The 72,089-nt window shown below is 42.6% G+C and overlaps 1 long non-coding RNA gene across 1 annotated transcript; it reads left to right on the top strand.

Moving 5' to 3' along the window:
* The first annotated feature begins 18,270 nt into the window (after nucleotides 1-18,270).
* LOC147370676 (uncharacterized) lies at nucleotides 18,271-48,773 on the top strand. The gene is made up of 3 exons (XR_015166151.1): nucleotides 18,271-18,410; nucleotides 22,130-22,303; nucleotides 47,741-48,773. It is a non-coding gene; the product is annotated as an uncharacterized LOC147370676 (long non-coding RNA).
* The last annotated feature ends 23,316 nt before the right edge of the window (nucleotides 48,774-72,089 follow it).

The following is a 72,089-nucleotide window of genomic DNA, read 5'->3' as shown; positions in this document are numbered from 1 at the left end:
CCTGTCATTCCCTTTGGCTACAGTGATTGGTTCAAGGATGGGCACGTGACCCATAAAGCTAGACCAATACAATTCAATTTCTAGACTCTCTTTGATATTATTAGAAAAGAAATGAGTTCCTTTCACTAGAGATGATTAGCAGACAGGTTGTGAGCCTGGACTGTGGTCTGTCTTCTCCTTGCTCCATCATGGGAGGAATCTGTCAAATGGAATTCCATCTGAATCGACTCAATCTGGCCAGATTTCCTTCAAGGCACACTGGTTAAAGAATAAGAGCTTGGTACTAATGGTAACGGAGAAGGCAATGGCACCCCACTCCAGTACTCTTGCCTGGAAAATCCCAAGGACAGAGGAGCCTGGTAGGCTGCGGTCCACAGGGTCGCTAAGAGTCAGACATGACTGAGCAACTTCACTTTCACTTTTCACTTTCATGCACTGAAGGAAGGAAATGGCAACCCACTCCAGTGTTCTTGCCTGGAGAATCCCAGGGACGGGGCAGCCTGGTGGGCTGCCGTCTATGGGGTCGCACAGAGTCGGACACGACTGACGCGACTTAGCAGCAGCAGCAGCAACTAATGGTAAAGAACCTGCCTCCCTATGCCAATGCAGGAGACTTAAGACATGTGGGTTCAATCCCTGGGTCAGGAATATTGCCTGGAGAAGGAAAGGGCTACTCACTCCAGTATTCTTGCCTGGGAAATCACAGGGACAGAGGAGCCTGGTGGGCTATAGTTCATGGGGTTGCAAAGAGTCGGGCACCACTGAAGAGACTTAGCATGCGTACATGAAAAGGGAAAAATTCTTCCTGATTCTAATCACCACCCTAACATTTACTCCCAACAAGATTTCAACCCAGAAGTTTCCAAGCCCCTGGAGCTGAGTGGAATGACGGAGTGAGTGAACTTCCTCATTGGTGGTTCCCGGGATTTCAGCAGGGCAAAGCTGAACGCTCACTTGAACAGGAGCTCTAATCGAAATCCATTTCCTTCCTCATGTCTCTGTTCTCACTTTCTGGTTGACACTGCCACCCAGGACTTCTATATAATTTTCAGGGCTCAGTGCAAAATGAAAATTCAGGACCCTTTCAAAATTTACTCAGAATTTCAAGACAGTGACCACAGAACATTAAGCACCTGGTGTGGACTCTTCTGAGTGGGGGTGGGGGTGGGGTCATGGTGACGGTGTAGGTGTCACACAGGCAGGAAGCTGCCCCTATGTCACCTGGAGGGTAATCCCCATAGCTGATGTATACTTGTGTTAAAGGAAGCACCAGCCAGGGGTCCAATCCTGGGGGAAATCATAAGACGACTCCCAGACATTCATTCAACAGTCACTGTCTCAACCACCTCCAAGCCACCTATCAGGTAGAGTGGTTAAGTCAAGGGAGGGCCAGCTCCACAGAGAAAATCAGCTGCTTCCTCCTGTCCAGCCCAGCTCCGGGGCTGAAAGACAAGAGCAGACACAGCAGTGACTGGGAACTGTTCTTCGATCCCAGTACCCTCCCCAGCTGGGCTTCTCACCACAATCATTCCAAAAATATTTGTCTGTGAGCCCCTCAAAGTGCTTCAAATACAACTCTGCCTTGCCCGTGGGTTTGAGCGATCACAGCTGTGAAGGTTGCACAAGAGGAACACAGCGTCTTCGCTACCACACGTGGGACTCAGCACAGCCTAGAAGTGCTCGAGCCAGCCTCTGCCAAGGTAAGACTGGCCCACCCCAGGGACCCCCAGCCCACAGCAACTGCTCAGCACGTGCAGACATTTGGTGACCAGACCCTCCTTTGAAGTCCAGGCAAAACTGGGCAAACGTTCCTGCCTGGGAACATGTGGCTGTCAGTGGGAGGAAGGGTATAGTGGGGGCTCCCTCTCTCCTGTCCCCAAAGTTTAGGAGCTGGCATTTCTTTTCCTACAGTGTGAGAGCTTCTGCTGTCCCCACACAGAGCTCAAAGGCTCGTGTACTCATCACTGTCTTTAAAATTTCAGCCCAGTGCTTAAGGTCAGGGTGAAAGTGCCCACTCTGTGTACTCCTGATTTCCCTTGAAAGAAATAAGAAAGTGGTTCTCAAAGTGTGGTCCCCAGACCAGCAGCAGCAGTAACTGGTTAGAAATGCAAATTCCAGGCACCACCCCAGATCTATTAAATCAGAAACTGTGAAGGCAGGAACGAGTAATAGTAAACCATCACACCACTCACTTTCAACAATAAGCATTTTAAGAATGACCACAATGCTTATAACCAAGTTTATTCAACATTTCTATTTGCCAGGTACTGTTCTAACTTCTTTTACATGGATGATCTTTCTAAGCCATACAGTTTGGGTGTTTCATTATAGCAGCCTGAGCTGGGACAATGGGGACCACTGAGATCACGCTGCTAGGTCTTCATGGCGCATAGCTGGGATGTAATGTGATCAAGGTCAGCATCCGTATCAGACTGACATGCACCACACAGCCATTTGCTGAGTTTTGGGCACCGTTGACCAAGCAAGCTGATACAGAACTACAACACAGCATGATGCAATGGAAGTAGGCCATTACTAAAGTATGCAAGCATTCTCTGCTTATGATGACAGCTGACATTTATTGAGAACTTCCTGTGTGCCAGGCCCTGTTCTGAACACATCATGGATTATCATCCTAACTAAACAGAAGAGAGCCCATGCAAAGATGGGCTCGATAAAGGACAAAAATGGTATGGACCTAAAAGAAGCAGAAGATATTAAGAAGAGGTGGCAAGAATACACAGAAGAACTGTACAAAAAAGATCTTCAAGACCAAGATGATCACGATGGTGTGATCACTCACCTAGAGCCAGACATCCTGGAATGTGAAGTCAAGTGGGCCTTAGAAAGCATCACTATGAACAAAGCTAGTGGAGGTGACAGAATTCCAGTGGAGCTATTTCAAATCCTGAAAGATGATGCTGTGAAAGTGCTACACTCAATGTGCCAGCAAATTTGGAAAACTCAGCAATGGCCACACGACTGGAAAAGGTCAGTTTTTATTTCAATCCCAAAGAAAGGCAATGCCAAAGAATGCTCAAACTACCACACAATTGCACTCATCTCACACACTAGTAAAGTAATGCTCAAATTCTCCAAGCCAGGCTTCAGCAATATGTGAACCATGAACTTCCAGATGTTCAAGCTAGTTTTAGAAAAGGCAGAGGAATGAGAGATCAAATTGCCAACATCCGCTGGATCTGCTTTATTGACTATGCCAAAGCCTTTGCCTGTGTGGATCACAATAAACTGTGGAAAATTCTTCAAGAGATGGGAATACCAGACCACCTTACCTGCCTCTTGAGAAACCTATATGCAGGTCAGGAAGCAACGGTTAGAACTAGACATGGAACAACAGACTGGTTCCAAATAGGAAAAGGAGTACGTCAAGGCTGTACGTCAAGGCTGTATATTGTCATCCTGTTTATTTAACTTATGTGCAGAGTACATCATGAGAAATGCTGGGCTGGAAGAAGCTCAAGCTGGAATCAAGATTGCCAGGAGAAATATCAATAACCTCAGATATGCAGATGACACCACCCTTATGGCAGAAAGTGAAGAACTAAAGAGCCTCTTGATGAAAGTGAAAGAGGAGAGTGAAAAAGCTGGCTTAAAGCTCAACATTCAGAAAACTAAGATCATGGCATCTGGTCCCATCACTTCATGGCAAATAGATGGGGAAACAGTGGAAACAGTGTCAGACTTTATTATTTGGGGCTCCAAAATCATGGCATATGGTGATTGCAGCCATAAAATTAAAAGACGCTTACTCCTTGGAAGGAAAATTATGACCAACCTAGATAGCATATTAAAAAGCAGAGACATTACTTTGCCAACAAAGTTCCATCTAGTCAAGGCTATGGTTTTTCCAGTAGTCATATATGGATGTGAGAGTTGGACTGTGAAGAAAGCTGAGCCCCGAAGAATTGATGCTTTTGAACTGTGGTGTTGGAGAAGACTCTTGAGAGTCCCATGGACTGCAAGGAGATCCAACCAGTCCATTCTAAAGGAGATCAGTCCTGGGTGTTCTTTGGAAGGAATGATGCTAAAGCTGAAACTCCAATACTTAGGCCAACTTATGCGAAGATTTGACTCATTGGAAAAGACCCTGATGCTGGGAGGGATTGGAGGCAGGAGGAAAAGGGGACGACAGAGGATGAGATGGCTTGGTGGCACATGGACTTGATGGACGGACGTGAGTCTGAGTGAACTCCAGGAGTTGGTGATGGACAGGGAGGCCTGGCGTGCTGCGATTCATGGGGTCGCAAAGAGTCGGACATGACTGAGTGACTGAACTGAACTGAAACAGAAGAGGAAATGGGAATGTATATTGGTTAATGCACTTCCCAGGCGGCACAATGATAAAGAACCCACCTGCCAATACAGGAGATGTAAGAGATTTGAGTTGAATCCATGGGTTAGAAGATCCCCTGGAGGAGGGCATGGCAACCCACCCCAGAATTCTTACCTGGAGAATCCCATGGAAAGGGGAGTCTGGTGGGCTACAGTCCATAGGATGGCGAGGAGTCAGACATGACTGACACAACTTGGCATGCACGCATGCCTTGGTCTTGTTTGTTCCAGCTTATACAACTGATAACTGATGGAGCCAGAAATCAAACTCAGGTACTCTCTGGCTCCAGAGCCTGGGCCCTTAACCCCACCCCTACCTCCTCTTCAATGTGACCTGAAATAGATGTTGGCTTCAGAGAGAAATGCGCCTTGAGTCCCCCCACCATCCCAGCCCTGACCTCAGCCACCAACAGAAACCAGATCTAAAAGGAGGTACAGAGATTCACTTTGCTGTACACCTGAAACTAACACAACATTATGTCAACTATACTACAACAAAAATGAAAAATTATAAATAAATAAGAGCCACAGAACTTCACCTGGCTTGGACCTCAGCCACAACCCAGAGAAGATGTTAGTGTCTATGGATGAAATAATCAAGGTGCTGTAGGTTAAAACAAAACTAAACTTGACCAACAAATGGTGGCTAAATCAACAATGGCACATGTGTTCAATTTGGTGGGAATCCGGTGAACCATAAATCAGAAAAAAGCCTGGGAGGGCTTAGTGGGGCCTCCTTCCTGGGCTGTGTTTGTACCACCCCAGAGCTGGAGCCACAGCCCTGGGTGAGCCTTGCCCTGGCACGCAGGACTCCTGGGGCCTGGCATGCTGCTTGTCTGCTGGCGGTTGTGCTAACAGCTGGCCCGGCTCAGTGAGCAGTTGGGGCGCCACTCCTGCACACCTGCAGGTTGTGCCCCTGGCACCACACAGCTGGGCACAAGGCTGCTGCCAACATTCCACCTGATGCCCTCCTCGACCAAGAAGGGCTTTAGGAAGACAGCCCTTGGGGACTTGGCTGGGTTGTGGGGACCCCTGCAGTGAGGAGCCAAGTAAGAAATGAACCAGATGGACAGTTCTCAGCAGGCGACGTGGAGAGAGCATGTGAACCCAGCCCCGCTCTTGTTCAGCACAAAGTGAAAAGGCTGGTGGGGACTCTACAATTGGGTCCTTCAAGCACCCCACAACTATGTTCCCTGAAATTTGTAGAGACTGGTATTTTCATCTAAAACTCTAAAAGCAGGTGGGGGTAGAGTAGCAGCTTGCCTGAGAAAGGTCAATGCTTGTTGCTTTTGGGACAGGGAAGAAGAGGATCCATTCATGTTTCCCAAGCCAAATGTGGACCTGAGGAAGGGAGCTGCAGGCGGGATGAGGTGAACCCAACAGAGACCCATCCAGAAGCCAGAGAGGTGGGGGCAGGGGGCAACTGCAGCCAGTCAAAGCAGACATTGCTTCAAAGGAATCTTAGGTGGGAAATGTGAAATCTCCAATGCTGAGGATGCAAGAAACCAGGGAAGCATAAGCTCTGGGGCATGCAGCACACAGAGGGTCCTAATGAGAGACTGCAGTGACCACTTGGCCCTTGTCTCTAATTCACCCAGCCTCTCCCACCGCATGCTATCCTGACCCTCAGAGCTAAACAAAACCTGGAAAAGAAGGAGGTCTAGTGAGGAAGGGAGGAAAAAACAGGCATTACTGTATCCTTGTCCACTGCAGTCTCCTTGCCTGAGGCAGGTCAGTGCTGAAGGAGGAAACATTCTCGTTGGATGAGAGTCCAGAGTTTAATGGATAGGCCTGGACATTTAACATTTGAACTTGACCAAAAAAGCTATTGGATTGCTGGAGACTTTACCCAATGGGTAGTGAAGAATAATTCAAGTCTTCAGAGTATCTGATGAGAAATGGTAAGAAAGGAAAGATGCTGCTTTCTAGGTAGAATTTTTGATGTTCAATTCATTCATCCATACATCTTCATATATTAAACACATACTCACATCTCTCTTTATATATATTTGTAAGTATAAGGATGTCCAAAAAAGACATATTGATACTATGTGATTGAAAGGTGATACAGTATTATAAAAGGAGTGATGGGATATTTGTAGGAAAAATTCAGGTCAGCAAAGGGTGAAGCAAATGCCAAGGATATGTCTTGGACCCTTGCAGAGGGAGCATGGCCATATGCCAAGAATTTGTCTTTGAAAAGTCAACACATGACAAGTATACAGAAGATGATGGGAAGAGGCTGGTACCTAGGAATAGGTACCCAGGCTGAAACCTCAGTGTGGTCAATGCAGGGCCAAGTGTAATGGGGATCAGTTATCTCTGTAACAGGGGATCAATTATTTCATGGTTTTTAGTGGATGTTTTGTGAACACTCACAATGTGCTTGGAACCATCAGGACATATGGGTAGTCTTTTAAACAATAAGCATTTTCATCACCTACATGGAATTTCTTACACTCTTGACTCATAAAACGTAATGAGGTCGCTTTCTCTTAAAAGACCCTATCCTTCACAGAGTAGATATTTTGTGTAGTCATAGAACCCTAATCTCTATTTTGACAAGGCAGACAGATGTGTGTCATACGGTAATCAATGTTATTATCCATGGAGCAGTAGCAGACTAGCCGATCTGTCTTTCACCTTGGCACTCAGGGACCAACTTAGAGAAATGTTAGCATCCAGCTCTTAAAATAGTCTGTACATTAGGTGAAACATGCTTGAGTGCACACACTGTCTTAGAAGAAAGGAAAACATATTGATTAAAGAATGTCTCAAACTTAGCAATATTAGAATACATTACTAAGAGTAATGCTAACGTTAGTATATGTTAGTTACTAACATTAGTTACTAATAGTACATTAGTACACAATAGTAACACTAGTAGTATACAATAGTAATATTAGTATACATTACTTAGTGAACTTAGTAATGTATTATAGTAGAAAGTAATGGCCCCAAGTATAGAAAATAGAAATGTACTCATCCCTGTATAAAAGCCCAGAGTGAAGCAGGTGATCTTGGGTGCAGGTATTTCCAGCCACGAGCTCATCCACACACCAGGCTTGATATCTCTCCCATTATCAACATGTGGCTTCCATTGCTGAGTCTAAGAACGCTACTCAACGGCACCGCCACCATTTCTCAGTGGTTAGGGACGTCCCCCCCGACCCCATGCTGCTCACGTCATTTGCTTTCACATTCCCATGGCCCAAATGTGTCAAAAGGTCACAAAATGGTCACAGGGCCACAAGTAAGGCTGGATAATACAGTCTGTGGCTGGTCACCAACATGCCCAGTGAAATGCAGGAGTTCTGTTACTAAATAAAAAGTGGGAGAATGGATACAGGAAGTACTTGGGGGACAGTAGTCTCCTCTATGACTCAGTAATTATTAGAAAAGAATTAAGTCTGTAATTTCACGTAACAAACATTTATTGGGTATTTCTTGTGTGCCAGTACTCTATTTTGCCACAGAGATAAACTTCGAAGAAAAAAAGACTTTGTGAGTGTGATGCCTTTTTTAAAAGGAAAATCCCAACCTATTTTAACTAAATTCACAGATAGATCATCCCTTATATATTCATTTCTCTGTGGGAGAGAGAGCACAGTGAAGGTGAACCCATTCCCCTCTCACCTGGCATCAGTTGAATTAAAATGTTTTGAACACCCAGCGGTGATGCAGCACTGGGTGAGCTCACGGAAATATGAAGAGCAGGCATAGTGTTCACCAGCTACTGGAAACCTAACCATTTTGGTCTGGCAGGAAAAGTCACGTCCAGGACTGCAAGTGAAGCCTTCTGCTGCGTGTCATCCTCTCTTCGTATTCACACTGCACGTGTAGTCCTAACTCAAAAACAGTTCTTTAAAATTGTCCTTTAGGAGCAGAGACAGTGAGAGCTGGGCTAGGAGACAGAAGCCCTGGCTTATGTAATGACTCTGCTGCTGACTGGTTGCATGACCTTGAAGAAATAACAGACGGAGCCCAGGTTTCTGGTGCAAGAATTCCTCCAATGAACGTGCATTTGTCACCTGCCCTGCGGGCTCTGTGCTAGGACTATGGAGGCGGCTTCTCTTCACCACCTTCTTGGAGTCTTCCTGATGCTCTGTGTATCCCAGCTTCTGTGGACCAGAAATCTCACCATGCACACAAAGCAAACAAACATGGGCGTGGGTGTTTGTGGCAGAGCCTGCTAATTGTCCTCCAGCGTCCCTTCTGTTCTTTCATTGTAAAATAATCCTTGATTTTCACTTGGGCACAAGGCCACCCCTCCCACCCTTCTTGGTAGCAACAAAATTCTGGCCAATGGGGTGTGAGCGGAAGTGATGTGTGCACCTTCTGAATTATGCTCTGAAAAATAAGAAGCGAGCCCTGCTCTTTTTCTTCCCCCTTTCTGCTGGTGAGTCATCTCGTACCGTGTAGATGAGAAGGATGGCAGAGAAATGGGATGGAAGAAGCCTGGTATCCTGTATTAGATGATTATTTCTCTATAATAAGCCATTCTAAAATATAGTTGCTTAAGTAACAAACATTTATAGTCTCCCTCTGGGTCAGAAATCTGGATCTCCTGACTCAGAGTCTCTCTCAAGTCTGCAAACACAGTGCTGGCCAGGGCTGCTATATCTCAGAGATCCACTGAGGTGGGACCCATGTCCAAGCTCACTCCTGTGGTTGTTGGCAGCCATCAGGTCCCAGCTGGCAGTTAACCCAGGACATCAGTTCCTCGCCCTGTGGGCCTCTCCGTGGGGCAGCTCACAGCATGGCAGTGGCTTCCCCGAGAGTGAAAGAGAGACGGAAAGAGCCAGCAAAATGGAAGACATTCCTTCCATACCCTCCTCTCAGAAGCCACATCCCATTACCTCTGCCGTGCACTATTAATAGAAGGAAGTCTCCAGGTCCAGCCTATATTTGAGAGGAAGTGTTTCCACAAGGGCATGGAGGAGGAGAGGGTCCCTGGAAGAGTTTTCAGAGGCTGCCTCCCATGGGTCCTGACGCCATGAAGTTGCCCTCTCCTTGTTGGTCTGTTTCTGCTATAATCATTGCTGCTGCTGCTGCTAAGTCGCTTCAGTCATGTCTGACTCTGTACGACCCCATAGATGGCAGCCCACCAGGCTCCCCCGTCCCTGGGATTCTCCAGGCAAGAACACTGGAGTGGGTTGCCATTTCCTTCTCAGATGCATGAAAATGAAAAGTCAAAGTGAAGTTGCTCAGTCGTGTCCGACTCTTCGAGACCCCATGGACTGCAGCCCACCAGGCTCCTCCTTCCATGGGATTTTCCAGGCAAGAGTACTGGAGTGGGTTGCCACTGCCTTCTCCGCTATAATCATTAGGGGAGGTTAAATAAACACTCACCTTTAAAACACGGTGTGCATCACAGTAGCCACACCTGCGTTCTAGTTGATAGTATTGAATTTGCTTCGTTCTAGTGAAGATCCTGCAATAGACACTTCCTGGAACAAGTGCCCAACTAAACTCTTTTCTCAGAAAATTTCCCCCTTCCTCCACCTCTGCCCTGCTTCTCCTTTCTGGGAATTTCTGTGACCATTTTTGTAATAAATAACTTCAGTCCTCCCTGGCTCCATCCAATTAAAGAAAGGTTAAACAGCTGAACTAAGATGGGCCAACTCTGCCCCACAGGCATTTAGAAATGGAATCCAGAGACCCTGGTCAGTGCCCTGAACACCCGAGCATTGTGTGATGCCAGAACTGGGTCTGCACAGACATGGAAAGAAAGGAAGCCAGCTGCAGAGAGGTGAGGGGGAGGCAGATGAGCAGGGAGAGGCCTTCAGAGTGCGTTCAGCTCACGGCTTCCTGCATCAGGTGCTGTCTAAGCCTGGCTCTCCCCCATCTCAGGTGTGATATGCCTTCTTACCCTTCCAAAGATATGTCCTCACCTCACCCCTTCCTTTTTTTTTCATTTAAACCAGTTTGAGGGGTCTTCAGGTCATTGAAATTAAACAATATCTGATTACAAAAAGCCCTTTCTGGGTTTTCTGTGAATTTTCAACACTTGGTTTTCAACCTTAACATTGTCTAAACCAGCCCATGACATCCTTGCCCCTCTCCTACACCCCTTCCCTGAGAAAATAATGAAATCTTGCTGGAAAACACTAGGGTGGTCACCAGGGCCCACAGGCAAAGAATGGTGCCAACAAGGATGCTGTGTTGATACATGTCTGTGATTTGATCCACTACTTAGTTGGAGGTCAGGAAAGGAGATGTTTTAGTTTGGTGTGGTGGAGAGGGGAGGGTGATACACCATTGGGCGGGGGCGGGGGGGACTCACAAGGTGTCAAAGGACTAAAGACGTCATCTTCTCTTGCTTTCACCTTCTGTGCACTCACATGCTGCCTGTCTAGACCAAAACCAAGTTACTCCACACCCTCGTCACTGAGTCATTAGTTAAAAAGACCCCTACTCTGAGTTTCCTCCATGTCCTTCCCCGCAGAAGCTTTGCTCTGGTTCACTTTGAGTTCCCCAGTGACTCCCTAAGAGACAGTCTCTGCTCTGAGACAGTGTCTCTGTCCACACATCCCCTCAGCACGCTGCTATCTGTCTGTTTACTGCAGAATCCGGGCCAGGGTGCTGCGGACGGGTTGTATTTCTCCAGCGGAATTCTGCACGCCCCTCCCTGAGTCACACTCTGCATTCCGTTGATGCCTCCTCTGAGGAAGGGTCACTGGGCAGCAAAACTATTGGCTGCATGACCCATGGAGGGCTTGCACCCAACCTTGTCCTAGCAGCTGACCCTCCGGTATGGAAGGAGGCTGAGTGGGGTGTGGTAAACAGGAAGGCAGCAAGCGCTGCTTGGCCTGGAGAGCAGGAAACATCAGCGACCACGCTCAGCCCTGGGCCCGGATCACAGCCATCTGAGCTTGCAACACCTCCCAGGCTGGTTTGAAGATTCTTCCAGCAGCTTGGAGTTGTCAGTGCAGCAGGAAGAACTTGTCCTAAGATGCCACCTCAAGAATTTCAGGGTTTCTGAGTCTGGTGTGATAGATGGATAAACAGATGGATGAAAGGAGGAGAAGGGAGAGTCAGAGGGAGCAGTGAGGGGCGGGCCGACCTCTCACCACCTTGTTGTAAACTGTTACTGACTCCACCTCCCCCTGCATGCCCACCCCTCCCTCACCAGGCCGTATTTTTTCTATTTCTATGACTTCTAACATACTTTATTTTTATTATCTGTCTTTTCATTCTAGAATGTAAGCCTTATGAGGACATGGATCTTTGTTCGTACCCTTATAGCTTCTATCAGCCTCCACAGTGCTTAGTACACAGTGGATTCTCAAAAAGTATTTATTGGATAGATGGATGGATAGATGAATAGGTGGATAGATGGATGGATGGATTTCCCTAGGATGCTTTTAACAATATTCTTACTACATGTCTTTCACTATTCTCCTCCTGTCCTCCAAACCAGGAATGCCCTCTCCCAACCCTACTAAACATGATCTCATTCGCCTTCCATGGGCCAGCTCCACTGCTACTTCCACAGTATGACAGTGCAGTTAAGAACCAGGCTTTTGGAGTTCAAATCCCTATTCTACAGCTTGCTTACTGTGTGACCTTGATTAACTTACTTCATATCTCTAAGCCTTAGTTTCCTGATCTAATGGGATTCCTGTGAAGGTGAAATAATATGATGTCTGAAATACGCTTAATTAATACACCTCTACTACTGCTCCCCAACTAGGTATCTAGCATTTCCTCCTTTGAACACCCATATTACATTGACTCTCTTAAGAACTTGTCACACTTTCTCATCTTCTAGTTATCTTTGTACATACAGTGCTTTCCTTAACAAAAGGGGCCTTCTCAACAGGCACATGAAAAGATGCTCAACATAGCTAATCATCTGGGAAGTACAAATCAAAATCACAATGAGATACCACCACACACCTGTCAGAATCAGTTCAGTTCAGTTCAGTCGCTCAGTCGTGTCCGACTCTGCAACCCCATGAATTGCAGCATGCCAGTCCTCCCTGTCCATCACCAACTCCCAGAGTTCACCCAAACTCACATCCATCGAGTCGGTGATGCCATCCAACCATCTCATCCTCTGTTGTCCCCTTCTCCTCCTGCCCTCAATCCCTCCCAGCATCAGAGTCTTTTCCAATGAGTCAACTCTTCGCATGAGGTGGCCAAAGTATTGGAGTTTCAGCCTCAGCATCAGTCCTTCCAATGAACACCCAGGACTGGTCTCCTTTAACAGTTCAAAAGCATCAATTCTTCGGCGCTCAGCTTTCTTCACAGTCCAACTCGCACATCCATACATGACCACTGGAAAAACCATAGCCCTGACTAGATGGACCATTGTTGGCAAAGTAATGTCTCTGCTTTTCAATATGCTATCTAGGTTGGTCATAACTTTTCTTCCAAGGAGTAAGCGTCTTTTAATTTCATGGCTACAATCACCATCTGCAGTGATTTTGGAGCCCAGAAAAATAAAGTCTGACACTGTTTCCACTGTTTCCCCATCTATTTGCCATGAAGTGATGGGACCAGATGCCATGATCTTCGTTTTCTGAATGTTGAGCTTTAAGCCAACTTTTTCACTCTCCTCTTTCACTTTCATCAAGAGGCTTTTTAGTTCCTCTTCACTTTCTGCCATAAGGGTGGTGTCAGAATGGCCATTATCAAAAAGAACTCAAATAACAAACACTGACAAAGAGTGAAGAAAAGGGAAGCTTCATACACTGTTGGTGGGAATGTAAACTGATGCAGCCACTGTGAAAACAGCATGGAAGTTTCACAAAAGACTAAAAACAGAACTTCCATATACCCAACAATTGTACTCCTGGGTATATTAAACACTAATTTGAAAAGATATATGCACCCCAATGTTCACTGCAACATTATTTACAATAGCCAAGATATGGAAGCAATCTAAGTGTCTATCAACAGATGAATGGATAAAGAATATGTGATACACACACACACACACACACAATGGAATAGTACTCGGCCATAAAAAGAATGAAATTTTGCCATTTGCAGCAACGTGGATGGATTTGAAGGGCATTATGCTCAAGTGAAATAAACCAGACAAAGGAAGACAAATACTGTACGATATCACTTATGTATGGAATCTAAAAAATATTTAAAAACTAGTGGAATATAACAAAGAAGAAGCAGACTCACAGATATAGAAAACAAACAAGTGATCACCAATGGGAAGAAGGAAGGGAGGAGGGGCAATATAGGGGTAAGGGGATTAAGGATATATAGTGGGGAATATAACCAATATTTCATAACTACTATAAATGGAGTATAGACTTTAAAAATTGTGAACCACTATGTATAAGGAACGATGCTGAAGCTGAAACTCCAGTACTTTGGCCACCTCATGCAAAGAGTTGACTCATTGGAAAAGACTCTGATGCTGGGAGGGATTGGGGGCAGGAGGAGAAGGGGACCACAGAGGATGAGATGGCTGGATGGCATCACTGACTCGATGGACGTGAATCTGAGTGAACTCTGGGAGTTGGTGAAGGACAGGGAGGCCTGGGGTGCTGTGATTCATGGGGTCACAAAGAGTTGGACACGACTGAGCGACTAAACTGAACTGAACTGAACTGATGTATAATAGTACACTTTTTACCTATATAATGCCTGGAGGAGGGCATGGCAACCCACTCCAGTATTTTTGCCTGGAGAATCCCCATGGACAAAGGAGCCTTGCAGGCTGCAGTCCATGGGGTCACAAAGAGTCAGACATGACTGAGCAACTAAGCACAGCACAGCACAATCTATATAATATTGTATATCAATTGTCAATAAAAATAAATAAATAAATGAAACGGAAGAAAGAAGGATCCTTCTGATATAGTATTTTGCAAATACATACTTTTAAACACCCTCCTTGAGTATCAATACCTGCAGCAAAGAAGTGCCTAAGCCCAGGAGTGAGACATTGCTGGGAGGAAGGAACAGGGGCAAGATCAGTGTTCGGAGGCTGAATGACACATTGTCTAGAAGACCTAGGAGGGTGAAATATTGTAATGTAAAAGCGCACAATCAAAGATCCATTTACACAGCACAAGCATTTCACATTATGAGCTGCAACTTCACACAAGTTTCTGAGTGAGAGAAGGAATCAGCCATCTCCGGTGAACCAGAAGCCCCTTGTTCAAAGAGAGCTGGTGCAGGAGCCAAAGTCAGGCCCAGACTTGAGGCAGCAAAGCCTTGGCTTCTGTAGAAAAGGACCTGTCCCTTGCTGTTATGGTGATGCCTGGAAAGTCACTCATGATAAACACTGGTGTGTTTCTGCAATCTGGCTTTCGTCCCTTCAAAGATTCCTAAACGGGGGGCAATTAACAGAACTGGGGAAGCCAAGAAAATGCATTGAGAGTATAAACAGCCTGACAGGACATTTATACAGCAGCAAGCAGAGCTGGGTCCCCCTTCCCCGGTGTGCTAGAGGCCAGCAGGGGAGATCTAGAGAGCTAGACATCCATCTTTGTTCTTCTTTCTGAGATGGGCTTCTTCTGGCAGTTAGGAAAGATCCTGGCTGAGTTTCTGGGAAGGATGAGCGATGGGGTGGGTTTGCAGGGACAGCAGCAGATGGAGGAGACGTCATCCTATTCCCACTCAGGACCACCAAAGCTCTTTTATAGGAAACAGAAGGGGAGAAGTCATAATCTAACTTCTTTCTTCCAGCTTTATTGACGTACAATTGATAATTCCCAGTCTCTAGTAACCACCAGTCAACTCTGCTTCTGTGAGTTTGACTATTTTAGATTTCACTGATAAATAGAATCAGGCAGTATTTGCCTTCTGTATCTGGCTTATTTCATTTAGCATAATGTCCTCCAGGTTCCTCCAGGTGGTTGCAAATAGCAAGATTCCCTCCTTTTTTTTTTTAAAGCTGAGTAATATTCTGTTATACATGTATATATAAAGCAAATATATTTATCCATTCATCTATTGACATTTAGAGCTTCCCTGATAGCTCAGTTGGTAAAGAATGCGCCTGCAATGGAGGAAACCCTGGTTCGATTCCTGGGTCAGGAAGATCCACTGGAGAAGGGATAGGCTACCCACTCCAGTATTCTTGGGCTTCCCTTGTGGCTCAGCTAGTAAAGAATCACCTGCAATGTGGGAGAACTGGGTTCAATCCCTGGGTTGGGAAGATTCCCTGAAGAATGGAAAGGCTACCCACCCCAGTATTCCGGCCTGGAGAAGTCCATGGACTATATAGTCCATGGGGTCACAAAGAGCTGGACCCGACTGAGAGACTTTCACTTTCCCACTGATATCTAGGTTGTTTCCATGTTTCCACATCTTTGCTATTGTGAATAATGCTGATTTGAACGTGGGAGTGTAGATTAATTATCAGGGAAATGCCAGCAAAACCACAATGAGATATCATCTCACATCTGTTAAGATGACTGTAATCAGAAAGACAAAGACAACAAATGTTGGCAAGGATATGGAGAAAAGCAAACCCACGTGCACTCTTGAGGCAATGTAAACTGATACTTTTGAAAGCTGAACGAGCCAACCTGACTACTGTTGTATCCATGGTCAGGATTCAATGATTTAGAAACTCAATCCTCCATATCCTCCTTCCCTATGTGCCAGGCTGGCAGGACCCTTTGTCCTGGAAAAGGTTTATAAAGGTCTAAGAGTACATATGTATGAGTATATGCCTGAAGGAGGCAACCTTGAGATCCAACAGCGGCTTGGCCATTTACTGACTGTAAGTCTATCAGACTTTGCCATTTACTGACTATAAGTCTATCAGACCTGGGCAAGTGACTGCCCTCCTAAGGTTTGCTTTCTCTGCCTCCAAAATGGAAATAAAGTTAATACCTTTCTCATGGGTTCTCCTTAGGAATAATAAAGAAATAAGCACAATTCCAGGTTGCCAAATGCCCTCAATGAAGGGTAGTCCCTTCGATTATCATTAAAAGATGAAACCTGTGTTCTTTGGTGGGAGAGGAAGAAAGAAGCCCTCATGTCAGAGATGAGAGAACTGGCTTTTGGAATCTGAGTAGAATGAGTGTCCTGAAGCCATATATTGGGCTTTCCAATTTGAAGGAAGTTAACAACTTTTTAGTAGAGGTGATGAATAGGTTCACTGTGTTGATTGTGGAGTTGTATTACATATGTCAAAAACAAACATATCAAACTATATACTTTCAATGAGTACAGTTTATTGCATTTCAGTTGTATCTCAATAAAGCAGTTAAAAAGGAAAATAATTCACTTGTAGAAGAGCAACAAAAAGACCATAATAATAATGGTTTTCAGGCTGGTGATGATAAGTGGATGGACATGCAGGTGTATGAAAACTTCAGTATAAACCCTTCACATATGACTATTGCTGTTTTCTTAAAGCCCGTCCTTTCTCTTCCCCTTCATCTATCCAGACCCTTCCTTTTTAAGCCCCACCTTAAGTCCCACCTTCTCTCAGAAGCCTTCACAGGCCACGCCACCTCATAATTGAACCCACCTATGAATGTCTTAGGGTTTCCCAGGTGGTACAGTGGTAAAGAATCTGCCAGCCAAAGCAGGAGATACAAGAGAAGGGGGTTCGATCACTGGGTCAGAAAGATCCCCTGGAGCAGGAAATGGCAAACTGCTCTAGTACTCGTGCATGAAGAATTTCATAGAGAGAGGATACTGGCAGGCTGCAGTCTGTAGGGTCGCAAAGAGACAAGACTGAGAGGCTAAGCATATACATGTCTTAACACATACATAGTAATTTCTCAGATAGCGCCTAAGACTCCTCATGTACTCTCATCCTATTATTTAAATCATTATTTAACTTCATGTGTCTGTGATGATTTTGAGCTCTGAAGAATAGGAGACACCTTTTGTGTCTTTGAGCACATCAGTCAGTTCAGTTCAGTCACTCAGTTGTGTCCAACTCTTTGCGACCCCATGAATTGCAGCACACCAGGCCTCCCTGTCCATCACCAACTCCTGGAATTCACCCAGACTCACGTCCATCAAGTCAGTGATGCCATCCAGCCATCTCATCCTCTGTCGTCCCCTTCTCCTCCTGCCCCCAATTCCTCCCAGCATCAGAGTCTTTTCCAATGAGTCAACTCTTCACATGAGGTGACCATAGTGCTTGTTAATATCAATATTTCCTATTGAATGATGAAATTTAGAGTTCTATCTCCTAGGCTTGACTCTAAGCACCATGAACTCTAAGGAATGATCCCCAGTCTCCTATTGGATAGGAATTCTATGGTATCAACCATTGCTTGACTAAATAGACCATCTGTTACATTTGATTGTTTATCATTTGTTTTCATACAAAGGATCTGTTTTAACTACTGTGTTCATCCATGATGGCTTTTCACACAAAACTAATGGCTTTCAGACTTGAGAAACATCCCCCCAAAAGCCTTGTTTGATTGCAGCAGAGTTTCAAAGACTTGTTCCAGCCCATCTGTATGTGAGCAGCATAGTTCTCAATGCCAGTCAAGCTGGGGTCCCAGACCAAGCGTGGGTCAGTTTAGGGAACTGTGGAACATTAGGGAATGACACTCCAGTGGCGACACTGACCCTATTCCATTATCCTAAGCCCTTGCCTTTTCTGTTTGTTTGTTTTGAACTCTCCTGGAAGTCTAATGGAGACAGATACTATACCTCCCAGAAAAGGAATGACATTTACAACCCCTCTCTGCTCCTGCAAATGGAGGGATTATCTAGCGGTTCCCCCATCAGCGGTCCTTGGGACCTCAGGTATCCTCTCAGCCTGGTGCCCTCGGAGTCAGCTCCAAGGTTGGTGGTTTCAGCAGCCAGGGAGCCTCAGACCTTAACGGCAGGCTCATGACTGAGAGTTAGCAGAACAGCTCTAAGTATCCTCTTCCTGTTTCAGAGGGTTGCTGGCAAGTTTCTAAAAACCTGCAGCTTATTTATGTCTTTAATGCTGGGCTCCTGGCCACTGCTCATTTCAGGACTAGCTGCAGCTCTGTTCAATATTAGGTCAAACTTCCCACCCCCGCCACCATCTGCATGAGGAAGGATGAACACCATCGTGTTCAGTGCCTGCCAGGGAAGCAAACGAGGGTGCCACGGGGCTGAATGCATGCTGGGTAAGTGGCGTGGTGGCATCTGTTTCTCTAATGGGACACAGAGAGCAGCTTTGGGGAGTAGGAACTAAAAATACGGGAATATTTGGGAGGAAATGCTCTTTCCCTAAGATAGTCTTTATGGTTCTGTCTTTCCTTTCGATAATCATTTACTGCTGAATTAATTGTTGACTTTGCAGTTCCTAAACTGGGATCCATGGAGTCAGTGGATGTTTCTTTTAAAAAAATATAGAAGGAAGATTTTTTTTAAAACCTAGGGAAATAAAGATCAGGGGAATAAGGGCTCTCGGACCAACCATGGGAAGTGGTGAGAAAGGCTACAGAGTCATGGAAGAGTGATGTCCGAGGCAGGTCAGATACAGACCAGGCAGAAGTAGGTCTGTTCAACAAATAATAAAATGACAATGCTCAGGGAGAAAACAGACCTCTGGCTGAGAGAGTTTAGTGCAGACTAACTTTCCTTGATGTAATTCCAGGAAAGGTTTCTCACTTTCAGGAGACACACTGCACACAAATTGCTGTGGCAGACCCTGTTGTTTGCCTCTTCTAGAGCTCATACTTGCACACGCATGCATCACATCCACACCCACACACACACACATACTTCTTCCCTGTTGGTAGAGCCTTGATTTTGTCTAGGTGTCCCCCTCCCATGTTCTCGATGGAACACATCATCCTGGCCCCAGAAGATGCACATTATAATAGTTTTTAATCATAGTAACTTTTTGCCATGTACTGGTTTGGGTGCAACCACATAACACAAATCTGACAAGCGGAAGTTGAGGTGGTCCTTTCAGGACTTCTGGAAAGATTTTTCTCCATAATAAGAAGAGACAGACACATGGAAGGGCTTCCCAGTTGGCGCTAGTGGTAAAGAACCTTGCTGCCGATGCAGGTAGACGTGAGAGACCTGGGTTCGATTCCTGGGTTGGAAAGATCCCTTGGAGAAGGGCATGGCAGCCCACTCCAGTATTTTTGCCTGGAGAATCCCACGGACAGAGGAGCCTGGCAGGCTGTAGTCCATAGGGTTGGACAGTTGGACACGACTGAAGCGAGTCAGCAGCAGCAGACACGTGTAAAGAAACACACCTACTTGCTGAGTGTGGATTTTCTGTGATGCATCAGAACTACTGCAAGCATCATACAGCTTGTCAGAGAATGGAGAGAGGGCTGTAGACATTCTGGGAATGGCAGAACAGCAGGATGTTAAAGACCTGGATCCTTGATGATGCAGTCAAATGGCCAAAGTGACCCTGGAGCCACTCCACCCCTGGACTTGGTATTAACTGAGATTAAATTCCATTCTGCTTAGGCCACATGAAGCTAAGTCTTTGGTTGTTTGCAGCTAGATGTTTCATGGTAAGAGCTTTTTCCCTTGATAAAACACATCTAACAACTTGATACATTAGGCTCCCACTTAGTTCCTTGGCAAAACTCTTCACTTAGCCCCATCACAGTGTAAAGTTTGGCCATCTGGTTGCCCTGGCCAGTGGCTTCCTCTGCATCCCCACCCCAGCTCCCTCTCCTTTGAGGAAGCCATGGCTCCCACTCTCACCAAATCCAACCACCATGGTTGTATCTACTGATGTTTCAGAGCACAGGTTTTAAAGTCAGACAGACTTGAGTTTTAACCCTGGCACTACCACATGTCTGTTGTAGTTTTCATAAAACAAATTCAACTTCCCTGAACCACAGTTTCCACAGCTATAAAACAGGAAAAATAGCTCATCTCATAGGTCTATTTTAAGAATTCTGAGATGATCGTGAAAAGAGCTTAACAGTCCCTAACATGCTGGAAGTGACATGTAAGTCGTAGTCTTAACAATGGTAATAATGATTTTTTTAATTAAAATTGATAATTGCTTTGGATCAACTAAGGCTACCTGATTCAGATTGGATCATTCAAATAACAATAGGGCATTGCTGTCACCAAATGCAGCACAGCAGCAAGGAAAGGTAATAAGTAATCTGGATACTTTGCCGTATAATTTGATAGTTTACTAAACATATTTCATTTGTTTACTCCCCAAAGAATCTTTTAAACATCAGTATCATTCCCACTGTATTGAAGCAAATGGAGGTTAAGAGAGCCTAACTGTGTGCCTCAGCTCACATACTGGTGATTGAAATCTACATCTTAACACTTTCCAGAATACAGCTCTTTCCATCATGCTGCCCTGTGCATTCACATCCACCCAGCTGCTGAAGTCGATTGTCCTAGGCTCCTAAACTTTGTGACTGGATTCTAGTACATCCTAGATTGGTTGGTTGCCTTCTGTTTCAGAAGTTTGCATGTTAATATCCCTTGAAAATATTCAGTGGCTCTGAGAGTGTTTCTGTGTTGGGGGAAAGGAGGAGAATTATGGCAAGCCACCCAGTGTTCTAGCAAACTGTATGAAAGGCTGGGTTTGCTGCTGTGCTTTGTCTAAGCTGCTCCTGGTTTTGGCAATAATTTATATATTCACACTACTTCTTAGCTTTTCTTTGTTTACCCAGGGGGTGAGACTTTGTGATAAGCAGTCTCTAATGAGGTTTATGTGACTAGGAGTGGACATGTGCTGCTAAAACTGTTTACTATCTACTGAGTGTCAACAGGGTCCACTGGGTGGCTGTCAAGAACATACTTGTTCAAACAGAAAAGGATAGAAAAAGAGAGAGGGGAAGGAAATTTTCTATCCAAGGAAAATAGGGATGGGTTAGAAGCTAGAGAAGGAGACCTTTTAGAAATTCATTGCCAAAGAAATAACTTAGTTTAATGGCTTGGTAATATGTATAAAGTCTGTTTTCACTGGTTTTCTTGTAGATGACAGTCTAAATTGTTCTCAAAGCCACCCATGTATTGTGGACATCTTTTGTTATCTTCTTCATTAGGGTCTACCAAGGTCAACTCAAAGTGGGAACCTATTTATGAAAGGCTGAGTTTCTTCAGGTTTTCTGTTGTTTTGCAGTATTTTGAATAAAGACTTGAAGTGATCACTGATCAGGGATCTTTAGAAGACAGCTCTCATCTTGAGTGGAAGTTGTACCGAATTACTATTTGAACCCTTTCCAGCTCCAAGATTTAGCCTTGTAAGCATTGGTTGGCTGTTGAGTTTCTCTAATGTTATGTGTATCTGGAGTGGCAGTCTCCTGATATATTTTTTAGGTTCATTCTACTTCTGTAAAGTTCAAAGTAAGAATATGACCTCTCTGAAATATATAGTCTTTAGGGTAGCTCTTGATCTGGGTCTGAGTGCCACTAAATCAAAAATTTGAGTGCCAGTCATTTATTTTGGGGGTGACCATGGGAAACACTGTCCAGGAAGTGAAGAAGGGATAAGAAAGGGAAAGAAGCCAGTGAAGGGTACATTTCAGAGTCAGCAGGGTGGGCAACTGGAATTCAGTTCTGCTGGATGGTAGTATAGAACATGCCTCAGAGTTATCTCAACTGAAGGATTTAGGAAGCTGGTGAATTTACCCATCAATAACATCTCGAATCTGCTACTGATTCAAGGATTACCAAGGATATTAACTCTGGTATTTCTAGCCCATCCTATGCACAAACAGCTTGATCCTGCAATCAGGTAGAAAGTTTTCAGGAAAAGAGTTGTCAATGTTCACAGCAAGCAGCCTTGGGTGTGTAGAGGTGAAAGTTAAGGTCACTGGGAAGAGTGCCAGTGGTGTGTGCTAGACTGTTGTCTTTGTGGTACTCAGCTTATGACATTTCTTTCTCCTGATTCTAGGCACTAGCGTTTTTCATGACCTTCAGGTGTGAGGAAAGGGAAGGTGGAAATAGCTTTGTATTTCACCACCATATCAGTTTCTGATGCTACAGTTCAGGTCAGCTCCTCCACGTTGGAACACAACTGAGAAGCACACGATGAAAACTCCATCTCTTGTAAAGTGTGTGAATCGAGGTAATTTAGATTATGCATGTGAATTAGTGAAATGTTAATGTGGACTTTTGAATCTGCTGTTTAAAAGTCTATTGCTACAGAATCTATGAACAGATTATTGTTTCTTTAATACATTAGAACAGCCCTTTGTTGTACTGTGTGTGTGTTTCTTCAACTAGATAAGCTCTCTGAGGATTGTGTACAATGTTACATAAGCATTTAACAAAAAATGTATTATTATTATGTACCTGAGATGAAGTACATTCTAGGAAAGAGGTTTGGACTATGAGGACAGTCCTTATCCACGAAGAAAGCAAGCTCAACACAATTAAAATAAATAATAAGGAGCTGAGAGAAATTTCAGGGAAAATTTCTTTCCCTTGACAGAAATATTACAAGATTTTATGGGGAATTTTCAACTGAAGATGTTGGATTGAATCCATGCCTTAATATCTAGTCCCTCCTGAAATTTCTTTCAAATAACAATAAAAGGATTAAAAAAAAGGCATAAACACATAAAAATAAAGAATTCCAGAGAGGATACAATAGCAATGAAATTTTGGAAATTGGAAAGCAGATGTCTGCATAGTTACTGATCATCTCAAGAAAGATAAATCTTAAGTGAGGGAAATGGAGACACAATTTATAGTGAAGAACTCACAAAAGTCTGAGGAATTGGAGGCACTTGTAGAATTTGGGGAAGAGGTGAGGCTAACAGTATTGAATGAAAATCTGTTTAAGAAGAGCTTATACCCTTCATATCCCTTCTCTCTTATGGAGCCAGGTGACAGGCTCTACCAAAGTGAGAAGAAGAAAGGGGACTGGTCTTTGGAAAAGATAAATCATGGTTTATGGACTGGAGGACACCAGTCATAGCTGAGGGTGAAGATGATATAATAAAAGCAGAATGACCTCAATGGTGAAAAATTGAAAGCATTTCCCCTAAAGTCAGGAACAAGGCAAGGATGCCCACTCTCACCACTACTATTCAACATAGTTTTGGAAGTTTTAGCCACAGTAATCAGAGAGGAAAAAGAAATAAAAGGAATCAAGACTGGAAAAGAAGAAGTAAAACTCTCACTGTTTGCAGATGACTTGATCCTCTACATAGAAAACCCTAAAGACACCACCAGAAAATTACTAGAACTAATCAGTGAATACAGTAAAGTTGCAGGATATAAAATTAACACACAGAAATCCCTCACATTCCTATACACTAATAATGAGAAAACAGAAAGAGAAATTAAGGAAACAATTCCATTCACCATTGAGATGAAAAGAATAAAATACTTAGGAATAAATCTACCTAAATAAAAAAAAAGACCTATATATAGAAAACCATAAAACACTGATGAAAGAAAGATGACACAAATAGATGGAGAAGTATACCATGTTCATGGATTAGAAAATGAGTATACTACCCAAAGCAATCTATAGATTCCGTGCAATCTCTATCAAGCTACCAACGGTATTTTTCAGAGAACTAAAACAAATAATTTCACAATTTTTAGGGAAATACAAAACCCTCAAATAGCCAAATCAATCTTGAGAAAGAAGAATGTAACTGGAGGAATCACTGCCTGACTTCAGGCTATACTACAAAGCTACAGTCATCAAGACAGTATGGTACTGGCACAAAGACAGAAATATAGATCAACGAAACAAATAGAAAGCCCAGAGATAAATCCATGCACCTATGGACATCTTATCTTTGACAAAGGAGGCAAGAATATACAATGGAGAAAAGACAATCTCTTTAACAAGTGGTGCTGGGAAAACTGGTCAACCACTTGTAAAAGAATGAAACTAGAACACTTTCTAACACCGTACACAAAAATAAACTCAAAATGGATTAAAGATCTAAATGTAAGACCAGAAACTATAAAACACCTAGAGGAAAACATAGGCAAAACACTCTCTGACATAAATCACAGCAGGATCCTCTACGACCCACCTCCCAGAGTAATGGAAATAAAAGCAAAAATAAATAAATGAGACCTAATTAAAATTAAAAGCTTCTGTACAACAAAGGAAACTATAAGCAAGGTGAAAAGACAGCCTTCAGAATGGGAGAAAATAATAACAAATGAAGCAACTGACAAAGAATTAATCTCAAAAATATACAAGCAGCTCATGGAGCTCAATTCCAGAAAAATTAATGACCCAATCAAAAAATGGGCCAAAGAACTAAACAGACATTTCTCCAGAGAAGACATATAGATGGCTAACAAACACATGAAAAGATGCTCAACATCACTCATTATCAGAGAAATGCAAATCAAAACCACAATGAGGTACCATCTCATGCTGGTCAAAATGGCTGCTATCAAAAAGTCTACAAACAATAAACACTGGAGAGGGTGTGGATAAAAAGGAACCCTCTTACACTGTTGGTGGGAATGCAAACTAGTACAGCCACTATGGAGAACAGTGTGGAGATTCCTTAAAAAACTGGAAATAGAACTGCCTTATGACCCAGCAATCCCACTGCTGGGCATACACACTGAGGAAACCAGAATTGAAAGAGACATGTGTACCCCAACGTTCATTGCAGCACTGTTTACAATAGCTAAGACATGGAAGCAACCTAGATGTCCATCAGCAGATGAATGGATAAGATATACACAATGGAATATTACTCAGCTATTAAAAAGAATGCATTTTAATCAGTTCTAAAGAGGTGGATGAAACTGGAGCCTATTATACAGAGTGAAGTAAGTCAGAAAGAAAAATACCAATACAGTATATTAATGCACATATATGGAATTTAGAAAGATGGAAACAATGACCCTATATGTAAGATAGCAAAGGAGACACAGATGTAAAGAACAGACTTTTGGACTCTGTTGGAGAAGGCGAGGGTGGGATAATTTGAGAGAATAGCATTGAAACATGTATATTACCATATGTGAAATAGATTGCCAGTCCAGGTTCAATGCGTGAGACAGGGCACTCAGGGCCAGTGCACTGGGATGACCCTGAGGGATAGGACGGGGAGGGAGGTGGAATGGAGGTTCAGGTTGGGGAACACACGTACACCCATGGCTGATTCATGTCAATGTATGGCAAAAACCACTACAATATTGTAAAGTAATTAGCCTCCAATTAAAATAAATTAATTTTTAAAAAAGAAAAAAAAAGCAGAATGATTAAATGAATATTTACTTAATGTTGAAACTCAAACATTCATCTCACCCTACTTGGCTCTCAAAGCACTGGAAATCAGGTTTATATCTTTCATTAACACAGCCTTCTCTCTGGAATCTGATCAACTCACAGGAAAAGACCTAAAGATAATGAGGGTTCACTAGAAAATGATGGTATACACTGAAAGAGGGAATCAGAGGGCAGACAGACTGAAACTACAATCACAGACAACTAGCCAATCTGATCACATGAACCACAGCCTTGTCTAACTCAATGAAACTAAGCCAGGCCATTGTGGGTCAACCCTGGACAGCCGTGTCATGGTGGAGAGGTCTGACAGAATGTGGTCCACTGGAGAAGGGAATGGCAAACCACTTCAGTATTCTTGCCTTGAGAACCTCATGAACAGTATGAAAAGGCAAAATGATAGGACACTGAAAGATGAACTCCCCAGGTCGGTAGGTGCCCAACATTCTACTGGAGATTAGTAGAGAAATAACTCCAGAAAGAATGAGGGGATGGAGCCAAAGCAAAAATGACATCCAGTTGTGAATGGAACTGGTGATGGAAGCAGGTTCAATGATGTAAACAGCAATATTGCATAGGAACCTGGAATGTTAGGTCCATGAATCAAGGCAAATTGGAAGTGGTCAAACAGGAGACGACAAGAGTGAACATCAACATTCTAGGAATCAGCAAACTAAAATGGACTGGAATGGGTGAATTTAACTCAGATGACCACCATATCTACTACTGTGGGCAGGAATCCCTTAGAAGAAATGGAGTAGCCATCATGGTCAACAAAAGAGTCCAAAATGCAGTACTTGGATGCAATCTCAAAAATGACAGAATGATCTCTGTTCTTTTCTGAGGCAAACCATTCAATACTACAGTAATCCAAGTCTATGCCCCGACCAGTAATGCTGAAGAAGCTGAAGTTGAACAGTTCTATGAAGACCTACAAGACCTTCTAGAACTAACACCCAAAAAAGATGTCCTTTTCATTACAGGGGACTGGACTGCAAAAGTAGGAAGTCAAGAGCTACCTGGAGTAAAAAGCAAAGTTGGCCTTGGAGTACAGAATGAAGCAGGGCAAAGACTAATAGAGTTCTGCCAAGAGAACGCACTATAGCAAACACCCTCTTCCAACAAGAGAAGACTCCATACATGGACATCACCAGATGGTCGACACCGAAATCAGATGCATTATATTCTTTGCAGCCAAAGATGGAGAAGCCCTATACAGTCAGCAAAAACAAGACCAGGAGCTGACTGTGGCTTGGATCATGAACTCCTTATTGCCAAATACAGACTAAAAGTGGAGAAAACCACTAGACCATTCAGGTATGACCTAAATCAAATCCCTAACAATTATACAGTGGAAGTGAGAAATAGATTTAAGGGACTAGACCTGATAGACAGAGTGCCTGAAGTATTATGGACGGAGGTTTGTGACATTGTACAGGAGACAGGAATCAAGACCATCCCCAAGAAAAAGAAATGCAAAAAAAACACAAAATGGCTGTCTGAAGAAGCCTTACAAATAGCTGTGAAAAGAAGGGAAGCGAAAAGCAAAGGAGAAAAGGAAAGATATACCCCTTTGAATGCAGAGTTCCAAAGAATAGCAAGGAGAGATAAGAAAGCCTTCCTCAGCCATCAATGCAAAGAAATAGAGGAAAACAATAGAATGGGAAAGACTAGAGATCACTTCAAGAAAATTAGAGATACCAAGGGAACATTTCATGCAAAGATGGGCTCAATAAAGGACAGAAACGGTATGGACCTAATAGAAGCAGAAGATATTAAGAAGAGGTGGCAAGAATACACAGAACTATACAAAAAAGATCTTCACAATCCAGATAATCACGATGGTGTGATCACTCACCTAGAGCCAGATATCCTGGAATGAGAAGTCAAGTGGGCCTTAGGAAGCATCACTATGAACAAAGCTAGTGCAGGTGATGGAATTCCAGTTCAGCTATTTCAAATCCTGGAAGATGACACTGTGAAAGTGCTGCACTCAATATGCCAGCAAATTTGGAAAACTCAGCAGTGGCCACAGAACTGGGAAAGATCAGTTTTCATTCCAATCCCAAAGAAAGGCAATGCCAAAGAATGCTCAAACTACCACACAATTGCACTCATCTCACATGCTAGTAAAGTAATGCTCAAAATTCTCCAAGCCAGGCTTCAGCAATATGTGAACTGTGAATTTCCAGATGTTCAAGCTGATTTTATAAAAGGCAGAGGAACCAGAGATCAAATTGCCAACATCTGCTGGATCATCAAAAAAGCAAGAGAGTTCCAGAAAGACATCTATTTCTGCTTTATTGACTATGCCAACGCCTTTGTGTGTGTGGATCACAATAAACTGTGAAAAATTCTGAAAGAGATGGGAATACCAGACCACCTAACCTGCCTCCTGAGAAACCTGTATGCAGGTCAAGAAGCAACAGTTAGAACTGGACATGGAACAACAGACTGGTTCCAAATAGGAAAAGGAGTACGTCAAGGCTGTATATTGTCACCCTGCTTATTTAACTTATATGCAGAGTACATCATGAGAAATGCTGGGTTAGAGGAAGCTCAAGCTGGAATCAAGATTGCCGGGAGAAATATCAATAACTTCAGATATGCAGATGACACCACCCTTATGCAGAAAGTGAAGAGGAACTAAAGAGCCTCTTGATGAAAGTGAAAGAGGAGAGTGAAAAATTTGGCTTAAAGCTCAACATTCAGAAAACTAAGATCATGGCATCCAGTCCCATCACTTCATGGGAAATAAAATGCGGAAACAGTGGAAACAGTGGCTGACTTTATTTTCTGGGCTCCAAAATCACTGCAGATGGTGAATGCAGCCATGAAACTAAAAGTTGTTTACCCTTTGGAAGGAAAGTTATGACTATCCTAGACATCATATTAAAAAGCAGAGACATTACTTTGCCAACAATGGTCCATCTAGTCAAGGCTATGGTTTTTCCTGTGGTCATGTATGGATGTGAGAGTTGGACTGTGAAGAAAGCTGAGCGCCGAAGAATTGATGCTGTTGAACTGTGGTGTTGGAGAAGACTCTTGAGAGTCCCTTGGACTGCAAGGAGATCCAACCAGTCCATCCTAAAGGAGATGAGTCCTGGGTGTTCATTGGAAGGACTGATGTTGAAACTGAAACTCCAATACTTTGGCCACCTGATGCGAAGAGCTGACTCATTGGAAAAGACCCTGATGCTGGGAAAGATTGATGCAGGAGGAGAAGGAGACGACAGAAGATGAGATAGTTAGATGGCGTCACCAACTCGATGGACATGGATTTGGGTGAACTCCTGGAGTTGGTGATGGACAGGGAGGCCTGGCGTGCTGCGGTTCATGGGGTCGCAAAGACTTGGACATGACTAAGCAACTGAACTGAACTGAGAAAATGACTCATCTGGCTCACCCTACCATGAAGCTCAGAGTTGATAACCCCACTGACTCAGAATTTCCAGTCAGCTTTAGAGTGTCCTGCTTTTAAATATGAGTGTATGTCCAAGCCAGACATATTAGGGGAAATTCTCAATTATAAAATATTAGGGACAAAACCAGTACACAGAGGAAAATAACTTGGAGGCAGAGAAAAGCTGAAAAAAAAAAAAAAAAGCTATAATTACTATCTTTAGGAAAAGAAGATATTGCAGCATGAAATAGAAGCGGGAGACTAAATGAAGAATACTCAGAACAAAGAAGAGGTCTCAGAAATTAAAAACAAGATAGAAGAGATTTTAAAACTCAAAAGAAAGGGAGAAAAAGAGGGAACAAAATTTAAAAAAGAAGGAAAACAGGAGAGAACAGAGAATAAGTCAGAGAACCTTTCCAGAATCTCCAATATCTGAATAAAAGGAGTTCCAGAGAAGATGATGTTATCAACAAAATGACGGGAGGAAAGTTCTCAGAACTGAACTATATGAGTTTCCAGAGTGAAAGAGAATCACTGCAAGCTTCAGAGCACGTGTTTAGAAGACACTGTAGGTTCTTTGTCCAGATCTCCTGTACCTGCCCAGCACATTCAACTGCTTCCCTCTCGGGGCTCATAGCCCCTTTCTCTGGGGCAGCTGTGTCTCCTGGAAGGATCTGTCCACCACTCCAGCTTCTGCATAGAAAAGTTCACACCAATGACTGATGAGAAAGGTCTAGAGCCTTGCCCCCAAAAAGGAACCAATGTTTGTACAAGTTGTGCACCAGAGCAGTGCTGGGTACTGGCCAAAGCTAGCTTCCAGCCAAAACCACATCCTTAGCTCTTTTCCCTCATGTACCATCTCCTGAGATGAATCCCTCAATTAGTCACATGCACTCAAACTCCTGTCTCACTCTCAGTTTCCAGGAAACCCAACGGAAGGTGATAGGAAACAAAGAGGATTCTAAAAGCTTCCAGAGATAAAAAGTAGGATTATCCGAAGTCTCAAGAAGCAGAATGGCATTGGCTTTCTCAAACTTGGAGTCTGAAAGACAAGGGAGAGGTTCCTTAAAAATTCTGAAGGAAAATGATTTCCAACATGGAACGATGTTAAGTGCACGAGTGCATGTGTGCTCAGTTGAGTCCAGCTCTTCATGACCTCATGGACTGTGACTCAACAGGCTCCTCTGACCATGGAATATTACAGGCAAGAATACTGGAGAGGATTGCCAGTTCCTCCTCCAGGGGATCTACCAGACCCAGGAATCAAACCCATGGCTCCTGAGTTTCCTGCATTGGCAGGTGGATTCTTCACCACTGAGCCACCTGGCAAGCCCTACCCAAGATAAATGAAGGGGAAAAGAAAATTAAAGGATTTTGGATTTTTAGACTCCAAGATCCCCAAAAGTCTACCTCCGTTTCATTTTTTCTCAGAGATGGTTCACCAGAACAAGAAAGTACACCCAGGAAGAGACAGACATAGAACGCAGAAAATAGGAGACCCAGTGAACAGAAGAAGTGAAGAAAAACTTCAGGAAAATGAGGAAGGGCAATCCCAAGATGACAACTGTGATGAGGCCCACAGGGCAGACTCCAGGAGGGACCGTTTCACAGCATATAAAATTAATAGACTCTCTAATATACGTGAAGACATTGAAAGAGTGATACAATTGGGGGACGGTTTAGGAATATGGTAATGACAACTGCACAGGAAACTAAGCTCATGTAAAACCAAAACTGTTATTAACTTTAGGACAACAAATGTTTGTGCTGGAAGATAATCATACGTGACTCAGGTATGAAGTTTACAAAGTCATCAAGTACTACACATCAGTCTAACCAAAATTACAGTACACGGAGCCAAAAAAGTCTCTGTGTGGCAGAGGTAGGTGGGGATGGGAAAGAAAAATAAATCCTCATCTTCCATAGTTGAAAGTCAATAGATGATGCTTAACACTGAAAAATCAAGAATTGTACTTGAACCACAAGAAAGGCCAAAGGAGTTGAAAGGGCTTTGGAGACATGGTATATGGATGGGGAGAGGCTGCTGTGTTTTGGGGAAACTTTGTAGATACATTTGATTCTTTAAATGCTGTGCAGTATAACCTTGATTTTTAAAACTACATTAAAAATGAAAATGCCTCCAGGTACAGATGCCAGTGGACATAAACTAGATTACTGGATAAAATGCTGTGAGGAGGGCAGTTTTGACCAGTTGCTGGCATGGAGCCCAGATTGACGGAATATTTTTCTCAAGGGACCTAAGATGCTGACAGAAAAAGCTGACTCTGGCCCAGAGAGTGGAAGTAGAGTGATGATGATGTGTAAGAGGCATAAGAGTACCCTGACCCCAGGGGCAAAGTTGGAGCCTACTGCTGCTGCTGCTGCTGCATTGCTTCAGTCGTGTCCAACTCTGTGCGACCCCAGAGATGGCAGCCCACCAGGCTCCTCTGTCCCTGGGATTCTCCAGGCAAGAATACTGGAGTGGGTTGAGCCTGCTAGTTGGGAGGAAATTGAAAAGAGGCCGCATTACGGCTTCAGCAACTTGTGAACTCCCGTGTGATCACACTAAGATTAAAGCCAAATTAGAATTCCCACTTGTTTGTTTTCAAGACAACAGTCCTCACCCCCTTCAGAGTCCCCTCAGCTCACTGGGGGCATCTTCAAAGGCGTTTTCACACAGGCTCACAAATCTGCCAGCTACAGTCAACACACCTAAGCTGCCGTGGTCTTCCTTTCTGGTCCCTCACTGTCTAGTCCAGGCTGTCCAGAGGCTCATCCTTTCACTGAGTCTCAGTACTAAATTTGAAGGCTGTGGTCCTATGCTCTGTCACACTGGATTAGATATCAGTATACTCTGGACAAGATACCCAGAGTGATGCTGGTTGTCATGGCAATAGCTTTGAAGGGGGCTAGAAGTAAAGCACAGATGCAAATCTCAAATCTGACTTTTGGAGGCACCTTTCCTGTTTTCCTAGAAGATGGCCAAGAAATTTATCCCAAAGGTAATAAATGTGGGAGACCCACTGGGGGAGGCTCATGTCTAGTGGTGCCTCTTTGAGAATTACTCAGGGGAGGAAGAGGATTGCCTAGCTGACCAACATAGTTTCTCATTTTAAATAAGGCTACTGGCTAAATATTTCTTTCTTTCTATGTATCTATCTAGGCTCCCCTGAATAGGGGAGTGAGTGGCTCAGTGGTCAAGAATCCTCCTGCCAATGCAGAAGATGTGGGTTCAATCAGGAAGATCCCCTGGAGAAGGAAATGGCAACCCACTCCAGTATTCTTGCCTGGGAAATCCCATAGACAGAGAAGCCTGGCGGGCTACATTTCATGGGCCACAAAGAAATGGAAATGACTTAGTGACTAAACGACAACAACAACAACAACCTACCTATATTAATTAATTAATAATCAAGGGAAAATCCATTGGATTAACCAGAGGAACTACCAGCAGTTTCACTCAAATGGTGAATTGCTCTATTTCTTTAGAAAATGAATCAACTTACCTCAGTGCGATGGACATATCTATTGTGAGTTTGAAAAGCTAAGTAAACCAATAATAGGCTCACAGCTACTGATCTCAAGGGCCTGGACAGAAAACTTCACAGAACTTGTTTCTAGAGAACTGAATTCCTTTTTTACCTTAGCAAAAACCAAGACTCAGAGAGGATAGGCAACATGCCCAAGTCACACAGCAAGTAAATAGCAAGTCTCTATATTCCAAGTCTGGATATTTTTTGCCTCGAATTATCTGCCCGTTAAAGTGAGGCAACCATCTTTACAAACGTGTAAGGGTGAGTATATTCCCATATTTTCCTAAATCTATTATCAGACTTCTTGTGGGAGTCTGACAGCCATGGATTATTCATTTCAGACATGAGATGCTGATACAATCCAGCCTCCCCAGGATTAGATTCTTCTACCACAAGTAGGAGGGAATGGATGGGCAGGCAGGAGCAGCAACCATGGCTGCCCAGCATCCTACCCAGAGAGCAGATGAAGAGCTCTGGTGGGGGAGCTTAAGCTTGACCCCTTTGGCGAGGGCAGCTCATCAAGATTGATGGCCAGTGGATTCCACAGACAACATTCAATTACTGAATGACGCCTGAGAGCTTCAATCTCTCTCTTTTTTTTTCCCCCTCAAGTAACCCACCTCCTCTCTGAAAGCTTCCTAGTCTCCTCCACCCACCCACACTTAGATCTCTCCTTTCTGATGGTGGGCCTATCTCACTTCCCATTGCCCTAATCTGACAAGAAATCAAAGCTGTCAAATACCTTCCATTCATATACATTCTAGGACTACAGCAACTGTAGCTACTGACAGGAACAGAAATATTTAACCTGAATTATCCTGCCACTTAACTAGACATCTGTGATGGTTGGTTTTACATGTCAACTTGACTGGGTCCTGGGAGCACCCAGATATTTGGTTAAATATTGTTTCTGGGTATGTTTGTGAGAGCTTTCCAGATGAGATTAATATTTGAATCAGTAGACCAGGTAAAGTGGATGGCCCTCCCCGGTGTGGGCAGGCACCAACCAATCCTTTAAGAGCCTAGAACTAGCAGAACAAACAGGTGGAGGAAGGGAGGATGTGCTCTCTGCCTGATTCCTAGAGCTGAGGCACTGGTCATCTGCTCTGGGACTGGGGCTTACACCTGGTTCTCAAGGCTTTGGACCCAGGCTACAACTATGGCACCAGTTTTCCCGGGTCTCCAACTTTCAGACAGCAGACCTTAAGACTTCACAGCCTCCTAGTTATGTGAACAAATTTTTTATAAAACAGCACACATGCACACACACACACACACACACACACACACACATCTCCTATTGGTTCTCTTTCTCTGGAAAACCCTGATGAATACATCATTTGATTTTTAACTCCTCTAAAAGCTAGTCAAGAGTGGATATGTTTTTTACTAATTCCATCGTTTTGAAGCCTGTAAGAACACAAGGGGTTGAAAATGTCTTTTTCACAGGCTTTACCTACTGTCATTGTGGACTTCTGTGGTAGGATATTTATCAATACAAATAGTATCATAGAATAGTTAAACATTAAAGTTATTATCCCATGAATCAAAATCAATTCCAAGTGAGTAGAAATTCAATATAAAAATTCCAACCAACTACCAATGACGGAAACGTAATATTTTTCAAAATTCTAAACATAGGTGTAATTTACTAAGTATAGAAGACAAAGTAAGATTCTAAGCACAGACGTAACAGAATAATTAACAAGGGAAGAGACTGATTGATTTCACCACATTTTAGAACTAAAGGTGAAAAATAACTTTAAAGGCCAGGATAAACAAATATGGAATGGCTGAAAAAGAGAAAAAATTTCAACCCAGAGCTGAAATAAGTAGATAACAAAAACCAAAGATACTGGTAAAGAAAATTACTTGGACAAAAATTCCTCAAAGAAGATTTTAAAAAGTTGTTTGCAAATATTTATAGCCACTTGATTCATAATTGTCCAAAGAGGAAACAGCCCAACTGGCTAATGGATAAACAAATGGCGGTGCATTCGTACAGAAGAATACCATGCTGCTAGAAGAAGGAACAGTCGCTGCTATATGCAATAATATGGCAAAATCTCAAATATCATTATGCTGTGACAGAAACCACACCAAGGAACCATACAAACTTTATGATTCCATATACACGACATTCTGGAAGAAGAAAAACTGTAGGGACAGAAGACACATTAGAGAAAGCCAGGGACTGGCGATCTGGGGAGAAGATCGTCTACAAAGAGAATTTTGGGGGTGAGGGTGAAGAAAATATTTTATATCTTGACTGAGGTAGTAGGTACACGATTACAGACATTTGCCAAAGCCATACATCTGAAAATAATGAATTTTACAAAATACAACTATTACAAATATCCAATCCTGGCTAGGTTTCAAAGAATCTAGTGTTCTCATACAGTAATGTTGGTGATGTAAATTGGAATGACTCTTTTGGAAATCATTCTTGAAATATGTATCGAGTCATTAAATGTTTACTCTTTGATCTAGAAGTACCATTTATGGGAATCTATGCCAACGAAATTCTGAAAATGGATTGAACAATCATATTCATGGAATAATTTATCATAGATCATTAATAACTGAACAATTAGAGAAACTCAATTTTCAGTAGTGGGTGCATTGAATTATTATGGAAAATTTTATGGTGGTGTTATGCAAGAATTAAAATGATTGTTATAAAATCTATATAACCACATATACATATGGAAGTATATACATGATGTAACATTACTGAAGAGAGCCAAATACAGACTTATATGTGCATTCTAGAAAGTCAGTAAGTATAGTGGTTAAAAGCAGAGATCACTGAGCTAAGCTGGCTAGGTTCATGTCCCAGCCCTGTCACTTACCAGCTGTGACCATGGGTAGCTTACTTAATCTCTCTGAAGCTCATTTCCTCATTTGTAAATTAGGAAAAACAGTAATGGCTTCCTCATAGGTTTTTCTCCCCCAAGGGTTAAATAAGTTACTATCACATAAAACTCTTATACAAAAATTCCTGGCACAGAGAAAGCATTTTATTTAATGTTGTAATATATGTTTGCTATGCTGTTTTGTCTCTGCAAATGCAAAAGGGCTCGACAAAAATAACACAACAGTGTCATTCTGGTATATGTGGTTGTGTAATTATTAATTAGGATGGTTAAGATTGTGGGAACTTTTGTCTATTTTTTCCATTTTTGCATTTAAAAAATTATTTTGATTTTTAGAGGCTTACATAGATCTCACAACAGATTTATTTACCTTCAGATTTTATTAAACATTTTCCCAGATTTATTTTTTGACTTGCTTGTTAATGGATTTCCAAGCAACAGTGTGACTAAAGAGCTAAAAGGATATGTATACCAATGACCCATGTAAATTCCATTGAAAGAAGCACTCTGAAAATAGGAAACATCACAAAATGGTTTGAGGGTAATCATATCCATGGAAATACTAATTAAGAGTATTTACTTCGTTAAATGATCAGAAGGTGCCCAATTTTCAAGAGCAGAAAAATGATGAATTAAGTTACAAGATAGCTACCCAAAGGAATATTATCAATAATTTAAATTATGATTGTAAAGATTATATAGCCATATATACACATGGGAATGTGTAGGAACAGAAATGTCAAGGGAAGAGAGTTAAATATCTTTGTCTTGAAACAAAGCTTAAGATACGTAAGCAAAGGATGGACTCTCTCTTGGTTCCCCATGCTCCTTGCTTTCTTGGAATTTCTTTCTCTGGTATGGGAGATTTGGAAGATCTTACCTACAGCCAACATTGTGTCTCTGCTTTGTCTCTGTAGAGCTGGTTTACACATAAGATATATGCTGGGTGGACACAGGGCTTAAGAGTCCCTACCTCGGTGCCTTCTGCCTGTGTGTTCCGGGCAGCACTGGGAACCAAGCCTGGACCTGAAACGAATCTAGGGAAATTTATGCTGACACTTGGTTCCACATCTGGAAATGCTGAGGGTCAGTCATGATTCTCAGCATTGCGGTCATTCTCTTCTTCAGCAAAACATCAACATACCTCGCAGGCAAGCACTCTTCTTTCCAGACGCCCAGGGCATTCCAGCAATTGACTTTCTGAAAACAGAATGGGTTTGCACGTTCAGCCCAGAAGGTGAAATTTTCCAGTGTCTTTGGCTGGAAAAATCCAGAGCTGCGTAGATCTGCTACCAGTTAGTTTCTGGTCAAAGGAGACATATTTTACATAGTACTCCCTAGATTAAATAGGCTATTTGAAAACCTTTTTCTACCAATACTTGATGTGTCTTTTAAAAACTGATTAAACTTGACAATTTAAATCTTGTGTCTCAGACCTTCCTGAAGTGAAAATGTGAAAAAGAAACAAACAGAAATTTTATTAAAGTTAGAAGACCAATGGAAAATAAAAGTCAAAGGAACTTTTTACCATTATTTTGCATAAAAGAAAATGGTGAGCTGAAGTGAGTGTCTATGTCACAATTTAAAGAGAATTGTATTTATATCTTGTGCTATCTTTTGCTTCATGGCTTGTGTAATTTGTCTTTCAGCAGGGAGGAAAAAAACATTGCTTGTTTATGCCTTGACCTAGATAGAGGAAAGTGACTTCAGTGGGAAGGTTTTAACATCATGAAGTACTTTGTCAATCAGTAAGCTGCTTTTCAAAAGTGCTTGTATGATTACACCCCTTTATTTTTCAATGTGGTAATTATTTATAGGGCCAGTTGTAGGTTTAACTCTGGTAAAACGATTGCTGGGAGGGCTCCCAGCCCTTAGCCCAAGCACAATACTGCTCTGTCAGGCCTCTGCACAGATGTTTGTTCATATGGATCCGGACTCAGCTGTGTGTGCGAGTGTGTGTGTGTTAGCAGTGGCAAGGGTTACTCTTAATCGGGTTTTCCTAGAACATGGAGAACACAAAGTGATCCTCTTTATTACTCTGTGCCAATAAGATGCTTCTGACCCTCTGGGCAATACAAACCTCCCACCCACTGCCCACCCAAATGGGAAACCGGTGGGGTTTTAATTCACCGTGGCTGCGGAAAATAGACCACCCCTGAGAAAAGCACAGTCAGGTTGTGTGGGGTTACGAGATCCTCATCAGATATAGACATCCAGGCCTCCTGTTCCCTGACAAAGCAGGAGTCAGGAAAGCTTTGAAAATCTGCTTTGGCCTAAAGCGCAACTTATGTTAGGCAAGTAGACACGCTGTAAAGGCGAACATCTGACCCGGCACTCTAATGCAGCTGTTCCTGAGACCCGGCGTGGTCCACCAAAGATGCACCTAACCGAGAGGTTAAAAACACGGACTTGGGAGCCTGCCTTCCTGGGTCTGGACTCTGCTCTGCAGCTTATGAGCTGGGGAACCTTGGGCAAATTACTTAACCTCTCTGTTTCTTTTCTGTAAAAGGGAGATGCTAATCACACCTCAGAGAAGGCAATGGCACCCCACTCCAGTACTCTTGCCTGGAAAATCCCATGGACAGGGGAGCCTGGTGGGCTGCAGTCCATGGGGTCGAGAAGAGTCGGACACGACTGAGCGACCTCACTTTCATTTTTCACTTTCATGCATTGGAGAAGGAAATGGCAACCCACTCCAGGGTTCTTGCCTGGAGAATCCCAGGGACGGGGGAGCCTGGTGGGCTGCCGTCTATGGGGTCGCACAGAGTTGGACACAACTGAAGCGACTTAGTAGTAGTAGTAATCACACCTACTTCATAGGGCTAGTAAGAGGACCTTTATTTGCAGAGTGCTTAAACCTATGCCTGGTCAGAGTTAGATCAATGCGTGCTGAATAAAATGAACACATTTGCAGAAATGATTTCATTTCCAGTGCCACTTCTTTCCATCCGTGGATTCTATTTGATTTAAAAACAGTAGTAGTTTCCTTACTTGTCCCAGATCTATTGTTTTTGACTTTCAACTTAAATGTATTTAGGGGGGACAACTTTGGCTTTGGAAGCAAAAACATTGAACAGAGATCATGCATTCATTGAAGAATATGGGTTAAAATATGAATTCAACACTCAACTGTGAGGACTTGAGAGAGTTTCCTAAGTTCTCTGAACTCAATTTATTCACTAGCAAATTGGGAATAATATGAGCCTCTTAGGATTATGAAATTAATAAAAGTTATTGTGGAAAGTACTTGGCAGATAGTCCAGTTGGCGTGACTGGGGCGATACACAGTTGGCTGTGGTAGAGGGAGGGAGAGTTCTCTTCCTGATAAGATTCAGCCTTTATCTTTTTACTTTAACCTGCCTGCATTTAACTGGTTTTCTTACAGTTTTTGAAAACCTGGTCAAGGATTCATACTAGACTGGGGGTGGCGGGGAGGTGATATTATGTAAACCGCTGAGCCTTTCTATTCTTTGAGTATTGTTACTATTAATATCTTTCTTAAATCATAAATTTATCCGTTCAGTTAATGTGAGTCACCCTTCTAATGATATTTGTAAGATCCAAAGACAAAGAGCTGGTGAAAATTATATGTATTGGTAAGAATATGTTGAGAAAGTACATTTCAGGAAACTCCTCTGGATATGGGGTTGTGGCCCTTTAAGATTTTCAACAAATGTTGAATTCTCTCCTACTTTGGCTGTTTTCAAAACATCACGTCCTTAGGCAGATGTCACCTGGAGCTTCTTGCCTTTTATGACAGGTTTTATTCGTCTGAAAGATGAGTTTTTTTAAGAGAGAGTTTTCTATATCTTATTTTCAATTAAAAATCTGGAGGAGTCAAAATTAACCAGGATTTTCAGCTGCCCAGCGCTTGTGTCACATATGCTCTTTCTTAACAAAGATTTTTTTTTTCTCCTCAATGTCAAGTTTAAGACCCCAAATCCTCCCCTAAACTCTATTTCAAATATTGAGCAAGTTACTCTCCGTGGGGTTTGCTGACGCAGGGGCGCCTGTGTTTGTTTTGACAAAGGAACGGCATTTCTGAGTCCTGTTCCTTCACTCTCGGAATGAATCCCCGGAGACTTTAGCAAACCGACAAATTGTCTCTCCTGGAGAGAGGAATCCAATAGTCGTTACTGTGTTAGCCACTGGGTGCCCTGGTCACAGAGACACATGCAAAGCCCAGGCCAGGGGAGGGGGCCTGAGTGGGGCTGGGATCCCCCCACCCCAGAGGCAGTGCTCAGCCTCAGAGACATGGTGTCTTTTTTCTAAATGGCTTACAATCAGCCTTATGCTTTACGATGCTCCACCCAAAACTAAAAAGGTTTCCGTAGTCAGGCACACTAGGAGAATCTTAAAGAGTGTTGCAGATCGTGTTCCTTTCTCAGAGTCACAAGACACATTAACATATTCAGTTTCTTAGTAAAGAAATTTAACTTCTTCTCATGCTACCTGGAATTGTTTAACCTGGAAGCCCATTTTTTCAATATTATCTGATTGAAAACCTAAGAACTTGAGGTCCCCTGGATAATACTGTTTTACATGAAAAATGCACACATGAAATTAGGAGTTTGGGATTAACAGATAAACACTACTATATATAAAATAAACAACAAGGACCTACTGTGTAGCAAAGGGAACTATTTTCAATACCTTGTGTGTGATAACCTGCAATGGAAAAGAATCTGAAAAAGAATATATATCTCATCTCTCTTGAAATACAGGGCAGCCTTTTTAAAAATATTCCACAAGGCTCAGCAAGATCCGACTCCTGCCTTCAGTCAGATTTCAACTTTTCTTGTCTCCCGTGTTAGAATCTAGTCATTCGTTACTTGCACTGTGTTCCCACAATACAGTCTCTGTGATCCCCTCTCTTAAAACTCATCAGCCCATTCCATTCAATCACCCAGTTTCCCTGACCCTGACCCTGACCCCAGTCCTTTACCTAGCTGCTTTCCCCTCATCTCATGTGTCACAGTCTAGACATCATTTCTTCCAAGAAGCCCTCCCCGGCCCTTCCACAAAGCTGGATGGGCTGACTCTTCTCTGGCATCCCTTCACAGCTCTGCTACCCACTTCATAGCATTCCCTATGCTTCACTATAATTGAGTCTCTGCACTGATCTGTCTCCCACTTTGGCCTGTAAATTTCAAAGGGGCTAAAGCTTTTTGTGTTGCTCCCCACTGTACCCCCAGGTCCTGGCTTAGGACCTCTACTGTGGCAACTGTTAATAAATACATGATGAAGGAAAGGATCAGTCAGTGGATCCAACTCAGCTTTGCTGCCACGCGTAACCGTAAAATTCTATCACCAGATCCCCGAATCTCAAATTCTCATTCCCCAGGGAGGAATCTCTCAGATGAATGGTATAATACAATCCAAGACACAGTCTCTGAAATTATCTTCCTCAGGCTTTCAGAAGGTGTGAGGCAAGCGGTGGAGGCTTCCTTTTATTGACAAAAATCAAGTACAACCTCCTGTCAGCTCTTTTTATGCTGGCCTCAGCCAGTTAGGGCCAGGCTTCCTCCCATCAGACTTCTTAAATAAATCATCAGATTCAAAACTCTTGAATTGGGCCTAAGCATGGCTTCCCAGAAACCTGCTTCCCGTTTTCATGACAAATCATGCATGTTCTAGGGCTCTGAGAATCCACTTTATTTATTTTTTTTGTCTCATTGCATAATAAAAGACAGGCACACAGAATCACACACAGACTCAAAAGCAACCTTATTCTCTTCTGTTCTTGTGCAAACTGAACCGAAGCCTCACTCAGCAGCCAAATTCATATTCTAATAAGATGACAAGAAACTATTTCCCTAATGCAATCATGAATCAGTCTGTGTCAGACAGAACTGTTCCCCACAACGCCCTTCCTGGTTGGAAAGCAAAACATGTAAGCTGGACGGTTTCAGAGAAACAAATTGCTTCTGGCTGCAATGAGATGACTGTATAGTTGACCAAGGAAAACATGCAAACACACAAAAACACCCCTATGAGATGAATTACTTGAAATTAGCAGGCCTACATTCCTGGGGCCAGATAGCAAAACTATTTTACCCCCTTAAGACATGATGCTAGAGTTAGTCAGACATTTCCAGAATTTACGCTCTGTGGAAAAATATGTTGACCCCATTGCAGAAAACTGCTCTAAGAGAGACATGTTGTAAGCACATCCGCAGCAGAATAAAGGTTTTCAGTGGTAGTAAGGGGTGGCTCTCTCACAGGCCCTGCTGCCGCTTCAGTGACCGGAATTGTGGAAAGAGTTTTAAGGTCATGGGGGTGGCTCAGAAACAGGATTGTAAAATAACTCCACTCAATGTCTGGAGCCATGACCATATGCTTTAACTTTTCCATTCTCTGGGATGTCCAAATGCAGCAAGGTAATCTACTTCTTTCTGTACTATTGGCTACCCAGCTGCCAAAGCTCATTCTTTGCTCTCTGTAACCATCGGGGTATTAATACAAGTTAAAGGGTATCAAAGAATGTAGGGGATGACTTGTAGGGAATACTGGTAGCTGCTAAAATAGATAACCTCCAGATGTCTTTGACTTAATACAGTGGAAGTTCACAAAGACCAGTGGCTCAGGGTGGGCGTATAGGGAGGTGCCATGCAGTTATTCAGGGACAAAGGTTGATTGAGTTTCCACCATCAGAATACATCTTCCAAAGTCCCCAGGGGCATTGCTGTCAAGTCAGCCTATGGATAAAGACAGAAAGTAGGCGATACTATGAAGTGTCTATGGGCCAGGACTGGAAGTGGCACAACGCACTTCTACCCACAGAATTTGGGCACTTGGCCCCATGTAACTACAAGGGAAGACGGACAACGGGTCTGTCTGTCTGTGGGCTCAAGAAGTAGAGGAAACAGGTTTTGGTGAACACACACCATTCTCAGTGTCTGTCCAACACTTTAGTCATTGAATATCCATTTCACTTTTTCTCCCCAAGGGAGGCAATCCAAAGTCCCATCCAATTATTTTCAAAGTCCAGGACCCCCAAAGGAATGCTGACTCCCCCTTATTATCTATCGATCATGACCAAATGTGGTCCTTATGATTCAATCACCTATGAACTCATCTCTCTCTCACACACACACACACCATTATACAGTGGGGAGGGAGATAGAATAACCACAATGAAACTTCCATTCACAAATAGAAAGCATGGGGAATACTCAGCATAATTATGCCATAGCAATGATGGAATTTTGCTGGACAGGTATTAGAAAAATCTCTATCCTGAAGATAGAACAGGTTTCTTGATTAGACCCTGATTTTGCTATGAGCACATTAGACAGAAGTCTATTTTTCTCCATAACTCATGGCTCCACCCTATGGGACATTCTTCCATGTCCACCATGGCCTCCTTGGCTACATCTGAAGTGGACATTGGAAAGAATGCCCTTTTAGGGATTGCCCAGACGTGAAAACATTCCTGCAGGTTCAAATTGTGAGGTCCAAATGTTATCTTATGCATTAAACAGGAAAAGGCATTTTTAGTCTAGTTTCATGGTTATTTATTCATATTTCTTTGGTAAAATTTCCTCAAAAAGAGTAATGTTTCCCATCTCTCTGCCTCCTACGAGTTGCAAACATCAGTTTTCAGATTTCATTCTATAGTCTGATACATTTCTTTGCTCTCTTGCTCTCATGACTCTCTCAACATAATGGCAACCAACTTCAGGCCATCCAGCTTGGATCTAAAAAGCCATATAATCTGATCTTTGCTATAAATCTGCATCTTAATAAACCAATGTAGTTCAAAGGGTTTCTCCATCTTATGTCCTAGTGTTTGGAGTCTAAAAGCAGATGGATTTTTTAATCTTTCAGTATTCAAATATCTGGACTCCTTAGATCCATTGTTATTTATGATTTCAAATCAGCAAATCCTAGTCTGAACGTATTTCTTTCTTCTAATAATACATCCAGTCACAACAACCACACACTTTTAACATTCTGTCTTCCAAACATTTTCCTTGAAGTTAAAGAATTGGTAGCATGGTCTTCCTGCCACAAGAGCTCAGGCACAGTTTTAACAAATGTGTTTGTCACTGTAAGACTTGGGTCACTATATGCCAACCTCCAATATCACTGCCTGCCATTTGACGACTAAAACTTTGTCATTTGATTTAGTTGGACCATTTAGCCCACTTATATTAGTGTAGTTAATGATATATTGGCATTTTTATTTACCATAGTACCATTTATTTTATATGTAACCCATATTTTTTTCTCTTTTCCTGCTTTTTTTGATTAATAATTAATCATAATTTTTATCTTTATTGTTCCATTTTCTCCTATGTACATTTTACAACTGGTTTAATGATAATTTACATGTCAAAATGTTTCCTTAACTTACCATTATCTAAATTATTATTTTTATGAATTCCTATACAATGCCAAAACTTCAGAAAACTTTAACTACATTTATAATATTTTCAACTTTTGCATTAATGCTATCCTAAACTTTAATTCTCTATATATACAGAAATATATATGATTAATACTATACATATTAATATCATATATAATCATATATTGTTGTTGTTCAGTAATTAAATCATGTCCGACTCTCTCATGACCCCATGGGCTGTAGCCTGCCAGGCTCCTCTGTCCACGGGCTTTCCTAGGCAAGAATACTGAAGTAGTCTTTCCCTTCTCTAGGGGGGTCTTCTCAACTTGAGGATCAAACCCATATCTCCTGCCCTGGCAGGTGGATTCTTTACCACTGAGCCACAAGGGAAACCCCATGATCATATGTAGCATAGAGTTAATATTTATTTAAAATTTATTTAAAATTACAAATTTCAGTTCAGTTCAGTCGCTCAGTCATGTCCAACCCTTTGCGACCCCATTAACCGCAGCATGCCAGGCCTCCCTGCCCATCACCAACTCCCTGAGTCTACCCAAACCCATGTCCATCAAGTTAGTGATGCCATCCAACCATCTCATCCTCTGTTGTCTGCTTCTCCTTTCATCTTCTATCTTTCCCAGCATCAGGGTCTTTTCCAATGAGTCAGCTCTTCGCATCAGGTGGCCAAAGTATTGGAGTTTCAGCTTCAACATCAGTCCTTCCAATGAACACCCAGGACTGATCTCCTTTAGGATGGATGGGTTGGATCTCCTTGCAGTCCAAGGGACTCTCAAGAGTCTTCTCCAACACCACAGTTCAAAAGCATCAATTCTTCTGCACTCAGCTTTCTTTATAGTCCAACTCTCACATCCTTACATGACCCCTGGAAAAACTATAGCCTTGACTAAATGGACCTTTGTTGACAAAGTAATATCTCTGCTTTTTAATATGCTGTCTAGGTTGGTCATAACTTTCCTTCTAAGGAGTAAGCGTCTTCTAATTCATGGCCTCAGTCACCATCTGCATTTATACATTTGTATAACAGCAATTCTGTCACCTTTATTTCAATTTTATTACAATTTGGGCGTTTCCTGCAATTATTTTCATTTTGTCACAAGAACTCTCTTTAGAATTTCTCTTATTGAGGTTTGTTGGCAAATGAATTCTCTCATTTTTCTCTTTTCCCCTTGACTTTTGAAGAATATTTTGTCTGGATATAACATTCTGGGTTGATAGTTTTTCTTTCAGCCCTTTAAAAATATCTTCATTGTCTTGAAGTTAATTATTAGAGTAATTTTTGCTCCTCTGAAGGTAATACGCACTTTTTCCTAGCTCTTTCTGAGATTTTTCTCTTTGTCTATAATTTTCAACTATCTTACTACGATGCATCTGTATGTGGGGTTTTTTTTTTCCATATTTATTTTGCTTGAGGTTCAAAAAACTTCCCAAATCTATGGGTCAATATCTTTCATCAGCTTGGGAAATGTTTTTAAATATTATGTCTTCAAATATTCTTTTGTCTTACTCTTTCTCTGACCAATTATTTCTCTCCCCTCTTTTCCTAGTACTCCAATCACATGTGCCCTCCCTGTCGCAATCATCTTTCCTGCAGTCTCATTCTTTTTTTTCTCTCTGTGCTTCTGTTTGGTTATTTTCAATCACCCTGTTCCCATATTTCACTTTATCTAAACTGACATTAAGCCTATCTAACAGGTTCTTAATTCCAGGTATTGTTCTTTGCTCCTGGAATTTGATTTTATTCTTTCTTACAAATTCCAAATCTCTGGTGAAATTCTTTTATCGTATATTTTCTCTACCTTTTCCCCTATTTTTTAAAATACAGTAGTCATAGTTATTTTAAATTTCTAGTTAGCTACTCCAATGTAGGACTATTTCTATTATTTATTTTATTTCTTGATTTTTATTCTTGTCACGCCCTCTTGTGCCATGACTAATAGTTTTTCTGAATGAAGGAGGGACATTGCATATTAAAGGGTGTAGAAGCTCCATGTGATGGCAAGTTCCTTCAAAGAGGGTGCACCCTACCTTTCACTAGGCCAATAAATGTGGTGTTCTATGAAAGCTCTATTGTAGTTCTTGTAATTTTAATATATTTATTTTTTATTGGAATATAATTGCTTTACAATGAAGTGTTGATTTCTACTGTGTAACAATGTGAATCAGTCATAAGTATACATATATCCCCTCCCTCTTGAGCCTTCCTCCCAAACCCCCCATTCTTCCTCTCCAGGTCATCAATGAGCATCAAGCTGAACTCCCTGTGCTACATGACAGCTTCCTTCTAGCTAGCTATTTTACACAAGGTAGTATATATGTCAGTGATACTCTCTCAATTCATCCCACTCTCTCCTTCCCCCTCCCTGTGTCCATAAGTCCATCCTCTACATCTGTGTCTCTATTCCTGCCTTGCAAATAGATTCATCAGTAGTATTTTTCTAGATTCCATATACATGCATTAACATATGATATATTTGTTTTTCTCTTTCCATCTTACTCCACTCTGCATGAGAGGCCCTAGTTTCATCCACATCACAACTTATTTTCCCCTGACAGGGGTTTTCAGCTGAGAGGCTGGTATATTCTACACACTCTATCTTCCTGGCAGGTCCTGAACATGAATCTTGGCCTTGCCAGATGCTGAAATTCTGCTCTGATTTTCAAAGGCGCTTGACCTCCTGTGGCCTCCCATCCAGTACAGCCCCCCGTTTATGCAGAAGTCCTGAGTGAGGAGCTGGTCAGCTGCTTGAGGCTTCAATTCTCTTCGAAAAGATGCAACCCACCCCCAGGAGATATCCTCACCATGCACCAGCTATTATTGCTCCAGATGCCAGCACTCTGAACCACCCAACACAGAGCATTCCTTGCTTATCCAGTTGCCATCTCACTACCACTGCAGCCAGAAATTTCAGATGATGTCTGCCACATTACACAAGCTTGTGGATACTCTTCTCCTTTTCTTATAATTTTTAAATTTTGTTTATTTTTGGTTGTGCTGGGTCTTCATTGCTGCACAGGTTTTTCTCTAGTTGCAGCAAGCTAGGGGCTACTCTGTGGTTGCAGTATGCAGGCTTTTCATTGCGGTGGCTTTTCTTGTTGCAGAGCGTGGGCTCTAGGGCGCTTGGGCTTCAGCAGTTGCAGCACATTGGCTCAGTAATTGTGGTTCCTGGGCTCTGGAGCACAGGCTCAATAGTTGTGGCACACAGGCATAGTTCCTTTACAGCATATGGGATCTTCCCAGATCAGGGACTGAACCCATGTCTCCTGCATTGACAGGCAGATTCTTTACCACTGAACCACCAGGAAAGCCTGATACTCTACTCCTTTGATGGCTGTCAACAAAATCCAACATGGCTTTTCTTCTCTCACAAGCAACAGAAACAAATCTTTAAATAAGGCCCTAACAGACTTCATCTAAGAATTATCAACTGTTCCTCAATGTAGAATTTTACGTGTGACATAGAACAGAGCTTTAGTACTAGACCAATTTTTTTTTTCTATTCCTGGAATTTTATTCTAAGACTCTCCCATGAGTGCCACTGGGAAACATAGCTCAACTATCTGCAAAAGCTCGAGCCCTGCTGGTAGGAAAGAATTAAACCCACACTTGACTTCTTGATGAATGAAATAACAAAATACCTTTATCCGCCTGTCACTTGCAGCCAAAAGCATTCTGGTTCATGCCAATTTAAGCATGGCACAGCAGCCATGATGGAAATCAACATCTCAGAGGCACACATCCAAAAGCACAGACCTCTTTCTAGTTAGGAAATAATGTGGGCAAAAGAATCAAGAGTTGGTCATTTCCTTTGTGTGGACCTGATTCCAAATGAGCCAACCTCCCTCTTGCATTGAAGTGAGGTTTCATGGCTATAGACAGAAATATTTGAAACCATACATCAAATTGTACTAAACACCATTGCTTCCAGATTGCTACGCTGTAGGTAACAGGCCTGGGAAGAACCACAGGAGGAATTACAAAGTAAGGAAGGCAAACAGAATGCCTGCTAGGAGTCAAGTGCTTTAGGCCACATGTGTCTCGTTATGGGTCGTGACTCATTAGACCAACTGCTGCTCTCCTTTGCCTCATTTTTTCCACAGGAGGATAGAGAACTGCTAGAGACTATCCTGCTGCTGCTGCTGCTGCTGCTAAGTCGTTTTAGTCGTGTCCGACTCCTAGCAACCCCATGGACTGCAGCCTACCAGGCTCCTCCATCCGTGGGATTCTCCAAGCAAGAGTACTGGAGTGGGGTGCCATTGCCTTCTCGGAGAGACTATCCTAACATCCTTTTTTAAGGACTATTTCTTTTTGCATCTATTCATTCTCAGCCAGATACATTTCTGGTTAGCTCAACACCAATTTACCATGAAATGATAAGGCACATGGTGCTTCCTAAATTCTCACCTCAGAAGGTGGAGTATTTGCAATCAGCATCCTCAAAGAATTCTTTAAAACTCCAAAATCCAGGCTACTTTGAAATATTATTGATCTCAGTGCAGGGAAGAGGAAGGGGCGGGGGGGTGTCTTTATGAAGGCAGAACCTTTTCCTAAAGCATTGATTTGAATAGTTTAGCTTCAAAACCAAGATGGAATCACCAGAGAGAATCTACTGAGTGGAGGGCCTAAATTCATGTCTACAATAAGATAATCACTACCATCTGCTAAACATGTTCTATAGGCCAGGCACTGTGCTAACCTCTTTATTGGCGCTATCTCTTGCGAACATCACCATTCAGGGTGGTTTTGGTATCCTCAGTTTACTGATCAAAACACTGAGATTTCAAAGAAAATAGATCAAATAACTCACCCAAAATATGCATAAAGTAGATTAGAAATAAATGAAACAACAGTTCAAACACAGTGATAAATGGCAATGAATATACAGCACCATTTGAGGGGAATCAGTGAAAAGAGACCTTGTTCAGGTTAAAGGGGAGAAATCTCTCTTCAACTGCAGCCCTTTTTGGTGTGAGGGAACCCAAGCCCAGTTTTTCCAGATCTCCAGTCTTTCAAGAGAAAGCAGAAATCCAAATTGTTATGTGAAATTGAAATCTTATTGTTAAATGTTGGCAGCTATTAAAAAGTTTTTCAGCTCTCTGCAGCCAAACAAAATACAGCTGTGGGCTGGCTTCAGCTTGTAGACCGCCTGTTTGCAGACTCTGTCCTCTGTCCTGGGCAACTGGGGATCATTTGGGGTTCTTTTGTTCTCTTAAAGAAACATGGCTCCTTCCACAGGCCAGCGAGTTTTAAATGATCATTAATGGTTCAACATTAAGGCATAGCCATTACCGGCCCACCCACCTAAGGACCCTGAGAAGTACAAATATCCATGACATTACTCCTGGGAACACCCCTATGTAATTTGTGAAATCATTACCCTGTGTGACTTGAGGGATCTGAGTTGATGTGGGGGTACTCAACGAAGAAGACACAAGATTTTAAAAAAGGAAAAAATGAGCACCCAGAGAAGACACTAGAGCACCCTGCTGAGTGCTGCCCACCCCCGTGCCCGGGTGTCTGTTTTCACCATCTAAACCCCTAAAATCCCCCATTCAGAGCCTCAGCCCACCATTCGTCATTTCTGATTTCTCTCCTCTGAGCAGATAAGGACGGCCCAAGGCCTCTCAGTGTGTTTTACATCAAAGGCCACTGAAGGGTCCTGACAGGCTGGATGTCAGGGCTGCAAGTAAACCATTAATCACTCTGCCATTTCATGGACATACTTTTCCCAGGGGGCACGAACTTTCTCCAGGTCACTAATATAAACCACATCTTCCCTGAGCCAGCGGGGGAGGCAAAGTGGGTGTCAAGGCGCAGAGAGCAGGTTCATCATTGACACACCATTATTTTCTCTTAACCCCACAGGTCATTACTATAGTCCCGGGGGATTGTAAATGGTCAATTAAAAAGGAGATGGTTGAAATGAATTAAACAAATGAAGTCACAGTTTCAGGGAACATGTATACCTCAGGGCAGCTGCTGCCAACCCTCCCAAACTTTTCACCTCTAGATCAAGTACTGAAAGAGGCCACAGGGACATAACAGGACATGCACAATTTTGCCACTGACCCAAAGCAACAAGCCTTTGGCAGACCCACAGAGTCTGATTTCCAAGAAGTAGAGTCAGGGAGAAGGCATAAGATGCCTTTCCAGAACAAGTTTCTCCTTTGCACAATGAAGTCAGGATCACCTGACCAATGAGGCTAACTTGGCCAACACACCCACTAAAGGCCAAGTCTTCAGTGCAGATTCATTCATTCACTGAGCTTCTCCTGGGGCAGCACAGTGAGGCCCTGCTCTTGTGGCATCGACATTTCCATTGGGGCAGGCAGCCGATGAACAGACCAGCCAAACTTGGATAGTGAGAATGCTATAAAGAACATAAAATAGAAAGGTGGTGTCAACAGTGATGCCTGTTGTAGCTTGAGTAGCAAGAGGAGAGCTTTCATTCACTCAGTAGCTAAACAAGGTAGTAGTCATGGAGGGTTACCAAAGAAAGAGAAGGAGTGATGGTTCTGTTTGAAGGACCTTATGTGTAGCTGGAGAGATGAGAGAAGAGTGTAAGTGTTCAGAGGAAATTATGAATATGCAAAACCTACATGTAAACCTGGAAGCATGGGACAGTGTTTCCTTCACAAGGCAGTGACTGGAGCAAGCAACAGCAAGGAAGGACAGGTTTCTCAAAAGATGAGTCTTAGCAACTGGGAATAAATTGTGCATCTGGTTGTACGGGGTGGGGGGCGATGGGGAAGAGCCTTGAGTCCTTAACACTAAGACACTGGGAACAGGGTCAGATTTTGGTACCAGGCTAAGATTCCCAAGCTGAATTGTAAGGCAGAGGAGATAACAAGGTACCAGCCTGAGGCCAGATTTGGGAGGAAGGACAGAAAGAGAAGTAATAGTACCTGAGCCTCCAAAGTGCCACCCGCCTCCCTGAGGGTCTTCTACTTTCTGCCCTCTCTAAATCCACACTAGCCTCTCACCCACACTCACCTGGGCTCTGCTGGCCCATGGGGACTTTGCACTCGCCAATTCTTCTGTTCAGAAAGTGCCTCTTTCACATCCTCCCATGTCTGGCTCCTTCTTGTCAACTAGATCTTGGCTCAACCATCTCCTTCTCTGGGAGGCTGTGGCTGGTCTTCCTACCCAATTCCTTCCCGTCCCCTTGCCTTGACATATTCTTTTCAGAGCATTTTACTATCCAGCATCTTTTATTCCCTTATTTGTTTCCTTGTCTGTGTCTGTTTCTCCCTCTAGACAGTAAGTTTGTTTGAGCAGGAAGCTGTATGCATTGCTCCCCACCACTCCTCACTGCTAAAATGCCCCCTGGACAGAGCCAAAGCTGAACAGATGCTTATTGCTCAGAAGCTAAGTGTCTACTTTACCTCCAGCATCAAGTTGTGCTCTTTCCATGATGATGACATCCTATGATGTCGCATTTAATCCTTATGACCATGCTAAGTGACAAGTGCTGTCAAGCTCATTTTATAGATGAGGAAACCGAGGCCCAGAAAATGGGCCTCCACTCAGTGGAAATGGCTTTTGAGATGAACTCTGAACAAGAGTGAGTCCCAGCTGCAAATGGCAATGTGATCACTCAGCTTGTCTGCTGAGGTGGTGGCACAGGGCCCCAGACATTCTGTATTTGCTATCTCCACTGTAGAATTACACTTGGCTTCCCTCTGAACTTGCTCCTAGGAAATGACACAGCTAGCACTGACCACTGCCTTCAGGCTTGAGGTCAACCACTACACTGCACAGAAGTGAATGTACCTCGACCCTATGTATCCATGGGTTCTGCATCTGTAATTCAGCCAACCCATCTGCTGTACCAACTCCCTTGACTACTTGAACAGAAAGTGGACAATAGCTACCATGTATTAAGTGTCGATTATGTGCCCAGTATTGCAAGGCAGTTCATATTATCCTAATCCATAAGTACGTATTATTATTATTTCCAGTTTACAGAAGAGGAAACTGGAGCTCAAAGACGTAATGAATAGTAAAGAGTAAAGCCGGGGTTAACACTCAGATCCATAATTCCATAGCCCTTGCTCCATCAGCCACACCAGTAGTTCAGACACCAGCCCACACAAAAAACACAGCTTTTGCTGATTCATGACAAAATGAGAATATCATAGTTTACTTAATTTTACATCATCTTTTATAAAAATAAACGATTGTTTAATAACCTATCAGAAGGGGAAAGTATATAGTAATGTACCTTTTGATTAAAAAAATTAAGCTATGTGATGATTTCAAAATTATATATGATAAAGAATTAAATCATAAGAATTAGAATTTAAAAATTAGAAACATTGTGTAAGATTGTCATAAGAACTGTGCATTTATTTTGAGCTCATGTCATTCCTAGTTTTGTGTGTTTAGCTCTTTTATAAAATCAAAACTAATAGATGACAATTATTTTTTTAAAAAATCCTTAGTTGGTAAAAATAAGAACTGATTGTCCTCTCCTACAGTTTTGCTATTTGAAAACTCCCAATATTTAAGAAACAAAGCCCCTTACACTATGGTGTCCCACCCCCAATGACAGAGTCCACAGACTGGGGGTTCCTGAGTCAAATTCAGCCCAAATACAGAGGTATTTTGGCTTGGTCACAGCGTATTTTAACATTCTACATTAACTGACAATATTTACATTAGGAAAGGATTTATGTGCAAATCTGGATTTCTGGCTTTTCTTTACAATTCCAGGGATCTGAATTGTGAAAAGTGAAAAATGTTAGTTGCTAAGTCATGTCCGACTCTTTGCAACCCCATGGACTGAAGCCCACCAGGCTCCTCTATCCATGGGATTTTCCAGGCAAGAATACTGGAGTGGGTTGTCATGTCCTTCTCCAGGGGATTCTCCCAATCAAGGTATCAAACCCGGGTCTCCCACGTTGCAGCAGATCCTTCACCGGGCCTCTAATCCCTCTAGAATATGGAGCTGGGTGTTTGGAAAGGTGTGCTGTCTAACTGTTCACATGCTCCCCTTCGCCTGTGGCATGGTATCTAGGTAGACTGCTGCAATTATGGCCACAATGTAGGGCCTCATGGCACCCCACCCTTTCATTGTCATCTTAAACTCTCATGTCTCCAGGCTCACACATGTGACTCACTCCATGAGACCCTAGCAAATGCAAGCACAATCAGAAGCTTGAACAGTGCTCGAACATGGTGACCCGTCTTCGCTGAAAACCCTGAGGCCACCGTGCGAACAAACCAAGCTGGCCTGCCAGAAGGCGCGTGAGCAGGTGAACCCAGCACACTGGCTGGTAACCCAGGGCTATACCTGAGACAGGAAAGCCATGCTGGACCATCCAGCCCCAAATGGGCCACCACTGACCACAGCCACGGGGATGAACCAGAGGGAGACACACCAAGCTGAGACCAAACCAAGTTCTACTATTAAATCCTCCTTGTCTTAAGCCACTTGATGTTGAGGTATTTTGTTATGCTGAGAGCACACCCCAGGCCTCTCTGGTTTACCTTAATACCTGGATTAAAATCACTCAAGTCTGTGACTCCTACTTTAAGGTGTCAAAGATCCATTCCATGTATGTTTGTGTAAACACATACACACACTCACATTTATGAGCACTTGATTTTTGAACGAGAGCAGGGAATTTAAATTGTTCCCTCCAACCCCCAGGACGACGTCTGGCACACAGTTGGCCCTTAATAAATATCTTTTGAATGAATGAATAAATTCACAGATGTTTCCCTAAATACCTTAATTTAAAAAGTAGCCTAGTGGTGGTCACAGCCCCAAGACCTTAGCACTAGAGGAATCCCCGAGGTAATCTCCAGGTAGCATTAAAGATCATTGAACACCCATTGCAGCCAGGCTGCTGGCTTCCCAGACAGCCTGCTGTATCTGCTAAACTAGTTTTGGAAAATCAGCACATGTGAACGGACTCAATGGGGACTGAGGTTTGACAACACTGATAATCACAACCTATTTGTCATTTGTGCTTGTCCTTCAATGGGTGTTGACAGAGGTCCAGATGGCAACGGGGCTCTCCTGTGACAGCCGAAGGAAATACGACGGAGCTGTGCGTGTCAGCTGAAGAACGGCCACAGTGAGAGCTGGGTCCTGCTTGCCTGCTGAGTGAATTGTAACTGTTCTTTGTCAAGGGATTTTAAAAAAGGAATGTCTTATGAACAAAACGCTGGATACTCCAAACACCCAGACATGAACACGTGTCATTCTTGCCTGACCATGAAAAATTGTTCAGCAGTGGAAACTATCTTCCACTTTCTACCGTTTTCTTGTTTATTTTCTCCTTTTTCAAAAATAAGAGAATGTTTATTAATCAAAGATGCTATTCTTGGGACATGCATAGCAATCTGGAACCCATAACACTAGGAGAAATGGGCAGCAGCTCAGAATTGCAAAACTGGAAGTCCTACATTTTAGTGCAATCACTGGCTTCTTAATTACTTGACAACTGAGCTGGCCGTCTCTCTAAACGCTAGATTGTGCATCTACAAGACGGTGGAAATATATCTATTTTGTCGACTTCATAGGGGTTTTGAGAAGACTAAATGAGATGACAGAAGTGAAAATGTCATTTAAACATTAATAATTACAGAATAAAAACTGGTAATGATCAACAGGCACAAACACAGGACTAGAAATAAAATCTGTGTGAGGCCCTCCTACAAAGACACTGGAAACCCATTGGCAGCCGTGCCAGAGTGCAAACACCAAATCTCCAAGAGGGGAGACAGACAGATCAGCACCAGGTCAACAGGCTGGAGCAGAAACAGACGGATGGGGGCTAGGGGTAGCTGAGGCCTTCAGCAGGCCTGGGATGCAGAGATGCTGGGGGCCAGCAAGGAGGGTGCTGGGCATTGAGTGGACAGCTGCTGTGGTGCCCACCCAGCCCCTGTCCTTCTTCCCTGCTTTCCTCCCTGGAGGCCTCTGCTCCCTCATCCTGTGTGCTAGGTCCACAGCCTGACCAAGCACTTTCCCTACAGATGGACCTATTCCAGCCACATTCTCTTTGCTGAGAATAGAAAGCCTTTACTGGAATGACATAAGCATGAGGAATATTTGGAGCGAATATATTCCTTAGGACCACCCTGAAAGACCATTCCTGAGTTCTCCTACTGAAATCTCCAAGGCTGCCTTGTTGCCAGTCCTTTCTGAGGCCCAACTGGTCAGATAAATCAACGCACCCAGAATCCTTCCAATATTTTCTCTTTTACTTTTTTCTTTTCTTCATTTCCCCCCTAAGTTAACCAGAGTCCATTTCTGCCGCTAATAAGCAAATAAGCAAATAAGCAAATACAAACAATCCAGGCATCTACCTAAGGTCTGGGTTCATAGGTAGGGACAGGTGTCTTGCATGCCTTGTTGACCTCCCCACCTTGGCCTCCCCTGCTTGTTCTTGTGAGTTTTCTGACACAATCTGAGAAAACTGTTGGGCCACTGAACAGGTAGTGTTGGAAAGACAAAGGCATAAGGTGAACCTCAGGCTTAAAGACAAGCTGCTACGAGAATCTAAGAACAGAGATGACACAAACCAGTGCCACTTCCTCAAAACTAGTGCATGCCCAGTTGTCGTCAGCGCAGTGTGACTAACTTTACGTTCCACAACCTTAAGAGAATCTGAGGCAGCGTGGAGTGAGAGAAGTGAGGGAGCGTGGAATATGGCTAGGGGACCACCAGGACCCAAAGCCATGTTCTGCCTCTCAGAAGCAGTGTGAGCTTGGAAAAGTTAGTTAACCTCTCTGCAACATTTTCACCACTTCTCTAAAATGGAAATGAAAACAGTACATATGTCTATCTCATGGGGCTGTCATGAGGATAAAATAGTTTGGTATTTATAATGTACCTAGAATCATGCTTGGCACACAGCAAGGGCCATATAAGGGTTTGCTAAAATAAATAATGTTTCCCCTAAGACAAACTTGGGAACCTGAGGTGGTTTAGCCTGGAAAGGAAGTCTTTTGGAAAAGACAAGAAAATCTCTCAATAACAAATATGAACTTTGCCTAGCTAACCACATGCCGTTTGACACCAAGAAGAGGATCAAAGGAAATCAGCCAACAGGGCCCTTGTGTCATGGTTGTTTGGGGTCAATTCCGTCAATTGACCCTTATTTATTTTGTTTCAGAAGAGGAGGATAAGGCTTCCCCAAGGGCAATGAGGCTTTGGTCCAGTGATCCATGCAATGACAGGCTATCTTAAACCACAGACAGAGGACTTCCCTGGTGGTAAAGTGGATAAGAATCCACCTGCCAATGCAGAGGACATGGATTCGGATCCCTGGTCCAGTAAGAGTCCACATGCCATGGAGCAACTAAGCCCATGTGCCACAGCTACTGAGCATGCACTCTAGAGCCCTGAACCACAACTCCTGAGCCCATGTGCTGCAACTACAGACACCCCTGCACCTAAAGCCTGTGTTCCACAATAAGAAAAGCCACTGCAGTGAGAAGCCTGTGCACTGCTAGCCCCTGCTCACTGCAACTAGAGAGAAGCATTCACGCTGCAATGAAAACCCAGGGCAACCAAAATAATAAAATAAATAAATAACAAAATAAAAAAATTAAAAAAAGAAAACTCTACAGACAGAGGACGGCCCCACCCCCTCAGGTCTGGGGACCCTGTGTGCTGCCTGATAGAGTAAGGCATACCCAGGGACGCCATCCTTCCCTCTTTTTGCCATCTCAGCTGCTCACTTCCTGCCTCCCCCAGTAGTGGGGTACCTTTTGCCCTTGGTGATGGGCACACAGGTGGCAGTATGAGCTCTGGCCAGGCAATCTGCTGAGGGGGAGTCTCCCTGGATCACAGTTAATGCCTCCTTTCCAAAGACCCCATGCTCCAGCCATCACTCGTGGGTGGAGAGTCCCTGCCACCTCAGTCCCTGTGGCTTTTTGTTGGCATATTGAGACCTCTGCTCAACGAAGATGGGTTGTGTGCCACATGAAAGCCAGAGAAAGTGAACAAATATGGGGAATATCCATGGTGATCTGATAAAGGTTAAATGAATTACTAGAGCTAGAATTGCTCTTGGCATCAGCCTCCACTTTATTGTTCCCTTTTAGCTAGAAGTATTTGTGGTTCAGCCTGTCAGCAGTTACTTATTGCTTTTTCATCAGATGGTTTGCCCTGACCCACTTGCTGAAAGTTGCTTGGGCAAAGAATCTTTCTCTCCACTGACTTAGACGTCAAACTACTGGTTGTAGAACCATCAGAGGGTTTCCATGACCCCCACCCCCACCCCCCTGCTTTGTTCCCACTGTGTATCCAGAACCATCCCCTCTCCTGGCACTCATGAGCCTCACTGGCTGTGGCCTGCACACCCAGTCAGTCTCCAATTCCCCCCATATTCCTCACTCCAAATGTCTTCCATTTGCTCTCCATTCCTGGCCAATGCACATTTCCCAGCCTTTGTTGGGGTTATTTTAAGACCTTTCTAGACCCTAAGCATTCTTACTTCTGGAGGCTCCACCCCACATCAAAGAAGACATCCTAAACTGCATCCACTTCCCATCATTGAATATAATTTCCATCTAATAACAGAGGAATTGAGTTGCATATGACTGACATATGACTACTTTTTATAGACATTTAAATAAACATTTTAATTGCAATTTTAAAGCTTTCTTTTTATATTTTAGAATCAGAATTTTTTTTAAAAAGGAAGACACTTTTTTCTGGCCCCTGAGAATCTGATCTTGGGATTTGTCAGCCTGCATAATTGCATGAGCCAATTCCTTGTAATAAATCTCTTTCTTTTGGGTTCTGTTCCTCTGAAGAATCCTAACTAATATGCTACCTCAAGCCTTCAGTCTCTCATCACATATTCTACTCTGGGACTTCTGCAAACACTGTATGTCAGGAAGCAGAATGTGGAGAAGAAGGTTTCCAACTGCAATTCCTTCTTTCTCTCAAGGAAAAAAATGAGGCATTAATCACAGTATTATTCTTTTATTCTATGTTCAAAAAAAAAAAGAAAAAAGAAATGCCAGCCCAAATTTTAGCTGGCAGAATTAGAATAAGAGTTTCTACCTAATCCAGTAGAAATTTGGGGGGAAAAAAACAAGGTAGCAAGGGGTAGGAGAAGTGGCAATCGTGTCTGTTACTTGGAGTTTGGGGTTGACTTTGAGGCTCTTTATTGACTATGCCAAAGCCTTTGACTGTGTGGATCACAATAAACTGTGGAAAATTCTGAAAGAGATGGAAATACCAGACCACCTGATCTGCCTCTTGAGAAATTTGTATGCAGGTCAGGAAGCAACAGTTAGAACTGAACATGGAACAACAGACTGGTTCCAAATAGGAAAAGGAGTTCGTCAAGGCTGTATATTGTCACCCTGTTTATTTAACTTATATGCAGACTACATCATGAGAAATGCTGGACTGGAAGAAACACAAGCTGGAATCAAGATTGCCGGGAGAAATATCAATAACCTCAGATATGCAGATGACACCACCCTTATGGCAGAAAGTGAAGAGGAACTAAAAAGCCTCTTGATGAAAGTGAAAGTGGAGAGTGAAAAAGTTGGCTTAAAGCTCAACATTCAGAAAACGAAGATCATGGCATCTGGTCCCATCACTTCATGGGAAATAGATGGGGAAACAGTGGAAACAGTGTCAGACTTTATTTTTCTGGGCTCCAAAATCACTACAGATGGTGACTGCAGCCATGAAATTAAAAGACGCTTACTCCTTGGAAGGAAAGTTATGACCAACCTAGATAGCATATTCAAAAGCAGAGACATTACTTTGCCAACAAAGCTCCGTCTAGTCATGGCTATGGTTTTTCCTGTGGTCATGTATGGATGTGATAGTTGGACTGTGAAGAAAGCTGAGTGCCGAAGAATTGATGCTTTTGAATTGTGGTGTTGGAGAAGACTCTTGAGAGTCCCTTGGACTGCAAGGAGATCCAACCAGTCCATTCTGAAGGAGATCAGCCCTGGGATTTCTTTGGAAAGAATGATGCTAAAGCTGAAACTCCAGTACTTTGGCCATCTCATGCGAAGAGTTGACTCATTGGAAAAGATTCTGATGCTGGGAGGGATTGGGGGCAAGAGGAGAAGGGGACGACAGAGGATGAGATGGCTGGATGGCATCACTGACTCGATGGACGTGAGTCTCAGTGAACTCCAGGAGTTGGTGATGGACCGGGAGGCCTGGCGTGCTGCGATTCATGGGGTTGCAAAGAGTCGGACACAACTGAGTGACTGATCTGATCTGATGTTTATGTGTAATGTGACTAGGATAGGACACTACTGGAAATTACAGGCAGGGCAAATTATCCTTGTTGGGCAGGATTCCTTTGCAGACATCCTTCACTGCTTCCAAACTCCATCAACAAAATCAAATATAATGTATGTGTAATAATTATGTAATAGATGTGTTGCGATTGACTAGCTGACATGTTATTGCTTTCAGACAGATATTTTGATAAGTACATTTAATTGTGGCTACTTTCAGTTCTTCTAGTCAAACAGAGGACAGAGACGTAACTTAGCGCCAGAGGTACTAGCTGTGTGTGTAGGAGGCAGAGGCACATTTGACCCCTAAACAGCAAGTGTCAGAGCCCATTTTACTACCTTGGTGGTGGGGAAGGCAGTGTTATATGACCCTCAGAGGAGAGAGGATCCTGATCTTCATTCTCAGCTCACAGTTTTGGTTTAGCACCTAGGATAATACAGCCTGGTCTGATGACCAGGATTATGCTCATCATCTTTCTACACTGAGACAAATACAAAAGGCAAAGAAAGGAGGCGGCTTGCCCAAAATCATCCAAGTGATGATGTGATGATGAAGAGGAGGAGGAAGACAGTTTTCCTCACTCCTGCTACATGTACGTGCATATACTACTCCTAACCTTCACAACAACCCTGTGAGGTACATGCAATCATCCTCCTCTTATGGATGAAGGAACTAAGACTAAGAACAATTGATTAATTTGACCCTCGTCACATGTTTCTAACGCTTGAGATGAGATTTAAACCAATATCTGCTTAGCTCTGGGTTTCCCTGGTGGCTCAGGTGGCAAAGAATCTGCCTGCAATGCGGGAGACCTGGATTCGATCCCTGGGTTGGGACAATACCCTGGAGGAAGGTACGGCAACCCACTCCTGTTCTTGCCTGGAGAATCCCCATAGACAGAGGGGCCTGGCAGGCTACAGTGCATAGGGTTGCAAAAAGTCAGACATGAATGAAAGACTAAGCACAGCACTACTTAGCTCCAAATACTTTGGCCACCTGCTATGAAGAGCTGACTCATTGGAAAAGACCCTGATGCTGGGAAAGACTGAAGGCAGGAGGAGAAGGGGACAACAGAGAATGAGATGGTTGGATGGCATCACCAACTTGAAGGACATGAGTTTGAGCAAGCTCCGGGAGATGGTGAAGGATTGGGAAGCCTGGCATGCTGCTGTCTATAGGGCTGCAAAGAGTCAGACAAGACTGAGCAACTGAACAACAGCTTAACTCCAAAGTCTTCATGCCATTGTTGGATATGTTTCTCTTTTCCCATCTATTTATAAAAATAAAGCTTACCTGAACTGACTGTCCAGCAAGCTAACCTCTCTTCCATGAAATTGTGGATGACATTATCCCAGAGCAAGTAGTTGGAGGAGAAGCATTTTTTTAGAAGCTTCGGGTTTTGACTTCAGCTGTCATGGTAGTTACTGAAGGCTGACACAATGCAGCTCTCATTGGTTTAACTATCAGGTAGCCTTGAAATTATCCTCCACTCCTCTCCAAGGTCATACTTCACAGTCTCCAAACTAAAGACTGAGCTGCTCTAACTCCTACTCGTGTCTTTCCAGCACTGCCTGCGCCATTTCTGACTGGAGAAGGCTGTGTTTTTAAACATACTTTTTCATTCTAACTGTCTCTGTCTTGCCCTGTCTGATCAGGCCAAGCTGTGGCCACAATTGTGTATAATTAGTCAACTTCACTCACTGTCTCTTCTGTTTACGGTTCTCTGCCCAATTCCAAGTGACAAACGGCTCTCCAAAGCCATGGGCTTGACCCCAGATGACCCTGTGTTTGATTGCCTTCATCTCAGTACACGGGTCAGCACTCAGAGATTCCCATAACTCTTGCTCAGTCGGTAATTAATTTCCATGTGAATTCATGGGCCAGTTGGCAGAACTGGGCCATTGGGCACACTGACAGCACAGACAGGAGGCAGCCTATGGCACCCATCATATTAGAGCAGGTCACCAGAATGTTTCCTTCAAATAAAGACCCGTACTTAAGGGGACATTGCCTACCCAGTGCCAGGAAGGTAAAACAACTACTAATAATTCACATCCCAGGATTCTCATAAAGACTTCTCCCGAAAGCAGAAATTCAATGAGCAATTCTCAAGAAATAGGACAAGAGTTTCCGCAGTTCTCTTTTCAACCTTTGGTTTGGTTCTGTGCTAGCTGATGCCAATCAACTATCAACAAATGCGGAATAGTGCTTAGGTCACACCTCTGATTTCCATCTGCTAGTGTTTACATCATTAATACCCTCATTTTAAGAGTTATTAGTGTATCAAGACAGAGTTTGTTCAAGACCAGTCAAGTGCAGTGAGGAGGAAAGTGTGCTAGATAAGAATTTGGAGGGCCTGAGGCTTAGACCTAATTCAGCTTCTCACTTGATGTGTACTTCTGCAGCCGCTTCACCTGTGGCCTCAGTTCCTACTTTTGTGAAAGGAGGAGGAGGAGAAGGAGAAGAAAGAAAAGGGGGGTGAAATAAAAAGGAAGCAGGAAACGAGAGTAAACAGGAAGGAAGGTTAGGAGGAAACAAAGAAAAGAAGAAAGAAGTTGAACTAGGTAAACATTCCAGAATTTCCCTCCAGCTTCCCACTTTATGTATTTCAAGGCCATGTTACCAGGTGCATAAACATTTAAAACTGTTATAGTCTCTTGATGAATTGAGTTCTTTATCATTTTGAAGTGACTTTATCATTGGAAATACTTTTTTGTTTAAAAGTTTTTGAATTTTTAATTTTTTAAATTAAAACACTTAATTTTTATCATTTTTGGCTCTGCTGGGTCTTTATTGCCACATGCAGGTTCTCTCTAGATGCAATGAGCAGGCTTCTCATTGTGGTGGCAGAGCACAGGCTCTGGGGCCCAGGCTCAGTAGATGTGGTGCATGGGCTTAGTTGCTCCTCGGCACGTGGGATCTTCCCAGACCAGGGATCACACTCATGTCCCCTGCATTGGCAGGCAGATTCTTAACCACTGGACCACCAGGGAAGTTCTAGAAATATTCTTTGCTCTGAAATTTACTATTAATATAATGATTCCAAATTTCTTTTGCTTAGTATTAAGATTGTATACATTTTCCCATCTTTTTTATTTTTGACCTATTTGTGCTTCATATTTAAAGTACTTTTCTTTTGGTATAACACAGGGAACTATAGTCAATATCTTATAATAATCTATAATGGAAAATAATTTCAAAAATAATATATGTGTATATGTATAACTGAATCACAATAAAAAAAGAATTCTACTTTTTGAAATTTAATAATGTTTATCTTTTTTCCAGTTTTTCTAAATGTCCTATGGACATCTAATAACAATGTATGAGATATGCAATTTTAAATATATTTGTGTAGGATATAAGATTAATATAAATACAAATCTATTGTGGGGCTTCCCTGGTAGCTCAGATGGTAAAGAAACTGCTTGCAATGCAGGAGACCTGGGTTCAATCCCTGGGTCTGGAGGATCCCCTGGAGAGGAGAATGGCTACATACTCCAGTATTCTTGCCTGGAGAATTCCATGGACAGAGGAACCTGATGGGCTACAGTCCATAGGATCACAAAGAGTTGACACAACTGAGCGCATAACACAGACAGAAATCTATTATAAATTATTAATCACATCATTCAAGATGATCCTATTCTTATTTTTTCTGCACTTGATAAAATATTCTCAGAGAAATGTTTAAAAAAATAAAGTGTCTAGGATTTGTATATAACTTAGGTGCATCTTCCTACACACTTTAAATTATCTCTAGATTACTTTTGATACCTAATATTAACACAATGTAGGCTTCTCTAGTATCTCAGTTGGTAAAGAACCCACCTGCAATGCCAGAGACCCAGGTTCAATTCCTGGGTTAGGAAAATCCGCTGGAGAAGGGATAGGCTACCCAATCCAGTATTCTTGGGCTTCCCTGATGGCTTAGCTGGTAAAGAATCTGCCTGCAATGTGGGAGACCTGGGTTTGATCCCTGGGTTGGAAAGATCCCCTGGAGAAGGGAAAGGCTACCCACTCCAGTATTCTGGCCTGGGGAATTTCATGGACTGTATAGTCCATAGGGTAGCAAAGAGTCAGGCACGACTAAGTGACTGTCACTTTCACTTTCATTAATACAATGTTAATGTTATATAAATAGTTGCAATTACAATGTGCAGTCTCAAAAATGACAGAATGATCTCTGTTCTTTTCCAAGCAAACCATTCAACATCAGAGTAATCCAAGTCTATGCCCCAACCAGTAATGCTGAAGAAGCTGAAGTTGAATGGTTCTATGAAGACCTATAAGACCTTCCAGAACGAACACCCAAAAAAGATATCCTTTTCATTATAGGGGACTGGAATGCAAAAGTAGGAAGTCAAGAGATACCTGGAGTAACAGGCAAATTTGTCCTTGGAGTACAGCATGAAGCAGGTCAAAGGCTAACAGAGTTTTGCCAAGAGAATGCACTGGTCATAGCAAACACCCTCTTCCACAAACACAAGAGAAGACTCTACACATGGACATCACCAGATGGTCAGTACCAAAATAAGACTGGTCTTATTCTTTGCAGCCAAAGATGGAGAAGCTCTATACAGTCAGCAAAAACAAGACCAGGAGCTGACTGTGGCTCAGATCATGAACTCCTTATTGCCAAATTCAGACTTAAATTGAAGAAAGTAGGGAAAACCACTAGACAATTCAGATATGACATAAATCAAATCCCTTACGATTATACAGTGGAAGTGAGAAATAGATTTAAGGGACCAGATCTGATAGACAGAATGCCTGAAGAACTATGTACGGTGGTTTGTGACATTATACAGAAGACATTGATCAAGATCATCCCCAAGAAAAAGAAATGCAAAAAGGTAAAAATGGTTGTCTGAGGAGGCCTTACAAATAGCTATGGAAAGAAGAGAAGTGAAAGGCGAAGGAGAAAAGGAAAGATATATCCATTTGAATGCAGAGTTCCAAACAATAGGAAGAAGAGATAAGAAAGCCTTCCTCAGCTATCAGTGCAAAGAAATAAAGAAAAACAATAGAATGGGAAAGGCTAGAGGTCTCTTCAAGAAAATTAGAGACACCAAGAGAACATTTCATGCAAAGATGTGCACAATAAAGGACAGAAATGGTATGGACCTAACAGAAGCAGATGATATTAAGAAAAGGTGGCAAGAATACACAGAAGAACTATACAAAAAAGATCTTCACGACCCAGATAATCATGATGGTGTGATCACTCACTTAGAGCCAGACATCCTGGAATGTGAAGTCAAACGGGCCTTAATAAGCATCACTACCAACAAAGCTAGTGGAGGTGATGGAATTCCAGTTAAGCTATTTCAAATCCTAAAAGATGATGCTGTGAAAGTGCTGCACTCAATATTCCAGCAAATTTGGAAAACTCAGCAGTGGCCACAGGACTAAAAAAGGTTAGTTTTTATTCCAATGCCAAAGAAAGGCAATGCCAAAGAATGGTCAAACTACTGGACAATTGCACTCATCTCACAGGCTAGCAAAGTAATGCTCAAAATTCTCCAAGCCAGGCTTCAACAGTACATGAACCATGAACTTCCAGATGTTCAAGCTGGAATTATTATTTTTTTAAATTTTATTTTATTTAACTTTACAATATTGTATTGGTTTTGCCATATATCAAAATGAATCTGCCACAGGTATACATGTGTTCCCCATCCTGAACCCTGCTCCCTCCTCCCTCCCCATACCATCCCTCTGTGTCGATTTAGAAAAAGGAAAGGAACCAGAGATCAAATTGCCAACATCCATTGGATCATTAGAAATGCCAGGGAATATCAGAAAAACATATACTTCTGCTTTAATGATTATGCCAACTTTGACTGTGTAGATCAAAACAAACTGTAGAAAATTCTTCAAGAGATGGGAATACCAGACCACCTTACCTACCTCCTGAGAAATCTGTATGTAGGTCAAGAAGCAACAGTTAGAACCAGATATGGAACAATGGATTAGTTCCAGATAGGGAAAGGAGTAAGTCAAGGCTGTATATTGTCACCCTGCTTATTTAACTTATATGCAGAGCACATCATGCAAAATGCTAGGCTGGATGAAGCACAAGCTAGAATCAAGATTGCCAGGAGAAATATCAATAACCTCAGATATGCAGATGACACCACCCTTAAGGCAGAAAGTGAAGAAGAACTAAAGAGCCTCTTTCATCAAGAAAGTGGAAGAGGAGAGTGAAAAAGCTGGCTTAAAATTCAACATTTAGAAACTAAGATCATGAATCCAATCCCATCACTTCATGGGAAATAGATGGGGAAACAACGGAAACAGTGAGAGACTTTATTTTGGGGGGCTCCAAAATCACTGCAGATGGTGATTGCTGCCATGAAATTAAAAGACACTTGCCCCTTGGAAGAAAAGCTATGGCCAATGTAGATGACATATTAAAAAGCAGAGACATTATCTTGCCAACAAGAGCCTATCTAGTCAAAGTTATGTAGTCATGTGTGGATGTGAGTTGGACTATAAAGAAAGCTGAGTGCCAAAGAATTGATGCCTTTTAACTGTGATGTTGTAGACAACTCTTGACAGTCCCTTGGACTGCAAGGAGATCAAACCAGTCAATCCTAAAGGAAATCAGTCTTGAATATTCATTGGAAGGATTGATGCTGAAGCTAAAACTCCAGTACTTTGGCCATCTGATGCGAAGAACTGACTCACTGGAAAAGACCCTGATGGTGGGAAAGATTGAGGGCAGGAGGAGAAGGGGATCACAGAGGATAAGATGGTTGGATGACATCACTGACTCAATGAACATGAGTTTGAATAAGCTCCAGGAGTTGATGATGGACAGGGAAACCTGGCATGCTGCATTCCATGGAGTTGCAAAGAGTCAGACACAACAGCGACTGAACTGAAATGAAAAAGAATATCTGCTGTCATTCTTACCCTATGCTTCTTGGGGTCTTTCTTCTCCAGTTTTTAACGTTTTTTTTTTCTTTAACATTGATTATGATGTTACTTGGTCTAGTTTTCTTCATGTTTCTTGTGCTTGGGGTTAATTGCACTTCTTGGATCTGTGGGTTAATAGTTTTCATCAAATTTGTGAAATTTTCAGCCATTATTTACTCAAGTATCTTTTCTTTTTCCCACTCTTTCTTGTGGGGACTCCAATTATAAATATTTTAGGCTGCTTAAAGTTTTCCCACTGATCACTAATGCTTATTTCATTTTTAAAAATTATTGTATCTTTCTTAATTTCATTGTGGATAGTTTCTATGTCTTCAGATTCCAAAATGTTGTCTTCTGTAACATCGAATCTGCTGTTATCCTAATATATTTTTATCATATATTGTAGTTTTCATGTAAATGGTTTATTTGAGTCTCTTATACCATCCATGTCTTTAACCATTGAATATATGTTCTATGTTATAATTACTATCTCTATGTCCTTGACCCTTCATTCTAACTTCTTTGTCAGTCCTGGGTAAATTGCAGTTGACGGGTTTCTCTTTCCCCATTATGGGTCATAATTTTATGGTTTTTTGCACGGCTGATAATTTTTATTTAGACGTCAGTGATTATAAGTTTTACCTTGTTGCATGCTGAATATTTTTATACTCCTATAAACTGAGCTTGTTTGAAGGCAAAGTTAGGTCAAATGGAAAGAATTTGATCTTTGGGGAATCTTGCCTTAAGATTTGTTAACAGGGACAGAGAATGCTCCCTATAGAACTAATTATTTTCCACTTTGAAGGCAAGACTCTTCAATGTACTAAAGAACTCACAAAACTCAAAGAAAATAATCCAATTTTAAAAAGCAAAAACACTGAACAATTGAACATACGATTCTCTTATCTATCAAACTATATATATGGCAAAAAGGCAGATAAACATGTCCCCAACATCATCGGTTATTAGGAAAATGCAAGTTAAAATCACAATGAAATGCCACTACATGTCCATTAGAATGGCTAAAAAAAGTTAAATGACTGTATCAAGTGTTGGTGAGGATGCAGAAGATTAAGAACACTCTTGCACAGATGGAGGGCATGTAAATGGCACAACAACTGGCAGTTTCTTAAACTTTAACCATGTAGCTATTCCACTCCTAGGTAATCACTCTAGAGAAACAAATGAGTACGTGTCACTCACAAAGAATTATACCAGAATGTTCACAGAAGTTTCATTTGTAACAGCCCCCAAACTGGAACCAACCAGCGTCCATCAACAAATGAACAAACAACTCGTGGTTACCTACACAATGAAATACTCCTCACCAATAAAATGGAAAGAACTGCGGACACACGTCACAACTTGAATAGATTGCAAAGTAATTATGCTGAGAAACCAAACAAAATAAGAGTATATGCTGTATGATTTCTTTTCTATCACATTCAAACATATGCAAACTCCTGTAAAAGAAAACAGATCTATGTTTCCTTGAGGGCCTGAGGATGGGGGCTCTGGAGGAGAAAGGAGAAATAGGAGAGAGGATTGCAAAGCAGCATAACGAAACCTCATGGGGGAGGTAATGGATGTGTTATCTTGATTGTAATGATGATTTTATGAGGCACACATATGCCAAAACATACCAAATTGTATACTAGGTGTTTTGTTTTCTTTAATTTTTTTGGCCATGCATGTGGGATCTTAGTTCCCTGATCAGGGATCAAACCTGCACCCGCTGCTTTGGAAGTGTGGAGTCTTAACCACTGCACTGCGAGAGAAGTCCCTGTGTACTTTAAACATGTGATGTTTACTGTGTTTCAATTATATCTCAGTGAAACTGTCAAAAAAGTATAAGAGCTGATAATGTGGGCTTCCACTGTCCAATTTTAGGATAATCTGTGCTAAAAGATTAATAATACTGGCACTGGATAGAATACAAAAATTATCCATGAGACAGTGACACCAAAAAAAGAGAGAAAGAAGTAGGAGGAAGAAAATGTGATGGGCTGTCTTCCTTACAAAAGAATGCCAGCCAATAAGCACAAAAGGAATGACAAAATCTGAAAATCACTATTTATGAACTCTCGGTTTAATACTGGATCCAGGTAAAATATTGGATGAAAGCAGCTCTATAAATATTAGCCTACTCATCAAGATAAGATTAAACTCAATATATATACTGTATTTAAAAGCATAAAAAGTACATAATACTTCAGGAGGATTTCTAGCAAAAAGGTCAAAAAAAGGAGGGGAGCTGTAAACCTTTGACACATAGAGATCAGGTTCAGGTGGCTGGAAAAGTCATTACATGGGAGATAACTATCCTGACCCTACTAGTTAAATGATAACAAATTTGTGTGCCCCAAAGCCCTGAAAGTCTTTGGATGAAGGTTGCTGTGTCGTCAAGAGAGGAGGTGCAGATACTGACATTTGGAAGTCTCCTGGAGTCCGTGGAATCAGTCAAGTCCCAGGGATGTGTGTCAGGTGTGGGCAACTCTGTTTTAATTGCTCTTCAAACAGTTCATCTGTCTGTCATTACTGGATCACAAATACAATTACTTGATTCATGATTGAATTCCCACTAGACTGTATGTACCAAGAAATAAAGAATCTGGTCCTTACTTGCTCCTCAGAATTTAATAGGGTGCCAGGTGTACAGTAGGAGCTAGTTAAGAACTTCTGAAATGAATGGATGCATGAATAAATGGAGAGAGCAGATGTGTAGTCAATAGCATTTTTTACATTTTTATTTTATTTTTACCTGGAGAATGATTATTTTACAATAATATGATAGTTTCTGCCATACACCAACATGAATCAGCCAGGGGTATACATATGTCCTCTCTGTCTTAACATTCCCTCCCTATCTCACCCCTCTAGGTTGTCACAGAACACTGGCTTTGGCTCCCTGTGTCATATAGGAAATTCCCACTGGCTCTCTATTTTACATCCGGTAATGTATGTGTCTCAAAGCTACTCTTTCAAATCATTCCACCTTCTCTCTCCCCTACTGTGTCCAAAAGTCTGTTCTGTATGTCTGCATCTCCACTGCTGTCCTGTAGATAGGTTCAACAGTACCATCTTTCGAGATTTCAATATCATTTTAACTGAACCTCCCTGTGCTATAGCTAGCTACTAGCTGCCCTTGTAAGCGCCATGTGGCAGAACCCTGGCCTGTTCTGTCACTGATTTAACTAAAATCCCCACAACAGTAGGGCTTCCCAGGTGGTGTTAGTGATAAAGAACCCGCCCGCCAATGCAGGAGACTTAAGAGACACAGGTTCATTCCCTGGGTGGGGAAGACTCCCCTGGACAAGGGCATGGCAACCCACTCCAGTTTTCTTGCCTAGAGAATCCAGTGGACAGAGGAGCCTGGCCAGCTATGGTTCATAGGGTCGCAAAGAGTCGGACACAACTGAAGCGACTTAGCACAGGCCAGCACACACCTAGAACAGTGAGCAGGCTTCCCTGGTGGCTCAGACAGCAAAGAATCTGCGTGTAATGCAGGAGACTCAGGTTCAGTCTCTGGGATGGGAAGATCCCCTGAAGAAGGGACTGGCTAACCACTCCAGTATTCTTGCCTAGAGAATTCCATGGACAGAGGAGCCTGGTGGGTACAGTCCATGGGGTCACAAAGAGTCGGACACGACTGAGCAACTAACACTTTCACCTTTTCTTTCACTTTTCTAGAACAGTACCTGGCACATAGTATGCCTTCAATAAATATTTGCTGAACTTAGAGTAGTTATCTCCATCATACTGAAAACTTTGTGAGGGCAAAGACAGTCTTTGAAATCCCTCCAGTGACAAACACAGCACCCTGCATATAGTAGGGGCTCATTAATTATGTAAGAAAGAGCAAATGAATGAATGATGAACAGTTGAATCTCATCCATACTCCCTTACCAAACTGAGAGAAGACCACAAACATTCCAAGGAGAAGCAGATCAGAGAAGGCAGAGATGGAAAGGGCTTTGAGAGACAGCCCTGGTGGCAGTGTGGAAAGAAGGCCAGGCTGGTGGGGGTCTAGCCTGCAGGCAGAGGACTGGACCCTGCAAGCCTAACTCACTGTGGTCCCCTCTCCTCTGCAGCCCCTAGAGTTGGACACATTCTGACTTTGCCAGGAAAGTGCCACCCACAAACTCCTACTTCGCCTCCAGAGAGTGTCCATGGTCAGTGTTTCCTATTCGGCAGCCAGGCTGACTGAGCCCTTGGCCAAAGGGCTCCCCAAGGAGGGCTCTGCGGAGCCCAGCAAACAGTGGGGGTCATCTTTACTTAGTCTGTGAGAAGAAATGGTCCAGGAAAAGAAAGACCGTCATCTAGAGAGCCATCAACACCCCAGGATTCTTTTTGGAGCTTTGAATCTGAAAGTGAAGGTTTCATTAAAGCACCAACCAAATTTAAAGAAAAAAATAAAGCAGACGAATCCAAGCTAAACTTTCTGCTAATAAGCTTACAATTTAAGGGAATGTTACACTCTGAAATGGGGCATATCTGAGGGAATCACACAATTGTATTGCTCATGCTGCTGCTGCTGCTGCTGCTAAGTCGCTTCAGTCGTGTCCGACTCTGTGCGACCCCGTAGACGGCAGCCCACCAGGCTCCCCGTCCCTGGGATTCTCCAGGCAAGAACACTGGATTGGGTTGCCATTTCCTTCTCCAGTGCAGGAAAGTGAAAAATGAAAGTGAAGTCACTCCATCTTGTCCGACTCTTAGCGACCCCATGGACTGCAGCCCACCAGGCTCCTCCATCCATGGGATTTTCCAGGCAAGAGTACTGGAGTGGGGTGCCATCGTCTTCTCCGTGTATTGCTCATACAAACCTGTAATTTATTCTGGACACAGTGCTGCCTGCAGATGCATCTCAAATCTCATTAGAGCAAATGCTGCTGAAACAGGAAACTTCTATGATCAGAACTGCAGACAAGGGCTCACTCATGTAAGTTATTCTTTCAACAGCTGAATTCCAATATGGCGAAAGCACTCTTTACCTAGAGTTTATAGTCCTGAGTTTGAATTCATCCAAGCTCTTAAATTCAGAGTTTCTAACAAGAAGAAAAGGCAGACCACCACTTTCCTCCATCCCCACCTGCAACCCTATGAGAGAGCCCTGACAGACTAAGAAAAACTCCAGTTTGATTCAGACTACACTGGAGTTGATTAGTAGGCCATCCAAAGAGATCAGCAGTTCCTACTCCATCAGATCATTGAAAAGAAAAACAAAAAACCCTTGCTACCCAAACTGTGGATCTTCAACCAGCAGCAGCATCACCTGAGGACTTTTAGAGATGAAAATCTTTGTGACCACGAATAAGGCAATGGTCTCTTAGATGTAACACTGACATCATAAGCTACAAAAGGAAAAGTGGAGGACTTCCCCGATGGCCCAGTGGTTAAGAATCTGTCTGCTAATGCCAAGGACAAGAGATCAATCACTGATCCAGAAGATTCCACGTGCCGAGGTACAACTAAGCCCATGACCACAACTACTGAAGCCCACATGCCTTAGAGCCTGTGCTCTGCTACAAAAGAAGCCACTGCAACCAGAAACCCCAGCACCGCACCAAAGAGTAGCCCCCACTCACCGCAGCTAGAGAAAGCCCGTGTGCGGCCATAAAGACCCAGGGAAGCCAAAAACAAATACATTAATATTTTTTAAAAAAGACTAATTCCAATATAATGTGAGATAGATAAAGTTAGATGTAATTCAGGAAAGAAGTGCTTCTATTTTTTAAAAAAAGGAAATATCATCAAGTTTATGCCTTCAGAGAACATTATCAAGAAAGTGAGAACAGAACCTCCAAAATGAGAGAAGATATTTGCAGATCATGTATCTGATAAGAATCTAATATCTAGAATATATAAAAAACACAACTCAACAATAAAGACAGCCAATTTTCTAAATGTCCAAAGGATTTAAATAGACATTTTTCTAAAGAAGATATACAGATAGCCAAATAAGCACATGAAAAGATGCTCAACATTAGTTATTAGGGAAATGCAAATCAAAACCACACTGAAATGCCATTTCATACCCACTGGGAAGACTATCATAAAAAAAAAGAAACTCAGACAATAGCAAGGGTTAACAAGGATGTGGAGAAAGTGGAACTCTCACACATTGCTGATGGGGATGTAAAATGTGCATCCACGATACAAATTAGTTTGGGAGTTCCGCAGAAAGGTAAACATAGAGTTGCCATGTGGCCCAGAGACTCCACTCCTTGCTATATATCCACCAGAACTGAAAATATATGTACAAACAAAAATGTGTACACAAAGTTCCA

Source organism: Bos grunniens, chromosome 6 (genome assembly GCF_055505025.1).
Source record: "Bos grunniens cultivar Pamir isolate PY7600 chromosome 6, Bosgru_T2T1.0, whole genome shotgun sequence".
Classification (NCBI taxonomy): domain Eukaryota; kingdom Metazoa; phylum Chordata; class Mammalia; order Artiodactyla; family Bovidae; genus Bos; species Bos grunniens.
The sequence above is the reverse complement of the archived record's forward strand: the minus strand, read 5'-3'. Positions and strand labels throughout refer to the sequence as shown.